Raw genomic sequence first — 72,089 nt, 5'->3', positions numbered from 1 at the left:
GCCAGCTAAACAAATGAATTTCAATAACATTAAAGGAAATTACAACAAGCTTTTGTTGTCTTTTGATATGTCATTATTCTCATATATTCTATGTCATTCCAAGAAGTAAATCCCATCTACAATCACAAATAAATCTATAATGAACCCAACAAACAGAATTTTTAAAAAAGAAGATTTTCCTGAATTTATTCTTTAAAAGTTTTATAGGAATTGGGGGAAAAGCCCTTGGAGAAAGGTGTTTAAGTTACGAAATTTGTCTATTATTAATTTATAGGCTTGTAATATTATGTAGGCTTATATATAGGCTTGTAACAAGCCACTAATATATTAGTGGCTTGACTCTGTAAGCTAAGCTGGAATCAACCTGGCTCTAAATGGGTACCTGAAGATATCTGGAGAAAATAAGCAGGAAAGATGTGCAAAACCACAGGATGGTTTTCCCCCACCCTCTCTTGCATGTCCTGACTGAAGGGCCTCAAATTGTGCTGTCATAATTAATAACTTCCATTTTGACCTTGTTATCATTATTGCTTTCACTTGTCCTCTAAAGGCAAAATTCTTTGCTCTTTACTTTCATTTTTGACATGTTCTGAGTACTTACTTTTGCATACCTGCTAACTAGACAATCAATTCCTCTTTTCTGTCATTTTTAACACATTTTGATTCTTCCTGTTGCTTGAAACTCTTGGTGTCACTTATCTTCTAACCATATTATTTGTGGTGTGTACAAAAAACATTTGTAATAAAATCTAGTTGCCTTTTTACATAACCAAAATTGTAGGGCTACTAGGCCTCCTCCCCCACCCCTTTTTTTATCAAAATCGTCTGATCAAAACTATGAGAAAGCCATTTAGCAAAAAAAAATAAAATGCAAATTTCATTTTAATTATTCATATGTAGTGAGCCAAAATCTAAACATGCATTAATTCAAGACATTCAGAAATAAAAAAAAACAATGTTTTATCTGCAAGTAAGGAGCACCATTAAAACTTAAAACAACCAGAAATTATTTTGTATATGACAGGGGTTGTCCCCTCTGCAACGTCTCCCTCTTTACGCTAAAGTTTTTTTTATTGTTTCAAAAAGTAGAGTTGTGACAGAGTCAAATTTTAGCGTAAAGAGCGGGGCGTTGCAGAGGGGACAACCCCTTTCATGTACGGAATAATTTCTGTTCGTTTTATGTTTTAAAAGTCACTCCTTACTTGCAATTAAAAAACTCGTTTTTTTTATTTAATAGCATAAAGAACAGGGTGCTGAGGAGGCCACAACTTCTTACAAATATAGAATAATGTATCTTTGTTTTAAGGTTTAATGTTGTTTCTTTATTTATTTACAAAAAAATTCGTTTTTTTTGTAATGTTCTATTTAAATCAGATATTCTGTTACAGTCTTTAATTCAACGCTGACTAGCCTATCCAGCGCCTCTTCAATCATTTTCAATGGCACATCTTTGACCAATAGCTTACCCTAAAAATTGTATTTAAAACAATGTATCTTTCAATAACATACATATATTGTAGCTTAATAAAATGAAAATAATTCCTATATAACAGTCTTAAAGAATAAATTTAAGAAAATCTTCTGTTTTCAAAGTTTGGTGGTCTATGACAAATTTTCAGATGAAGATGTAGATGGATTCTTGTTGAAACTTGTAGATTGTTGAAACTCGTGGACTTGAAGATCTAAAGTGATGGACTCATGATCCACTTTATGAAAATGTAGTGTTCCAGTAGTAGGCTATGGTGCGTCATCAAAATATAAGCTTTTCTAAAAATCAATAGACAATTAAATCTAGGCTTCAAATCTAAGCAGTGGACTTGGCCAAAATGGAGTTAAAATATCATGCGTGAAAAATTCCTCATTTCATTCAGTGGCAGTTATAGGCCTGGGGGCAGCTTTCCCCTCCCCCAGTTTTTCTGCCATTATTTTTTTTTATTTTATGTTTTCTCTATAATGGCATACCTTGCCCAGCTTAACTCCATTTTGTTACACTCCCCTGCCACTCTGAGGCACCATTTATTTTCGGGGGAAAAAGGGGTGTGGTCTCTGTGCAATGCACCCAACTTGTGCAGACCACGTCAGTGACTTGGTCCAATTATATGTCAGAATTTTTTTTTGTTTTTTAAGCAAATCTAGAGTCGAAAGTGTCTTTGTCAAAATCTTTTTGGGTCCACAGTTAACCAAAAAAAAGTAAGCCAATAAGAATTATTACCAAAAATAAAATTTTATTGTGTTTAATTAAACCAATAAGGACAAATTGCCAAATTAAACCTTTATTCAGACATAACTAAAACAAAAAAAGATGACAAATTTTGCTAAGACTTAGAAACAAAATTTAAGGATTTCCCAATTCACTGGGACTATTCACTATTCTATCGCGGTAGCCTATATTTTTTCAACATTCTAATTTAATGACTTAATATATCACACTTTACTTAATGCACTTTAGCCCAAAGTGTGTAATTAAATGTACATATTTTGCTTATATTTTGTTTAGTTATTTTGTATTTTATTGATATACATTGTATTTGTGAATGTTTTGCTTTATGGGATATTCAGATTATTTTAGGACAAAAAAAAATAATTACGCTCGCTATAGATTAAAATAAAAGACAATATATACAATCAAATAATTTTTAGTATTTCAACATAACACACTATCCAATAAATTTTCTGAAATAAACTTGGTTTTAACCCTGTATTCTTTTACTTTGACGAAATTCTTTACGTAACAAATCCTCAGTTCGGTAAAAATATGTTTAAGGACTAATCTATAGGCCTTTTGTCTAAACAATGGTCACAGTAAAAAGTATTCTGATTATTTTTTAAGTACTTACAAAATTTTCTACAAAACAATTTGCTAATAAAGGACTTAAAGGTTTTTTCGAACAAGTAAGTGGTTTGCCCAGAGGGGCCCCTTTAAGTCCTTTATTAGCAAATTGTTTTGTAGAAAATATTGGAACAATAGCGTTAGATTCATACTTTTTAAAACATAAATTTTGGGGGAGATATATGGATGACATAATTTCAGTATGGAATTATGGGGGGGGGAATTAAAAAGTTATTTAGAGCATCTTAATTTTTGGGGAGGTGATTTAAAATTTACAATAGAATTAGAAGAGGATAATAAACTTCCTTTCCTGGATGTTCTTTGTTTCAAAAAATGAAAATAGTCTGGATTTTAAGATTTACAGAAAACCTACTAACAATAACAGATTTTTGTCGTGTTTCTCTGGTCATGCTCGCCAAGTAGAAATTGGTTTAATCATATCCTTAACTGACCGTATTTTTAGAATTTGCTCTCCAAAATTCATTGAGGAGGAATTATTATTGTTAAAAGAGATTTTAATAAGTAACCATTATCTGGGTATGTTTATTGACCAGACTTTTTCGAAAAGAAGGAAAAAATTTCTAGAATTTTCTGACGATATTCTGGAAACAACAGAAAAGAAAGATATTTTTTGTTCTCTACCATATGTTCCAGGGTTGAGTGAAAAACTTAAAAGAATTTTACAAAATAATGGCTTAAAGGTAGCTTTAAGAGGTAGTAATACTTTGGCTAGTTTTTTAAATTCTGGAAAGGATCAAACTTCTGTAGAGCAACAAAGTGGGGTTTATAAAATCCCATGTACTTGTGGAAGCTCTTATGTGGGACGTACTAGCCAGAATTTAAAAATGAGATTGCTACAACATCATAATTCTATTTCACCGTCTTTAAAGCAAAATACCAAACCTGAAGATTTCATGTCGGCCCTTTCGGAGCATATCTATAATTTTCCAAATCATGATATTTTGTTTGAAAATGTTTTTTTTTTTTATTTCTAGGGATCAAGGTTTAAAGCAAATTTTCAGGGAAACAATCGAAATTAAAAAAAAATGTATTCAAGAATAATTCCATAAACAGAGATACAATTGAATTTGGATTGAATTCAATTTATGTTAATTTACTAACGTAAAATAAAGTAAATATCACCTCACCTAAGAGCTATGACCTCTGTCCACGTAATATGTCAGATAAATCTAATGAACCGAAACCGAAAAGGTCAAAGAGATTTGCTTCTGCTGTTGCATTGAAAAAAATAAGAGCAATAAACTATATGTAATTAGTTTATTAGGTATAAATTTTGTTTATTTTTATTCATGTCTTTTAGTTATACTGCAGATGATGAACACTGTATATGTGTTCGAAATATCCAGTTAAATAATTTTATATTTGTTCACTGTCAATTAAAAGGTTTCATCCCTATTTTGAACTGTTTTAATTTAGACCTAGACCTATTGAAGTGATTAAATTAAACAGGGTAGGTTACCAATTAAAAGTTAAAACATTTAAGCATAAGCTAGCTTATATTCTGGTCTTGAGAACTCTTTGGGGTTGTTAACCACACTCATATTAGGCTAATTTATGCTCCTCTAAAACATTTAAAAAAATTCTTGCCAGATAGCCCAATTTAATCCTCACTGAAGGAAATTCATGGGTTACGTTTGTGTAACCTAGTGACTAACGTAAAATTATTAACTTATTTAGAATTTTTAATATTTTTTTTTATTAGCAAGAATACTTCGATCACAGAAATTGAAACAGATGATATTTGCAGTACAATGAAAACAGCCAATAATGGAGCAGCAGGACCAGTCCATAGGATCTACAAAAAGAAGGGCCCAAACCGTGAACGAAAATATAATGAAAAACAAGTCCAGCAAGCGATAAGGGATTATTTTATAAATCATAAGTCAATCAGGGAGGTTGCTAAATTCTATGATGTTCCAAGAAGTACCCTGACTGACCAAATTAAAAAAATTAACAAAGAGGGGAAAGGCTGGGAGGAGGCATGGATAAAGCCAAAACGAGGGCCTCCTTCAACAAAAGGTACTGTTGTCAAAGTAAATACCTTGAAAAATGTATCACCCCTTGGAATAAAAAATAAAACTTGTAATGTCATTACTGATGATCCCTGTTCATCAACAAGCAGACGTTCAACAGAAAGTAGTGTGATTAAAGTAAAAACTTTGAAAAATGTATCACCTTTTGAAACAAAAAATAAAACTGGTGATGTCATTACTGATGATCCCTGTTCATTAACAAGCAGACATTCAACAGAAAGTAATGTGATTAAAGTAAATACTTTGAAAAATGTATCACCTTTTGAAACAAAAAATAAAACTAGTGATGCCATTTCTGATGATCCCTGTTCATTGACAAGCAGACGTTCAGAAGACAGTTGTGTGATTAAAGTAAATACTTCGAAAAATGTATCACCTTTTGGAACAAAAAATAAAACTGGTGATGTCATTACTGATGATCCCTGTTCATTAACAAGCAGACATTCAACAGAAAGTAGTGTGATTAAAGTAAATACTTCGAAAAATCTATCACCTTTTGGAACAAAAATTAAAACTAGTGATGCCAATACTGATGATCCCTGTTCATCGACGAGCAGACGTTCAACAGAAAGTTGTGTGATTAAAGTAAATACTTTGAAAAATGTATCACCTTTTGAAATAAAAAATAAAACTAGGGATGCCATTACTGATGATGAATCGTCTCACATTGACAGAGACCATCCATTGAGCTATGAAGAAATTGAGGGTGATGAATTCTATGAAGAATTGAGGCTACAGGTACAGAGACAGGTAGTGGAGGTAGATATGCCTCAGGCTGAATATAGGCGTACATTAAACTCCAAAAGTAATTTTGACCAAACATTTCCAACAGAAGGACCCAAACGAGAACATGACCCTCTTGTAAGTAAAAAGAACAGTGGAGAGCTAACTTTGAATATCGCTGCATCTTCATTTCAAAAGACCATAGGAACTTGTGAGAATAAAATCAGTAGCGCAGCAGATGTTAATGAAAAAACTAAAAAATTGAGTTTCATAACTAGGCCATTAGGAGTATGTTCCAGTCATCTTGAAACAGATGATACTTGCAGCACAATGGATACAGCCACTAATGGAGCAGCAGGACCAGTCCGTAGGATCTACCAAAAGAAAGGCCCAAACCGTGAACGAAAATATAATGAAGAACAAGTCCAGCAAGCGATAAGGGACCATTTTATGAATCATAAATCAATCAGGGAGGTCGCTAAATTCTATAATGTTCCAAGAAGTACCCTAACTGAGCAAATTAAAAAAATTAAAAAAGAGGGGAAAGGCTGGAAGGAGGCATGGATAAAGCCAAAACGAGGACCTCCTTCAACAAAAGGTACTGTTGTCAAAGTAAATACCTTGAAAAATGTATCACCCCTTGGAATAAAAAATAAAACTTGTAATGTCATTACTGATGATCCCTGTTCATCAACAAGCAGACGTTCAACAGAAAGTACTGTGATTAAAGTAAATACTTCGAAAAATTTATCACCTTTTGGAACAAAAATTAAAACTAGTGATGCCAATACTGATGATCCCTGTTCATCGACGAGCAGACGTTCAACAGAAAGTTGTGTGATTAAAGTAAATACTTTGAAAAATGTATCACCTTTTGAAATAAAAAATAAAACTAGGGATGCCATTACTGATGATCTTTGTTCATCGACAAGCAGACGTTCAACAGAAATTAGTGTGATTAAAGTAAATACTTCGAAAAATGTCTCACCTAGTATTATCTCTACAGAAGAAGCAACAAAGGTAAAGAATGTTCTGCCTCTTTCAGAAATGGTGAACATCCGAGAACACGACGACTTTTGTAGGAAAGTGATAACACCAATCTCGTCTCAAGATACGAAAAAAAAAATTAAAATCTTCGAGGGATCAAGCACCAGTGAGATTATAGTTGTAGAGGGGGGTAATTCATTGATCCAACAAAAAAGTCATAAAAATGACGAAGCAGATCCGTTAGACTTTTCTAAAGAACATGAGCAAGAAGATCTATTAGAGGTATGTGACAGTGTTTTAGATCATGAAATGGAAAGTCAGTTTTGCAAAGAAGCTAGTAGATCAGTATTGTTCGAAACAAATCCTAAGATACCAGCTTTCGGCAGAACTACGGACCAAATAGTGGAAATTCATAGTATAGACGAAGCAGATGAGCCCAACTTGACAGCTCAGCAAGTTGTGTCTAAGACCCTTTGTCCATCTTCCGTACCACTACCAGCCACTAAGAACAGAAAAATTGATTCAGGGTATCAAGATTTTAGGAAAACTAGTTCACAGTCAACTAAACGTGCATCACTACTAAAAAATGCAAATTCCTTTTTTGTGGAAATTCCAAATGAAGATTATGCTTCAAGATACTTGATTATTTCAGGAACTAAATTACTTTTTGAAAATCACAAAGTTGAATTCAGCAGTGATCCTCGGCTTTCAAAATATCAAAAAGATGCTTTGGAAGTGTTGGATCATTCTTTTCACGGAAAGTGTGCTTTGAATAATTTTCAAAGTTCTAGTTTGACTGTAGACTCGCAACAAAAGGGACAAGGAGTAAAAGCTGATGTACAACCCAAGTCAGATGTATTGGATGATAATCGTAAAATAGTAAGTGATGCTTCTGAATTTTTACATATCATCGATGGTGATGAAGTACTACAATCAAAATTTTCAGAAAGTCAGTATTGTAATCTAGAGGCACTAAGTGCTGTAATGGAGCGACTTCAGTCTGGAAAGACAGCTCCCTCCTCGCATTCATTAATAAAGTCAGTGGATGCATGTGTGCAAACAGGCACTGAAGAAGTGGAGCTTCCTCTTGGCACTGTCCCAGCAATGTCAGCTGTGACCCAGATTTCTGGAAGTCAGACTATTGAACACATTCTGGACAGTCAGAACCGCTTGCGTCGCTTTATTGTTGTAAGTAATGCTACGTTTACCCCAGAACGGACATGTGCGTTTACACCTTTTCCTGAATTTGCAGAGACAATTCCTGAATCAGCTCATGTTCCTGAAGTGTCAGTCACGTCTATGGCTAGTATTCAACCAACACACAATGCAGAAGTAACACAAACAGAAGCAGCAACGACTTCGCCCTGGTACACTGATTTTGTCAACTCTTTGAACTGTGCTTACAAAAGCTTACTTCGTGTTTTTAGTTTTCTTTCTCCAGTTGACAGAGGACAAGCAGCTTTGACATGTAAATTTTGGTACAAAGTGGCAAGCGATCCGTCACTTTGGAAGCATATTGACACAAGAAAGCTGAAAATAAGGAATATTCGTAATTTTTTTACCCGTATGAGAAAGCTTGAAATTGAATCGATAGACCTAAGAGGTCTCGAGAGAAAATTTCATTGCTCTCTTTTAGAGCATTTAAACCTTCCAGATGCGAAGAAGCTGTTAATTTGCCCCTGTGAAGGTGAGGTCATTGAGAATATTTTTCGCTCCTGCCATGACTTGGTACATCTAGATGCTAGCAATGTTTCGGCGTCGTCTGTCAGCCTAAACTATATGAAGAAGCATTCTAGGCTAGAAAAGTTAGTATTAAATTTTTCTACTGATGCAGAAGTTTCAAAATTGTCATACCTGAAAAAATTGCTCAAAATGAAACACCTGAGTTTGCGCGGTCTAACGAATATTTATGATGTGTCGTTTCTTGAGTTTATGCCTTGCTTAGAGTTTCTTAGTCTTGGAAGCCTATCTTCCCTAGATGAAAAGCTCTTCCAAGAATCCTCGCTGAGGAATATTAAACATCTAAAACACTTAAGTCTATCAGATGGACCGAATTGGGATGAAAATTTGTCAATTTTACATAGCATCAGCTCCCTGGATCAACTTGTTACATTAGAAGTTGTATATTTTAGAGTTCAATGTAGTCTATTTCAGATTCTTAGTCTAGTTCCGAAGTTACAAAAATTTCTTTTCGTACCTGTTATTTCTATCAGCACAATGGCGACTGTATTTGGAGATTTGTTGGAATACCTACCAAAGCTTTGTAATCTGAAACAGTTTTGCCTCATTCTCCCAGAAGAATGCACTCTTTTTGACGGCATACTAGTGATTCCAGGAGAAATAATAGACAAATTTAGCGGTGTAGTTTATGGTCAAGAGTCTGCAGCAAATACTGATGACCAGCTATTAAAGATGCAAGCTGTTAGTGACGGAAAAGAAGCTGTTCTTAAAGACAATAAAAATTGCGACAAAAAGTCTCAGAATGACATCATTGAAACATCTCAAAGTGAAAAAAGCATAAGATTGGTTTCTGCAGATGTTAATGAGCAAATGCCTGAAAAAAGTGAAATGAAGCTACTGCATAGTGAAGGAATGGCCGCATTAAAGAAAAGTAACAAGAAATCTTTCCAGGGGCATAGAATGGAAACATCCCAAAGTGAAAAAGAACGTGCTTTTGATTGTAATAAAAGTAGTGAGCAAATAGCTCAATGCCAGCAAATTGAATTATCTCGAACTAAAGAGGCAACTACACTAACCTGCAAGATAGCTAATGGTCAAGATCATCAAGTGAATCAGAATGAATCGTCTCACATTGACAGAGACCATCCATTTAGCTATGAAGAAATTGAGGGTGATAGGCTACAGGTACAGAGACAGGTAGTGGAGGTAGATATGCCTCAGGCTGAAGATAGGCGTACATTAAACTCCGAAAGTAATTTTGACCAAACATTTTCAACGGAAGGACCCAAACGAGAACATGACCCTCTTGTAAGTAAAAAAAACAGTGGAGAGCCAACTTTGAATATCGCTGCTTCTTCATTTCAAAAGACTATAGGAACTTGTGAGAATAAAATCAGTTATGGTAGCGCAGCAGATGTTAATGAAAAGACTAAAAAATTGAGTTTCATAACTAGGCCATTAGGAGTATGTTCCAGTCATCTTGAAACAGATGATATTTGCAGCACAATGGATACTGCCACTAATGGAGCAGCAGGACCAGTCCGTAGGATCTACCAAAAGAAGGGCCCAAACCGTGAACGAAAATATAATGAAGAACAAGTCCAGCAAGCAATAAGGGACCATTTTATGAATCATAAATCAATCAGTGAGGTCGCTAAATTCTATAATGTTCCAAGAAGTACCCTAACTGATCAAATTAAAAAAATTAACAAAGAGGGGAAAGGCTGGGAGGAGGCATGGATAAAGCCAAACCGTGAACGAAAATATAATGAAGAACAAGTCCAGCCAGCAATAAGGGACCATTTTATGAATCATAAATCAATCAGGGAGGTCGCTAAATTCTATAATGTTCCAAGAAGTACCCTAACTGATCAAATTAAAAAAATTAACAAAGAGGGGAAAGGCTGGGAGGAGGCATGGATAAAGCCAAAACGGGGACCTCCTTCCATGAAAAGTACCGCTATTAAAGTAAATACCTTGAAAAATGTATCACCCTTTGGAACAAAAAATAAGACTAGTCGTGCTATTACTGATAATCCCTGTTCATCGACAAGCAGACATTCAACAGAAATTAGTGTGATCAAAGTAAATACTTCGAAAAATGTATCACCTAGGATCTACGAAAAGAAGGGCCCAAACCGTGAACGAAAATATAATGAAGAACAAGTCCAGCAAGCGATAAGGGACCATTTTATAAATCATAAATCAATCAGGGAGGTCGCTAAATTCTATAATGTTCCAAGAAGTACCCTAACTGATCAAATTAAAAAAATTAACAAAGAGGGGAAAGACTGGGAGGAGGCTTGGATTAAGCCAAAACGGGGACCTCGTTCCATGAAAAGTACCGCTATTAAAGTAAATACCTTGAAAAATGTATCACCCTTTGGAACAGAAAATAAAACTAGTGATGCTATCGCTGATGATCCCTGTTCATCGATAAGCAGACGTTCAACAGAAATTAGGGTGGTTAAAGTTAATACTTCGAAAAATGTATCACTAAGGATCTACCAAAAGAAGGGCCCAAACTGTGAACGAAAATATATTGAAGAAGAAGTCCAGCAAGCAAAGTATGTTCCGAAGGAAATATGTTCAATGGCTAATATTTCGAACAGTATATTCGTTGAGAAGTGTACCAACAAAATGAGTATCACAAATCCAAATCTACCGAGGGGAAATTTACACAGAAATCCATCAGCAGATAATCTCTGTATTGTAACTGCTGATGAATTGTATAACTACTTCAAAATGATCTTGCCTTCTGTCGAGGTTTGTTTGATAATATCAAATGAAGATATATTAAGAACTGTTAGTCTTCAAAACATTGATTGGGAAAACTGTTGCTTGTCTCGTAAGTCAGATTAGAGTTTCAAAAAATCTATGCTTAATCTTTTTATATTTGCTGGTGTGTTTCATTTTGTTTTTACCTACAAACTTTCAATTTTCTATAAGTAAACCTTTTTGTAAACGATACAAATTTGAGTAATAAAAATTGATACTTCAAAAATCAGACTAGTGAGTCTGAAAAAAAAAACGATCTGAGAGGGTCGGGCATGTTTGCCATTAAAACTCGCCTTCATGTAGTTCTTACAAGTAGTCTTTACAAGTCTTTAGAAAGTTTTAAGTCTTAAAAATGAGATGAGGGGATCAGAGTAATTATGAGTTAGAAAATTCTGTGCAGGAAAAGGGAGGGGAGACTAATTTGGTTTTTATGGCACTTGGTATTAACCAAGTGACATATAGCGATCGCAAATTCTGTCGGTCTGTCTGTCTGTCCCGGTTTTGCTACTTCAGGCACTTCCAGGCTAGCTAGGACAATGAAACTTAGCAGGTGTATCAGGGACCGGACCAGATTAGATTAGAAATAGTCATTTTCCCGATTTGACCATCTGTTGGCCGTTTAATTTGGAAAAAATAGAGAAAATGAGGTATTATTAACTTACGAAGAAGTGATCGGATGTTGATGAAATTGAAGTTTGGAAGGATATTGTATCTCGGAGCTCTTGTTCCAAATCCCGACTGGATCCGGTGACACGGGGGGGAAATCTTGGAAAATGCCTAGTGGAGGGATCGGGATGAAACTTGGCGGGAAAAATAAGAATTGACATAACCGGGACGGATCCGCTCTCTTTGGGGGAACTGGGGGGGGGGGGGTTAATTCTGAACAAATTAGAAAAATGAGGTATTTGTAACTTATGGAGTGATCGGATCTTGATTAAATTTGAAGCTTGGAAGGATATCGTGTGTCAGAGCTCTTATTTTAAATTCCGACTGGATCCGGTGACATTGGGGAGAATTGAGGGGGATACCTAAAATCTTGGAAAACGCTTAGAGTGGAGGGATCGGGATGAAACTTTGTGGGAAAAATAAGCACAAGTCCTAGATACGTGATTGACATTACTGGGACGGATCCGCTCTCTTTGGGGGAATGGGGGGGGGGTTAATTCTGAAAAATTAGAAAAATGAGGTATTTTTAACTTACAAAGGAGTGATCGGATCCTAATGAAATTTGAAGTTTGGAAGGACATCATGTGTCATAGCTTTTATTTTAAATTCCGACTGGATCCGGTGACATTGGGGGGGGATTGAGGGGGAGAACCTAAAATCTTGGAAAACGCTCAGAGTAGAGGGATCGGGATGAAACTTGGTGGGAAAGATAAGCACAAGTCTTAGATACTTGATTGACATAACCGGGACGGATCCGCTCTCTTTGGGGGAGTGGGGGGAGGGTTAATTCTGAAAAATTAGAAAATAAGGTATTTTGAACTTGCGAAAGAGTGATCATATCTTAATGAAATTTCATATTTCGAAGGACCTCGAAACTTAGATCTCTTATTCTTTATCACGACAGGGTCCAGTGTCATTAGGGAGGGGGGGTCGCTAAACGCTTAAAGCGGAGAGATCAGGATGAAACTTGGTGGAAAGAATAAGCACAAGTCCAAGATAGGTGACTGACATAACCGGACTGGATCTGCTCTCTTTGGTGGAGTTGGGGGGGGGGAGAGAGTAGTTCGGAAAATTGGAAAAAATGAGGTATTTGTAACTTACGAACGGGTGATCAGATCTTAATGCAATTTGATATGTAGAAGGATCTTGTGCTTTAAAACTCTCATTTTAAATCCCGACCAGATCCGGTGACATTGAAGGGAGTTGGAGGGGGAAGCTGGAATTCTTGGAAAACGTGAAATCGAGGTATCTTACGAATGGGTGATTGGATCTCAATGAAACTTGACATATAGAAGAATCTTATGTTTCAGATGCTCCGTTTTCAATTCGAATCGGATCCGGGGACATAGAGGGTTGGAGGGGGGAAACAGAAATCTTGGAAAACGCTTAGAGTGGAGATATCGGGATGAAACTTGATGGGAAGAATTAGCACACGCTATAGATACGAGATCGACATAATTGGTACGGATCCTTTCTCTTTGGGGGAGCTGGGGGTTGTTAATTTGGAAAGTTAATTATTTAATTTAATTTGTTGATTTAGAAAATAATTGAGGTATTTTTAACTTAAGAACGGGTGACCGGATATTAATGAAATTTGATATTTAGAAGGAACTCATGTCTCAGAGCTCTTATTTCAAATCCCGACCAGATTTGTTGACATTAGGAGGGGAGCTGGGGAGGGAAACCAGAAATCTTGGAAAATGCTTATAAATGTCGTAGATACGTGACTTACGTAACCAGACTGGATCCGCTCTCTTTTGGAGAGTTAGATGGTGGGGCTCAGTGCTTTGGCGGGTTTGGTGCTTCTGGACGTACTAGGACGATGAAAATTGGTAAGCGCATCAGGGAGCTGTAAAAATTGGCTTGATAAAGTCGTTCTCCCCAATTCGAACATCTGGGGGGCTGAAGGGAGAGTTAGAAAAATTGAGGTATTTTTAACTTACGAGTGGGTGATCGGATCTTAATGAATTTTGATATTTAGAAGGACCGCGTGACTCGGAGCCCTTATTTTAAATCCCGACCGGCATTAAGCCTCTGATTTTCCTTTTAAAGAAATCTGTTGATTCTTCGCATTTTGCTAGAGCTCTTGCCGTATGAGCTCTTGGCTCTTCTGACCTCGTCACAAGAGCCATATGAGCTCTTAGCTCTTGTTCCTTGAAGTTAATTTCAAACAAATGGTGAGCTCTATGTACAAAAAGGTAACTATAGAAGGGGATATTTTGAATATTCCTCCCAGGTGCGCGTAAAGGAGTTTTTTTTTGCTTGTGTTAGTGGGGGGGGGGACGGTCAGTTTGCCTTTGTCCCTTACCCTCCCCCCTCCGAAATCTGACGATTTATGTCTTTTTATTATAATTTTGCCTCAATGACGTGAAGCTATTTTCTTCAGCTGAAAATAGTCTTCGAAACGTTTCTCTTTTTCGGGGGAAATTTTTGTTCTAAGAACATTCCTTACTTTGTTCTATTCCTATGACAGAAAACGAGGGTCCATCTTGTGATCGTGTGCATTGCTTAAATATTCATGTTCTTTTGCTAATATATTTTATCAAGAAAAGCTTTTATATATATATATATATATATATATATATATATATATATATATATATATATATATATATATATATATATATATATATATATATATATATATATATATATATAGTTTCCCTGGGAACGGCTAAAAAAAACCTTGTCTGAAGTACTTGGAACTTGCATTTGAAAGGTTTAAATTCTTGAGGCAAGGAAGCTGGCTACCCTTTCTATATTGGTACGGGCAAACCGATTGTAGGGCCTAAAAATGCTCCTAGTTTTCCCTACAATTTGCATGAAACTTTATTCTCTAAGACCTTTTGGCGAATGTGAATTTAATACAAAAAAAATTGAAAATATTGATTTACCCAAAAATGGGGCTCAAATAATGGCGTTTTTCTAAATGACTTGAAATCCACATCTGTTAGTCGCAGGGCCAGATTAACCCTGATGTTCAAAAAAGTTTTAGTACTTGAACAGGAAATGTGCACAAAATTACCCAAACAAACACACGGGAATATTTCACCTGAAAATGATGTCCAAAAAGAACCAAAGAAATTTTTTTTGAACAGTTTGAAACTTTTATGTGTAAATTTCTAGGTCAATGGGACCCCAAGGTGCATGAAAAATATTATATAAAAAAAAAATTGTTCACCCGAAAATAGACAAAGAAACTTCATGATGTGAGTAAGATCTATACAAAACTGTCCCATAATTCAAGAGTCTGTGGTGTATTTAATCACTGGTGTCTTTGAGACTTTGTGCTGGAGAAGTTCAGTTATTTAAAAAAAAAATCCATTAACCTGTTTTATTTGGCAGTACTTTTTACGAATGTGTTTTAAGCTTTCGATTACTAAGGATGCTTCGAAGGAGGGATTGCGAAACTCCGGTCTTGATTATTTGAGGCGTAAAATGTAAAAAATTCCACTTTGCTGTGGCACAATCTTTTGATTCTTAAAAATATCCTCATCTGCTGAAGGTTGATTATCAACCTTAGTAATCACTGCCTTAATCATGCTAATATCATATGAACATTTATGAATAAAGACGGTTATCATTGCAGAATTCAAGTAATACTATAAGAGTTGGGTGGGGCTGAAAACTTGTTTGGAGTTTTTTTTACCATGAAAAATTAATTGGATATCATAAACTTGTAATGCTTAGCTTTTTTACAGTCTTCGGGTAAGAACTGATATTGTGTGGCACAAGGTGGTATAAAACATCACTCTGTTATGTAAGACCTCTTGTTTTGCTTGAAATTTCAATGTATTTCTGCTTCCTCGCCCGATTCAAAATTTAAGCCCACTTTACTCCACCTCCAACATTCACAAAGTTTCGATTTGATCCATTTTGCTATTCCTGAGATTTTAGACATGAATCAAAGTACTTTAATTTTGAATTCTCTCTAAACTGTGGGATGCAATGAATTTTGACTACCAGTTCTTTTACACCCCTTCTGAGTGCTCTGGCTTTTGTTGTCTTTGCTAGAAAAGAACACTAGAACTTCCATTTCCAAATAAGCCCTCTTTTGAGTTTCTATGAATACCCTTCTTTACAAACAGATAAGAAGAAAACATAGACGAATACATTGAGACCATGGCTTTATTTGTTATAGAAAAATTAGTTGCCATTCCTGAATAAGCTTCAAATTGCGGTTCTTGCTCACTTGACAGTTTTTTAAATGTATTTTTAAATTTTCGGATACTATGGGCTATCGATCGATCTTTACTAGGTTGCCCTTAAGAGGGCAACCATGAAAAATTTATCACACAGGAAAAACCTTTTTTTTTTCTTAGTTACTTACTTAGGTCCTCCCACGCCTGAAGGCGCATAAGGCACCAACAGTGGTTCGCCACGACGACCTTTCCTGAGCCATCGACCAAAGCTCCTCCATCGAAGACCTTGCCAACTTTGCCTCCTTCTCTAACATTCTGCCAATGGTCATTTTGGGTCTCCCTGACTTGCGGAGGCCAGAGGGTGTCCAACATTATATGTCATGTGGCAGCCTTCCATCACCCATTCGCACCATGTGCCTCCAATACATCCATTTTCACTATCTAATGACATCAAGGATGGGGGTATGATTTATCATGCCATAAATGTCATCATTTCTTGTTCTTTCCGCCCAATGTATATTCAAAATAGATTTTAGGGAGTTATTATCGAATGCCCGTTGTCGTTTTTCTAGTTGCGTAGTGATGCTCCAAGTTTCACAGCCATATGTAAGGACGAAGAGGACATTGCTATTATAAATTCTAAGCTTTAGCTTCTGGGAATATTTGTTATTTCCCCAAACAGTTCTAAGACAATTGAAGGCTGAGCCAGCCAATGCTATTCGGCACAAAATTTCTCTTTCAGGATTGGCATCTTGCGTAAGAATGCTGCCGAGATATTTGAACTGTATCACTACTTCAGTTTTCTCTTTGTTGACCAAGAGTCCTTCAGCTAAGTCAGGAATGACCGCATTTGACATTGATTTAGTCTTTTTAGCGTTTATGGAGAGTCCAACAGCATTTGCCTGACACCCAAGTTCATTTATATTGTGCTGTATAGCTTCTGATTCTCGACTGAAGAGTGCAATATCATCCGCAAAAACAGCATCATGAAGTTCTCTTAGTGGGTTTAAATGTAGACCCCCCACTGAAGCTACATCCACAAATCACAAAATCTGTGACTATGATAAATAATAATGGCGATAGAATGTGGCCCTGCCTTACACCTGACTGAACGGTGAACCACTCCGTTAGGCCACACTCTGTACTGCGCTCAAAATATCAAATTATAGTGCTGTAATTGTATTTACAATTTTGATCGGGATCCCGTAATGCATTAAAATTTTCCACATGGTCTCGCGATGTATCGATTCGAAGGCCTTGATAAAGTCAATAAATACTTTGAGTAGTCAAACTTGCCATTCAAGATTCTTCGAGCAGGACTCTACGGCTAAATACTAGGTCACAACACGATCTATTTTGGCGGAATCCATGTTGTTCATCTCTCAGAACTTTCTCCACTTAACTTTGAACTCCATTGAGAATAGTTTTGCACAAAACCTTGCTATCAACTGATTGTAAAGCAATGCCTTTCCAATTATCACATTTAGTCTTTTGTTCTTTTTTGAAGAGTTTGACAATTACTGCCTTTGACCATTCACTCGGGACTTTTTCATCATCCCAAACGCGCGACGAAAGTTCAAACATGGGCACTTCTTAGGGCGCTTCTCGCCAACTTCGCCTCCTTTTCTAACATCCTGCCAATGGTGATTTTGGGTCTCACTGACTTGCGGAGGCCAGGGGGTGTCCATTATCATATGTCCTGTGGCAGCCTTCCAGCACCCATTCGCAACATGTGCCCCCAATACATCCATCGTTGTTTTCTAATGACATCAAGGCTGAGCCAGCCAATGCTATTCGGCACAAAATATCTCTTTCGGGATTGGCATCTTATGTACGAATGTTGAAGGGATATTTTAACTCTCTCACTACTTCAATTTTCTCTTTGTTGACCAACTGTCCTTCAGCTAAGTCAGGAATGAAGGCATTTGACATTGATTTAGTCTTGTTAGCGTTTATGGAGGGTCTCAGCATTTGCTACACGCTCAAGTTCATTTATATTGTGTTGTGTAGCTTCTGATTCGTGAGCGAAGAGTGCAATATCATCCGTAAAAACACCATCATAAAGTTATCTTAGTGGGTTTAATTGTAGTGTGCTTCCACGAAGCACAAAATCTGTGACTATGGCAAATAATAATGGTGATAGAATCCAGCCCTGCCTTACACCTGACCGAATGGTGAACCACTCTGTTAGGCCACCTTCTGTTTGTACTGCGCACAAAATATCAAAGTATAGCGCATTTATTGTATTTACAATTTTGACCGGGATCCTGTAATGCATTAAAATTTTCCACATGGTCTCGCGGTGTATCGAGTTGAAGGCCTTGAGAAAGTCAATAAATATTTTGAGTAGTTGAACTTGCCATTCATTAGATTCTTTGAGCAGGGTTCTCAGGCTAAATATTAGGTCACAACACGATCTATTTTGGCGGAATCCATGTTGTTCATATCTCAGAACTTTCTCCACTTTACTTTGAACTCTATTGGGAATAATTTGGCACAAAAACCTTGCTACCAACTGATTGCAAAGCGATGCCTCTCCAGTTATCACATTTAGTCTTTTGTCCTTTTTTGAAGAATTTGACAATTACTGCCTTTGACCATTCACTCAGGACTTTTTCATCATTCCAAACACGCGACAAAAGTTCAAACATGGGCACTTCCAGGGTGCTTCTACCATATTTCAACAATTCTGGGGGTATGTCATCGTTGCCGGCTGCCTTTCCGTTTTTTCAAAGTCTTTAGAGCCTCTTTTACTTGACTCAGCAAGAGAAGTCCGGAATATATTCCAAGATCGAACATTGTTTCTTCAGGGATACTCAAAGAAGTTTATGGGAGGCACCTGATTTAATAACTCGCTGAAATGCTCCATCCAGCGTCGGATTATGTCATCCGTCTGGGTTAATAAGATGCCTTCTTTGTTTTCAACTTGGGTCGAAGAAGCCTTCGGAATACCCACAAGCTCCTTCGTTACAGCGTACACAGTGCGACTATTTCAATAAATAAGTTTTTATTGATTTATTTCAACGGTCAAATTAAAAATTACCTCTTTTCGCTTATTTTTGTCGCAACCAACCCAAAATTTCTTTCTGATTGGTTCAAAATTTAAATCCTTGAATCATTAGAGCCACAATACACAAGAAAGGGTTGAAAGAAAAGCTCCATAGTGGCTTGGGGCTTTCACTAGAAAGATCCAGTGCCAAGGGAACCGTTATGCTCAACAAATAAATTGGGGACACATGTCCTTTAAAATGGACCAAAAATTTGTTTTGATAGGCTTGAAACTTGCAACTGAAATTCCTGAAATTCACTAGTAAAATTCAAACAACATTGTTTTTTCTGATGATTGGGCCTAAAAAAGGGCCTGCCAACTTTTTTCCGAGAGAATTGAAATCTAGAACTGAATGTTTATAGGCCTTAAATTGAATCCTAATGAACAAAAAAGCTATCCTGGGGTCCGATCTTCCAGTTTGAAATGGTGTCCCCGAGAGGGTCGAAAAATTGTTCCGATCAGCTTGAAACTTTCAAGGAACGTTGCACGGCACGGGAAACCAAACCTTTTTTTGCTGGAAGGTCCCAGAAAAAAATGTTCAGTTTGAAACTTGCAGTCATTGGTCTGTTGGCTAAATGAAACCTTATGTATGGGCCAATTAGGGCCCAGCAACAGCTAAAAAACTTGTTTCCCAAAATAAATTTGGAAACCCAAAGGTAGGTATTTCCCAGTCAGCTTTAAAGTCGCATGTCGACAGGGAGAAGAGAACCGTAATGAGACGAAAAATTAGAAAAATTGTATCACCTGACATAGTATATAGTATGTATTATCAGATTTCGTTTGTTGTTAAAAAATGTTTTTGTGCAGTGGATTAGCCTTGCTTGAATGAAGCTATAAAATTCTCTACTGGTGAAAAAATAACACAAGTTCAAGTTGCAGTAGTCTGAAATTACTAAGGACACTCAGCTGAACTTATTCTTGACCTTTGATCCCAAGTGTCAACTACTCAAAAAGAAGCAATACATCAGGTACTTGAGACAGAATTTTATGTAAAGAAAGTAAAGATTATTTATGAAAAAGACAAAAATTTTAAATTACCTTTGGGTGCATTGATTTGTGACACACACAAGCCTTGCTTGAATGAAGCTATAAAATTCTCTACTGGTGAAAAAATAACACAAGTTCAAGGTGCAGTAGTCTGAAATTACTAAGGACACTCAGCTGAACTTATTCTTGACCTTTGATCCCAAGTGTCAACTACTCAAAAAGAAGCAATACATCAGGTACTTGAGACAGAATTTTATGTAAAGAAAGTAAAGATTATTTATGAAAAAGACAAAAATTTTAAATTACCTTTGGGTGCATTGATTTGTGACACACACAATTTAGCTTCGAATTTGTTTCGGGTCCGATAGGCTCCAGGTAGATCTAAATAAAGTAATAGAATTTACCTGAAACTGAGTCTACAAAGCTTGTTTTCCCTGTTTAGATTTAAATTATACGGTTTATAGACAGAAAAAGGGTATCTCATGGGAGATAAAACAGCTGAAAACAAATTTCTGTATTGACTCTTGACACCAAAAATAAGTCATAATTTGTTTAATCTCAGATCAGCTTGCAACTTCATGGACATTGCAAACCAAGATGTAGAAATATTTTGAAATGTGGGTGTTGAGTTGATCCTTGCAACCCCAAATATAGGAAAAGGTTGTTTTCTCCTATCGGCATGAAATTTTCAGGGTGTGTAGACCAGTAGTGTAATTCCGTCAAAACCCTGGGGAAGAGGGGAAAAGTTGGAGCCGATTTTCCCAAATCAAGTTAAGAAATGAAAAACCAACTATAATGTGTCATAAAGGGAAAGGTATACTAAAGAAAACGGATGCGTTTCTGTGGATGCTTGAATTATATAGACCTATCTTAGTTTTGAGAAGATTTTTGAAGACGCTAAATTTCAGCTGGGGGACGGGAACAAAATGGGACCGGGCATAGGAGGTTGTTTGCTCCCCTGTCCCATAAAAAATAATTCTGGTGCAAACTGGACAAAGTGTATGTTACTGAGGACAACATTTTGTGAGAAAAATTGGTGCTATTGTCTTTACATTTGCTTGAATCAGTTTTTAGCACGAAGAATTCAATTTTCTTTACTGACCCACTTGCATCTCCTGGACTTAGATTATGCTGATAATTTAAATATATTAGATGAAAGTGTGAGCAAAATGAATGAATTTTTAGAGGTTTTGAGAGTTATGGATGCTAGAATAGGCTTGAAAATTAACGTTAAGAAGACCAAGCCACTAAGACTAGGAATAAGTGCAGATGAAAAGGTGACGTTGGGTAACGAAAAAATTGATCAGGTTGGCAGCTTCACTTACCTTGGTAGTATTATTGGTAAAGACGGTGGAAGCAGTGAAGATGTTCGAAGTAGAAAAGCTAAGGCTAAGGGTGTTTTTTCACAGTTACAAACGTTTGGAAGAATAGGAAAATAAGTCTGCAAACCAAAATTTGAATATTGGGAGCTACAGTGAAGACAGTGGTCAAATATGGCTCTGAAACATGGGCGCTCCGAAAAGCAGACGAAAATTTACGATATGTTTTCTAGAGAAATTGTCTACGGATTGTTCTGTCTACCCGGTTGACTGACCGTATTTCAAACAGTAGGTTATATGATAAATGTGGTTCAATCCTGCTTTCTAGGGCTATAATGAAAGAAAGGTTGAGATGGCTAAGCTATGTTCTGCGGATGAAGGATGACAGATTGCCGAAGATCGTCCCTTTTGACCAACCGTCTGGGGCCACTTGCAAAGCAGGTCGTTCTTGTTTGGGTTGGGAGGATGTCATGAATAAAGATTTAAAGGAAACGGGAACTTCCTGGGAGGGTGTAAAGAGGGAGGCCTTGAATAGATTAGGTAGGAGAAGGAACGTGCGTAGCTATGTTGGACTTAGGCGGCTTGGTGGTGCAGTGAGTTATTAGTAGTAGTAGTAATAATAGATCCACTTGAATAAATCGGAATGGTCAAATAGGGCCAAGGGAACTTCCACTAATAAAAAAAATGAGCAAATAAATCCGATTGTATTGATTCGTTGTGTCATATTCTTTTTTGTTCTTTAAGAAAGGACAGCAGAAATTTTTTATGTAGAAATTTTTAAGTAAATCCTCCTCCTCATCCGCCCAAAATTTTATTGTAAAAATATTACCAAAAGTCATTCCACAAATCTTCTCTCATGAAACATTTCGACTGGACGTCCAAATTTTGCCAAAAATTTTTAATTACAATCCAACATTTTAGCTCCCAAACAGAAGAACTGTATAGATATTCCAAAATTAACCAATATTGCAACTTCGTCAATTGGAAAAGAGACAAAAAATAATGAAAAAAAAGTTTTTTTGAAAAATAAGGTTTCTAAAGAAAGGTGAAGTTTTGTCTCTTATCATCGCACCGTTGAAAAACCACAAAGTTTTGAGAGTTCCGAGGATCGACAATATTGTATTTTTAACATTTAATCTGGTTTCACTTGTCTGACATGCGGTGTTTTGCTCATACTTTTATCCTTTTAAATACAGCCCCTTCAAATTACTAGATTATTTACTTACTAGTAAATTCAAAATATTGTTTGAATAAATTAGTCAGATTCCTTCAAAAATTACTACTCGTGTTGTGAGAGCAACACTGGCGTGTGTATTTTTTTTCCTTGCACCCCGATTTCAGCTTATTCCTTGAAAGTGGTAAGGGTCTAGCCTCTGTGGTTTTTACGGGAAGTGTGGAACTTAGGCCGGATTGATGAATATGACTTTGCATTTTGGAAAGCTTCGTAGAGCTCTTGCCTGGGGCAAAAAAGGATGGTTTTTGCTTGTCCTTGTGGCCGAGCCTATAGTGTGTGAAGTGACTTGGAGTTTTACAGCCTATGTGAGAAAAAACTGTCTGAAGTTGGGCAGTCAAGCTTTCGTTTCATTAAACCATGTTTCTACTTTCAAGTGGAAAGCTCCGTTCTAGCAGGTATAATCTAAAATATATAAGTGTTAAATATATGCGGAAGTTACCCGGCCCCACAGCCAATATATCGTCTTTGAGTAATAAATAGAAAAATTTACAGAAACAAAAAAGTGGGGACCGAAAGTGGTGCTGTCTATTGTTTCTACCCACTTTTGTTCGTAATTTCCGCTGAGTTTATCATTCGGCTTTTCACACTTGAGACTGCCTTAGAGAAATGGTATCAGATATGCCTCTCAAACTTTAAAAGTTCTCTTATTGCTAAAGAAATTAGAGTTTGTCCTCTGCTCCTTTCTAAGTGATGACGTTTGAAACTTGGCCTACGGCAAAAAAGTCAGTTTTCGAACTAAAACAGCTAGGTTTTTTTGACGGCATTCGATAGCTCTTGATTAGCTGATCAAAATATATGCCATCCATTTTTTGGTAGAAAAATTCCTTCATGATATATACCAGTTTGAGAGTTAAAGGGGCTGACAACTTCAGTAGTAAGGTACACACTGAAACCAAGAATAGGCCGATACCAATTGTGAGACATATAGGGGAGTTTTAAGCAACAGTCGGCTGTTAGCTTATAATCGTCTTCCGCAATGAGGGGTTCGCAACTATTGCTAGTTGCAATATTTGTTTCCGGTGTATTTGATGGTAAGACCAATCTGGTTCCGGGGTCAAGACATGTAGGGTCTTGTGAGTAATAATCAGCTGTTAGGTTACAATCACCTTTAGCCTTGAAGGGTTGGCAACTTTTGCTAGTTGCAATGAGGGGTTTGCAACTTTTGCGAGTTTGTGTACCTAGCATTTATTTTAAGATCCTTACAGATTGACAACTTCAGCGTTTAATCGAAGCGAGGAAACAAAACCAAAGTGTTGCTCTTGCAACACTTTACTCGGTGAAGCTGAACAAAGGTTGCCGCAACACCTCACGTTGCCCATGCAGCGTAGATCTAGATTAAAAATTTTATTTATCCATCAATTTTTTACGTAATTATATGAAACAGGAAAAAAAGGAAACGTTTTGATAGTAGGTGACATGTCAAAATAGTAAAATTAAATCAAAAGTCATATACGTAATTATTGTATGAAATGCACCATTTCTTTCTTATAACCTTTATTAAGATCGTAGTTCTTCTGTTTTGTTGTTGATATATTTACAAACAAACTCGTCCTTGTTCTCAATACAAATAGCTTTTGTACAGCATAAATAGCGCTCTAGTCTTTTGAGGGGTGTTATTCCTACTTTCATTTGTTGTAATTTCTGTTCGTTTCATATTTCACTTGATGAATTTCTTAATCTATGTTCTATTTTAGTGTATGTTTTATTCATTTTTATCTATGTTCGTTTTGGGATTCATCTATGCATTCATAGCAGTATATATTGTTGGTTTGGCGTGATTATTCATTTTGGTCTCGGTTCGTTTTGTTATTCTTTAATTCATTCACATTAATATCTGCTGTTTTAAGCTTCAATTATTATTTAACTATTTCTGCTCCTTTAAAGCTTTGATATAGATATTTACCTTTTTTTGAATGTCTGTTTTGGAATTATTTTCTTATTCTATTACTTAAACGAAGGGATTGATATTATTGTAAAAAAAAATGAAATCTAAAACGAACAGAAAACAGAATGAGTAATCAAGTAACCATCCCACGTTCCTTCCTTAAACCATCTGAAAGCTGCTCTTGCATTTAGACTTTTTCCAGCTGAGCCGTCAACTTTGGGTGGCCCGCCGGTGACTTTGAATTTTCGCCACAACAGCTAAAAACGTCGAGCGTGCCAATTTTAGCTTTGTTTTGCCATAAATTGACGATATATGATGTTTATTGAATCAACCTAAACTTAAAAGCAAGAAAATGAAACTTAGGTTTCTTTTCTATGGGATGAAACCTTTTGAACGATAGAGAAAACTTTTTTTCTAAGAATGAAGATCTCTGTTAAAAATTATAAGTGTTGCTAAATCCATTTTTAGGAGAGGAATTTTGTAATTCCCCTCTTATGACTTTCCTATTCCATAGTGCAAAAACTGAAACTTCAACTTTTTGCTTTTAAATTTTAGGCTAACTAATTTGCCCTCAGTTTTGAACTCTTATTTGTGATGGGATCCCTGTTTCTGTGATGAAAGTTCTTAAATCTTAGTATTCATGGCGTAGAGTAAAATTGTTTGCACCAGCTTCTGTTCTTTTTCCGATCCAAATTCTGCTAGTCATGTAGTGAGACAAGGTAGAGAGATATCTTGTATTTTAAACCAAGGTCTTTGTATTTAAAACCAAGTCCAAGTATTTAAAACCAGGTCCAAAAACCAAGGTCCAAGTATTTAAAACCAGGTCTTATATTTAAAACCAAGGTCTTTTATTGTATATGCTGAAGATATTATTATACTGAGTTGTTCTGAAGGTAGCCTACTTAACGATTTTATTTATCTTTCTACTCTGTTTGAAGATAGAGGCCATGATATTACCATTAATAGATCTCAAAATTCTGTTCCTGATATTAGTAACTGATTTGAACTTAAGTGGAATAATTCAGTTGGGAGTAGAAATCAGAACAATATTTATCCTAATTCGGTAATTGAAAGTATTTTTCATAATTAAATGGTTCTGCCTCTTTGAAACGAGATGGTGTTTTCTGTGAGCTTCACTTTAACATTCAGGGCGCTTTGCTCATCTTTAATAAGCTGGAACGGATCTTCAGTGGTGGAACTCTTGATGTTATTGGATTGTGTGGAACCTTCCTGGATTCAGGTAAGGATATGTTTCTAGATATTACGAAATTTAAGATGGAGAGATGTAACGGAAAACAGGTGGCGAGATTTGGCCTCACCCTTTATATTGCCGATAATCCTGCATACAAAGTCCGAAGTGATTTGAGTAGAAATGAGGAAGAAAGTTTTGAACCCCTTTTATTAAGGTTTAGTCAGGTTGTAAGGATCTAGCTGTCAGTTAGGTTTACAGATCCCCTAATGGATCTGTTCCTTCATTTATAAAAATTCTTAAGAGTTTTTGGACATAGTCCAAAAGCAACCCTGTGAACTAACCCTTATAGGAGGTTTTAACCTCAACCTATTGAAACAAAATTCTGCTTAGGTTACATATCTTTTGTCGATGACGCTCTCTGCGGGAACTCTACCTTCAGCTTGTATCCCAAACCAAGTTAATGAGACGCTTGCGTCTCTTATTGATAATGTTTTTTGTGACTAGGTGTCTTAGATAATTCGGTGCTGGTTAACGATATTTCTGATTATTTTTTCCCCACTATTTCCCGATATGAGAGTGCTGATCAAACGCAGCGTACAGCATGCTCATCTAATATCCCATTTCTTCGTTTTGGCGATTTGAGCTTAGTCTACTTAATTTTCGTCTGATTGATCGTCCATAGGATAGTTTGGCTTTTCAATCGGATTTAGCCGCTCTTCTGAGATCTTTCCTGATTTAGGAAAAGTATCCTAGGAGTTTACCATCAGAATCCAGCACCTTATACTTTGAAAAGGATAAATCTGCTGAATCAGTAGATGACTTCGTGACTCCATAAAAGCTAGAAAAGGAAAATTTATTTTTGGAAGGTTTACAAGAATTTACTATATGCGGCTCATCATCAACGGTTCTACCCCTACTATATGGTGAGATTTCAATCCCTTGCATTGCTTGTCAGCAGGTGTGGAATTTCTTACATTCTTCAATGAAAAGATGCCACTTCTTTGGGACTTTTGAAAGGATTCATAAGGACCATTTAGTTAAGAATCAAATGAATAATTTTTGTTTTTACTCTATCTATTTTTTTATTTTCCTCTGTGGAGTCTATCTTCCCTGAGTGTTTATTTCATAATATATGGTGGTTTTCTTTGCCCTTTACTCTCAGGCCTCAGGTAGGGTCCCTTTTTAATCTTGTATGCTGTTCGGTGATTGATTTCTTTTTTGGCTGTTCTTTGTATTATATTTTTTTTTTATTCTCCTTGTATCCCTGGCCATGGAACCTTCCACGGTGGAATATGAGTATTGCGATTCCAAGATGTATTTATTGATGAATTCTGAATACACTGTGAAACTCTGAATCCTAAATAATAATACTTTGGGGGTTACTAATTAATATCTGCCCTCGTGTTCTTCATTCATATCTACTTCTTAGGAACTTTAGAAGTTGCGATTTTTATTCAATTCACGCTTGTTGTTTGCAATATTGAATATTTTACTTAACAATCTAACCAGTTTCAGAAACACTTAAATAGTCTGGAGATTGAAATTGATAAGATAAAATGTTAGCTCTCACCGTAAAACTAAAAATAGTTTCCCCATCCATAATCCTTTCCCTCTTTTACCGAATGCAATAAATTCTTGAATCTTTCTTCTTTCATCTTTTTCTAGCGTCAGGGAAGTAAATCACATTTTTGGTTTGGCTCAAGGCCCGACACACGTAGCTTTTTTCGAGCACCGATTTCAGCAGAAAAGTAGGTAGGCGATTGCAGTTCAAAAACAATGCCCGCTGTGCAAGATTTTCATAACTAAACATCATGGACACCAATAGTCAACTGCAAGATGACAAAAGTTGCATGATTGGTCCCAACTTATCGTTTAGGTATTTTTATTATTATTAGCGTCTTTTATTATTAAATTTTTATTTTATTAAAAAGATTTTAATCTAAATTTAGAATTTATCATTGTTAAATTATGAAACTCTTTAATTATTAAACATTGAATTATAATACCAATATTTAGTTGTTTTGATTTTCCTGCTGAGGAGAAGGAAACAATTGAAGAATTCCTCTTTTTATAGTTGCACTGAAATTTTGTAAATCAGTACCGAAAATTAGAAATTTTTCAAGCTCAAATTGGTGCCGTTTTCTTTGCGAATCGGCATCGATTCGGTAAATCGGCGTCGCAAAAGCAACATGCTTCCAGCTTTCTATCCAATTGCTTTTGCTGATTTCAGAGCAACATCTGTTAACACTGTTAGTTTTTGGAAGAAAGGAACCATAATCACAACAAATTGTAATAATCTTATAAAAGTTGGAACTTTTCTCTCATAATTTATTAGCCTGTTAATTCAAATTACTTTAATATTGTAGCAAATGACTTAGGCTCTGTAGCTTAGGTAGTTAATTTACGTCTATTGTATTGAATGTCTAGCCTAATTGTCTCTTGGACACTATAGCCTACAATGGGTTGAAGATTTGGATACATCTTAATAAAAAAAAAAAACCTTCAGAGTTCAATATTGCCATATAATTTTGGATATTATTCAGCTATTAATGTGAAATCAAAGAGCAAAAATGTTACCCTAAAAGTGGATGAAAGTGGTTCTTCAGAACAAAACATTCTTCTGGAGGTACTTTCTAGACTGGGGACTCCTCAGAAGCAAACATCCTAATAGAAATTAAGTGTACCATTATGCTCCATATTTTATGGTAATTTTAAATGTCACAACTATGTTTCTGACAATGCACCCCACCCCCCAATGGTCCCATATACTAAGCTATAGCACTAAAGTATTCCTACCCTAGTTTCCTCTTTTCTGATAAAGAGAAGCTTCCAATCATCCAATTAGGTTGTTACAATTAACACATTCAGTAGCTTAGGCCTAAATATTTACATCCTTGCATAATTTAGCTAGCCTAGGATTAAAGTGAATACATCACTTAGCACTCTTTTTGTGCTCTTTCCTAATTCAACATTGATGAATTCTGTTTTGAGGCCTCAAAAAATCACCTTGTTCAAAGTTTTTAAAATATAATAGGCTCTAAAGGTAAAAATTAATTAGATATCAAAATTAGCTATTAAACAAGGCTGTAAGCTACTCAATGGTGTCTCATTGTGCTTTTAGCAGCAAAGAAAAAACAGCATAAAAGAAAATGCATTTGTGCTAGCCTTGCTAAAATGTGATTTTCCTCATTGCTCAGAATAGCCTACTGTAAGTTTCTTATTTAGGGTTTTTAACAATGATGATTATGGTCTACTTTTTGGTTTGGTAAATGTTCAGTTTCATTCAAAGTGCTCTAAAATAGAAGCAGCATAGTTTCCAGTTTAGAGCACTTGGAAATGCTATTTCTAGAAGGGTGTCCATTTCTGGTTAACCCTCCTCCTCCATGGGACAAACTAAAAATGTGTAAAGTGGGCTTGCTTACAGGTAACATTACTAATAGAATAAGGTGTATTAGTCCATGAGCCCTGTAGGCAGCAGGGCAAGGTTGGTATTCTATATTTATTTAATAAATCTTATTTGAGGTTTTATTTTAGTTTTATTACTCTTTGTTGAATAAATATAGAATACAGACCATGCCCTGCTGCTCACAGGGCTCATGGACTAATACACTTCACTCTATAGGTAATGTTACATGTAAGCAAGCCCACTTTACACATTTTTAGTCTTGTTGGAGAGGGATTTTAGAAAGCTAAAAAATGGATGTGCTTCTCTGATAATGACAAAGAAACAATATGCAGTCATCAGAATCCTGCTATATGCAGTAATATGCACTTTAGACAGCTTGGAATGAAACTAAACATTTACTTTTGGCTTTTGTGATGTCATATTCAAGAGGTTTCAGGCTTTTACTTTTTCTTTTTACTATTAAGACTAATGAAAAAGATAATTATTATTCCTTAAGTAGCTACAAATGGCTATTTTGTCACACTAGGCATATTGTTTTAGAAATGCATTTCAAACTTTTGGTTACTGTGGCCTGTTTAATGGCTCAAAATGGTATTTGTTCCAGAATCTACTACTGAATTTAGAAATAGCATAAAAGAGACATTAAGTGATGCATTCACTTTCTTCTTAGCAAAATTATGTGAAGATGTAGGCCTATACATCTACCCCACATCCTACCACTTGGGCTTGATAAAAGTGTTAAGGCTGTTGAGGTCAGTGTGCTAGTTGTGCCATAGTGTATTCCCAGACCTTTGCCTATGATGAGTACCAGTGAAGGACAAAATTCAGAAGTTGCTGGTTATCCACTGGTAGGATATGTCCCAGGTATCTCTATTTATATATTCTGTGTGTATTGATCAAAACTGGTTGTCCAGTGTATCTTATTGACTGGTCTGTGATTTTGGGGTCCAATGGATATTCAATATTCTTCAGGGGTAAGTTTTTTAAAATGCTTGAATTTGTCTTACTTGCTGTCTGTTTAGGTGCCATGTTCTCTAAAACATAGAGGAGTAGAGGCTACACATTGCTGTTAAAAAGGCAAAACTCTAAGTGGGAGAATAACATTTAATGGATCTGAAATTTTTTATAATCCAATTGTTTGACAGATCAAAAAATCTATTCACAAAGAAAACAAAGCATTACAGCTGCATCAACTCTGTTAGGGTACCCACAAGACCATGGACCTTGTGATCAACTCTATTCCTACTTGAGGATTGATGCCCCCAAGGAATTATAGCCTATTAAAAAACACAGCATTTGAATGGGTTCTAATTAATGAATAATTCTTTTGGGCTTGGTCTGTTTTGGTGTGGGTTTTGGGCTGAAAAACCTCTTCCTAGCTAATTTTTATACTATGGGCTGCTCCCCACAATAGAATAATATTTCTAGGCATGAATATATAATGAGTTGGAGATAATAGGCTTGAGATTATCTCTACGGGATTTCATCTCTTGTTGTTAGATATATCATCTCTGTAGATACACTCAATAAGAAGCCTCTATGCAGAATGACCTAATGGTACTTTCCCAGTTGGCAAATTTTTGGAAGCTTGAAGTCAATGTAAGTAAATGTTAAACAATCCACTTTAGAAAAAGTTATTGTCTAGCATCTGGCCTGTGAACACCTCAATATTTATCTTTGCCCCATTAACCTCTTGATGAAAAAAATTACAAGAAATGGTTATGGTTAGACAAATACTAGTTTGTCCTGAATGCTGACTGAGAGTGTTTTCCAACTCAGTTAAATGTGGAGGGTGCAATTGTTCATTTTGTGCAGGAACTGAAAAGTGTGCAAAATTGATGCAGCTAATTAGACTGATAGATGGTTGTTTCCTGATTGTTCCTCTAAGAATACTTCAATCTTACAGGTAAATTGTTTGAATTTACCTGTTCTACCTTCCCCTCATACTCTTTGTTCTCCTAATTCAAGAGCCAGGATGCTTACTATCCTCAAAGAACTTAATAATTAATTGCTGTTGCCCCTCCTGTAACAGAAGAAGATCCCTCCTTCCCAATGCTTCTGTCATGAAGATACATTCTCCCCTCTGGAAGCCTCCAGTCAGATAGAGGTCAACACTACTCATTTTGTTGGCCCTTCCTCTATTCTTTGTACCATCCCTAATAACTTGCACCCCTGCTCACATGAGGTATCAGTTCAGGCAAAGCCTTTTCCCAGGCAAACCAGAGTTTGTTTTGTTGGAAGTAAAAAGCAAGCTAGGAGAGGCTTTAAAACAAGTTTCGACAGTTATTTCTCACCCCATGTCTGCAGCACAATGTAGTGATATTCCTCCCCAACTGGATATTCTTAACTACCCTTTCTTTTTGCTCAGCAAGATGAAGACACTTCCAAAAAATAGTTACACAAATCAAGTAGAGGTCCAAAATCCATAAAATAATGTTAGTGACCAGATCTCTTAGGTTAAAAATACTGAATATTCATCACTTATTCATGAGTTGGCTAATTTCTCTGACCTTGTATCATCTCTAGACAATTATATTTCTACAAATCAACGTTTTGAAGAAAGTGAAGTGAATAACCTGACAAATGATAAAGTCCCTTTGTCTCACATGTGTAGGCCTAAATGTGCAAATATGATTTTGACTAGTTTGTGAAAAATAAGAGATGACTGTACTTTTAGACATGATTGTTCTTTAAGCTAGTTTATATCATTGTGTGCTTCAAGCAACATTAGCAAAGTGAATAACCTAGATAATAAGACTTCCTCTTCTGCTAATAAATCAAAATACATTCATGTTTCAACCAGGTTCCAGCAAAAAAATTAGATATGTAAACATTTTAATCATAATTGCTGAAAATTTCGTAAGCAGTGCAAGTTTTTGCATATTTGTTGTAATTTTATTTCAGGTAGTTGTAGTTCTGTCCAGTGCAGTTTTGACCATGTGAAACTTTGTCCAGTTTTTGCTTGCATTGACAAATGTTGTAGTTTTGCTCATCCATCACCTGTAGCTGAGGTTAAGTTTTTCCATTGGGCCCCATTTCATGGTCCCTTTCCAAAGATAAAAATTATATGAGCAACTCATCTCCCTTCTGCTGTCATTTTTTAGTGCTCCGCACACAAACAAAATTTATCATCAAAGTTCATTTGACAGCTCAACAATTAATAAACCCTTCCCAATTACCAACACCCATCCCTTACCATTTGTTACGTCCTCCCCCTCTGTGCATACAGAAGTCTTACTTCCTCCCCCTCTCACAGCATGGTGCCCTATACCCTCCTTACTCTGCCACAGACCAGCAATTTCCTGATGGACATGAATCACCATTCCCACCATGGCAATTACCAGGTAGCAGTTGTTTAACAGATCATCTCCATTCCAGTGCAATTCCCAGCCATGCTAACAACATCCCCATTGAAAAAGAGTGCTCTCTTTCCCCATACCCACGCTCCTCTTACTCCCAATTACAAAATGTGAATAATTGGACAAATGGGAATAATTCTTCTATTCATGTTGACTCTAATAATTATCTCAGTAAAGTCAAATGTGTTCCCTCAGTCCGTTGTGATTTATCCATTTGTGATTTAAATAAAGCTAATTGTAAAAATGGTACCTTTATAAGCTGTTTTAAGTTCCACATACCTTTGTTAAGTAATGCTGAAAGTCTAAACTTTGGAAGACTTAATGACTTAGACTCCTTTTCTAAAATATATAGATCAGACATAATTGCTATTACTGAAGTGCTCAAAATTACATATATTACAAATGAACAATTTCTCTCAGTTTATTAAACTCAGGCCCAAAACCCACCCTCTGGGTAAGAAAGGGGGGGGGGAGAAATTCTTTTCTTTGTCCATAATGATTTTTATCCTTCTGAAATATCTGTTCCTTCTTTAGCTCCCTTTGGTGAAATTTTGTGGGTGTGGGTTTGACCTAAGGTCTTACCATGTCCTTTCAATTTGATTGTCCTGTGTTGTTTTTATTAATATCCTGGGCAGAGAATTGCTGACAAAATTAACTTTATTGAAAAATTGCATGCCAGTGCTTACTATGTACTATCCAAATGCCCAAATGCTGGGATTTTCCTGTTAGGTGATGCAAATGAATTAAAACTTGAATCTACATATAATACTTTTAGTCTAAAACAAATTGTAAAGTTTCCTACTATCAAAGGCAACTCTACTCTTGATTTGATATGCACCTATATGTCTAGTTTCTACAGACCTGTCACCATTCTACCTCTCTAGGAGTTACCAGTTTAGCCTACTACTATCTCCACCGGGTACAGTGAAACAGTCCTTTACTGTTGCTCAAACTGTCTTTAGACCTCTAATTGACTCAGGACTCTACAATTTTGGTTTTTGGACCACTAGTGAAAATTTGTCCCCTGTGTACCAAACAAATGATTTCAACTACAAGGCTTTGTCCCTCTAAAATTTATTGAGAAGTAATTATGAAGCCCATTTTCGGGTGAAAAAATTAAAACATGCTCTACCAATAAACCTTACCTTACTGCAAATTAAAAAAAAACTGATAAGGAAAAAAAATCAATTTGTTCAAGCCAGGGCATGTCACACAGTCGCAATTTAAGAAAGTTTTTGAAAAGGAAATTGAGAAAGATAGCCTCTGATTAGTGCATCAGTAAAGTTAAGGATCTGCATTCAAACAAACCCAAGCAATGGTACAGGAAAATTAAAGAGATTTCCAGCAAAATTCTTGTTGAAGTTAATTTTCATCTTTCTGAGCCCCTTATAAGATAACCAACAATTTGAACCTGTATCTTGCATCCACTGGTCAAAGTTTTCCCCCTTTCACTGACTCAGATCAAACTATTGCTCTCTCCACCTCTTTCCCCCAAATTTCTCCCTCTGATACTATGAATAAAATCCAAAAGCTCAAAGAATCAAGCACTTGCCTTCTAGACATCCCAATAGACTTGATTAAAGCCTTTTCAGACACAATTGCTGGACCTTTATCTGAGACTTTTAACCAAATTACAAAATGTGATAAATTCCCAAGTTGCTGGAAACTAGGTTTTATAACACCTGTCCCAAAGAAATCTTCCAATCCGACTTTAAGCAGCATGCGTCCTATCACACTCACTCTAGTTTTTTTCAAAATTGTATAAGAGGTTTCTTTGTGACTGGTTTAAAGTTAAAATTTGTCCATGCATTGATGTCTGACAGTTTGATAATCTAAGAAAAACCTCCACCACCCCATTACCTTGTTTGCTTGGTTCATACCATTGTAAGTGAACTAGAGAAACCAAATGTTTTGCTAAACTTGGTTTTAGTCAATTTCCAAGAAGCATTTGACTTAGTTGACCACAATATCCAAATTCGTTTGCTACAGGATAACTTTGAAGTTGACCCTCTATTAATAAATATTGTTATATTGTTCCTTTCAAATAGATCACAAGTTGTAAAATACAAAAATATTTACTCTAGCCCCCCTCCCTATTTACTGTGGAACACCTCAAGGGACATTATTGGAACCACTCTTATATCTTGTCATGATTAATGATATTGGCAAGGAATTCCCCCAAAGATGAAAATATGTGGATGACTTCTTGATCCTTGAAGTATGTCATATGAATATTAAAAGTGACTTTGTTGAAATCCTAACCCAATGTTTAGATGAATCTAAGAATCTAAATATGATAGTAAATTCCACCAAATCACACATAATGATGATCAACTTCTTGAAATCTACTCCCGTTTTCTGTGACCTGATCCCACCCAAAATGCTTGTGAAACATGTTAAACTCCTTGGTGTCAAAATTTTTAATGATTTTCAAGTGGGATATGCACATTTCCAATGTTGTTAAACAAGCAATTGTTTCACTATCCATGTTGAAGCTGCTAAACAAATTTAATTGTCCTAAGATACATTCGCTCTGTGTTTACTTATCCTTTGTCAGGCTGCTATTGGAATGTGCATGTCTGGTCTAGCATTCACAACCTTCAAGTGAAGTTAGTGACATCTCTGAGTTGGTCTAAAGCATGCGCTCAGGATCATTTACAAAGCAAGCAAAATTCCATACTCCTTCCTCCTTAAAACTGCATGTATTACCACCTTAAAAGAAAGGAGGAAAAATTTGCTCGCATTTCACTAAATCAGTCATTTACAATCCCTTACTGAGGACTTACTCCTTGAATTTCACAATCCCATTAGACCCCAACTCCCCAGTCAGCCTCTTTAGCAATCCTTACTTGCTGTCCAATCCATGCTGCTACAGACAGGTTTCATAAAAGTTTTATCCCCTTTATTCTGGAGCACCTTAATAATCATTTGTGATTGTGTCCTTACCAAAATCAACTCCTTTGTCTTTCTTCCTGTTGATGGCATATTGCCACAAATTGTTCCCTTTCTCATCTATTGCTGTTTTTATTTTTGTTTATATGTAATGTTTTTGTAATTTAACCCCATCAGTAATTGTCAAGCTTTCTGATTTGCCCTTTATCTTTGATGATTTTGCCTTTTTTCATTTCAATGTCTTGACTGTTTATTTGACTTAATGTAACATGTTCAGTGTGTTAAGTTGACTTAATGTACTAATTTGAAATTTTATTTTCTTTATTCTTACATGGCATATAAAGCAAATTTGGCTTTTAGAGCTTGTGATAACCTTTTCAAAATAAATATCATCTTATCCTATATGTTAGGGATGGATGGATCAAGACAGACTATCATCTTGTCCAAAGCAGAGAGAGACTTGGGGGTCATATTATCATTGGCATTAGCAGTCAATATGTTAAAGGTTGAATAGCCAAGGCCCTGGGTCTTTTTTCAAAGTGGAAAAAAGTTTGGAAGAAATGAAAGATAAGTGGAAAACAATATTAGAATATTGGAAGCTACAGGGATGACGGTGGTCAAATGTTTTTTCTGAAACATGGTTGATCCAAGAAACTGAGAAAGATTTGCTTGATGTTTTACAGAGAAATTTGCCTATGGATTGTTTTGGGTACCCAATTGACCAATTATTGCAAACAGTTGGCTGCACAAACAGTGTGGTTCAATCCTGCTTTCTTGGGCTATATTGAGAGAAAGGTTAAAATAGCTAGGGTATGTTCTGTAGATGAAGGATGACAGATTGTCCTTTCAGCCAACCATATAGGACTAAATGGAAATCAGGTAGTCCTTGGTTGGCATGGGTGCATGTAGAAAGATTTAAGGGAAATGGGAACTTCCTTGGAGGGTGTAAAGACGGGTTTTGGATAGGTTGGGTTGAAGGAGTGTGCACAGTTGTGTTAATCTCGGGGGCTTTACCGTGAAGTGAGTTGGTGGTAGTGTCAAATATTGTCCCAAATGGCAGTCCTTGGGAAAAATATATTTATAATTGTTTGGTATTTTATAAACCACTTTTCTTAGCCGATTTTTTTTGTGCCAAAAATAAGGAATAAGGTGGGTCCTTTAGAGAGTTTCAAATTGAATTTATGAGTGAAATGATTTTTATGTTTGGAAAGAGCACAGAAAGGCATCAGGTAGCATACTCACTTTGTCCCTACCTCATTTATTCATTCTTATGTATACTTACCTAGTCAAAGGTTTCTATTCAAAATTGGGGTGCCAGCACAAGTGCTTTGCTTGGATGGTACATCCGAGTGATAGTTATGGTACATAAAGTGATTTTTTGGTACAAAAGTTAAATTTTCCTATTAATTATGTTAGAATTTGAATTCAGGTGCAAGCTGATTGTCTACCACTTGTAACAAATTGGAAAACATGTCTATCACTGAGTTTGAAATTTTTATATCACAGCAGCAGCACAGTCAATAGTAGCTGCTTCATAAGTTCCTCATCAGCTTCTGCTTTTACAGTATGTGACCTGAAGCAGAGTGACTCAGAACCAGTAACCCAGTGTTTTTCCCATAGTTGCATCAGAGTATTTTTTCTTGGAGGGGAGAAGACATGGTTCAAAACCTGATTAAGTTTATGTCTTCCTTAGTTTTCAGTTTTCCCTAGGGGTCCCTTTGGACCTATCTTTAGGATCCTTTCGCTCAAAGAAGGTATGCATAAAAGGTGCTGTTCAGTGCATTGCCTGTCAAAGCATGTTATACAGTTATTTAAGCATAGTAAGCTATAAATCTATTCCAGTTCATTGGCTTGTATTAGATGTCATGCACTTGATATAAAACTTCCTGTGCATGAAAGCAACCAAGCCTGGTTTGTAGATAGAATCATGTAGTTTGATGATAAAATCATCAATATTGATTGTCTTGTTTTAACTCCTTTCTAAAATAACACCTTAGTTCAAAACACAAAGGAGGGTATAATAGAAAAAAAGTGTTTTGTGGCACCTTATCTATGCTGAGTATTTAATAAAATCCATTCTAACTAAGATACAGGGGCAATAAATGATATCAGCTCAGCCTTTTCATGTCAAGATTCTTAAAGGTATTGTACACACTTGGTCCTTCTACCAAATAATAAAAACAATGATTCAAAGACAATTAAAGAGCAATATTAAAACATAAAATGAGCAGAAAGTCATCTGCGAAACTCAAAACAAATAGAAATCTTTATGAATAAATAAATGAAACCTGAAGAAAAAAATTATTTAATAATCAAGGAATAAATAATGTTGTTATCTCAATAATTTTACCAAGAATGTCTTAGTGATTTATCTTTTTTCAGTTTTGACATTATGAGTGATATGCAATTTGAGGGATTTGGTGAAGACCAGCCATTTGAAGGCTTTGGTGATGATGAATCATTTGAAGGGTTTGAAGGAAGAGCTACCTTGAACAATGAAGGTAACTAGTCTACTTTGTATTGTTCATTTTATATGCTGTTATATTGATAAAAAATAAGTAGCATTTTTCTAGTATAGTAAAGAGCAAGTATAATAATAAATAATAGCGGTAATGATCTTCCAGAGCCATTGCTGGCGCATTTAGACGTTAAAACAACGTTTCAGTTTCTGGGTCTTTTTCAGAGGGACAAGTAGCAAGCCTGTTGCCCAATCTTGATTCATCTGGGATTGATCCCTAGGCTGATTGGTTCGGGAGAGCATCAACCCACTGTGTTATCGTATGTGTTAAGAGCAAGAGTTGAGCCTCCATAAAATTTGTATGATTAGTATTTATAAATAAGGTTTTTCCCCAAGAAGAAGAATTCTAGCAGGAAATCATTAACAATTTAAACTAAGTTAGATTCTCCAAATTTTGAAAAAGGAAAAGTTTTTTCAACTGATAAGTGAATTTTTTGTGACTTATCTTATAATCATTCAAATGCTGGTAGCATTGCCTGTATAATAGTATCATTCAGTCATTATGGAGGGGGTTTAAATACAAAAGGAGTTCATTTCTTAAGTCAATATACCCCTATTTGGGCTGAGAAAGATTTCTTCTTCTGGCGATTCTCAAGGTGATGATTCAGCTGTCTACTCTCTTCTTTTCAGTATGATAAAAGCTAAAACAGTGAAATGTAAAGCAAATTATTTGTGCTTTTGTTCCTTTACTTAAAGACAATTAAACTTGTTATCAAACATTTTACATATGTTACATTTATAAAGTCTTATCTCAGTAGGCTGAATCTCAGCTATAAGATGATTGCAAAATTGTCTCTCTGTGCTGATGCATTAAAATCATAGGAATGTAGAAAATTAATATAACATTTATAAATGTAAGCATGAACCTTAATCATTCTGCCAACTGGGTTACAGAGGTGACCATCATCAGCCTCCTCTAAATCACACTGTTGATATTAGGGAGAGGTATTTTAGCTGAGACCTCTTCTTCTCTTTTGATGCTTCAACCTATGAAAGTTCCAAATCATATAGAAAATATTTGGAAGAATTCGATGGCAAACATAGAAGGCTATTGTTTAGAGTAGGCTAATTGGGCACAAAGGTTCTGCTACTTGTCATTGTTGTTGGATTCTGTTGTCACAGTCTCTTCAGTTTTGTAATAGCTAGGTAGTTTGGAATGTTTCTGGGTAATAATGGTGAATTTTAAGACTGTGTGTCAGTCATGTAACCTAAGATTGAGGTAATAGATGCATTAAAAAATCTGTGTTTTGTTATGGAACTTCTGGATGGCTTCTACCAAATGCGTTTTAGTATCCCAAAAAATAGTAAAAGTCCTTGAAAATTGAGTATGGAAATTGCTTTCTATACTTCCATCAGGCAAAATAAAAAAATAAAGGTACAAAAAGTGGCTGGCAACTTTGATTTGAATCAGATGATTTACAATATTGCAAGATACATGGACAACTTTTATTGTTGTGTCTCAATATTTGATTTTAAGACCTTTCTTTGGTAACCTCTTCTTGCCTTATATATTCAGTATCTTGGACTAACTGTTAGTAACTAGAGCAATAAAATAAGCAAAATCAACATTTAAATTTTATGGTTCTGCCTCTAACTTCAAATATGTGCCCTATTGTAGACCACCATCATTAAAAGACAGCTTGCTTAACTTTTTACTGCCATTTGAGATGAGAAAAGTGTAGAACTGTTTAAAAAGATGCCTCTCAGCAATAGAGAAGGGATAAAAACTTTATATCCTAGTGCTTGTACTTCCAGCTTGGTTTTGTTCTCGTCTATGATTAAAACATTTTTTTAGTCTTTGAACACTTTTTAAAGAGCTCCATACTGTTACAAAGAGTCAGTATAGCGACCCAAGCATAGCAGGTTTACTCATTAGCATAATAGCTCTTTACAAGATCTGCATATTTTAAGTTTTTTTTTTCATTTGTTCCTTTCCTGAGAGCTTTCTTTCTATTAATCGTAGGGGTCGGGGGGGGGGGATTTGTTAGCCTCTAAGGAGTTTCTTTCACGTTTTACACTGAAAAATACTTGGATATCCTGACAAAACTTGAACTACATATGCTTGAACGTGTATCAATGATATATGGGGAATCCTATTAGGGATTGTTGAGGTGTCCCTTTTCTTGCTTTTTCCTCTCCCCAAGAAAATCCCTCTGATACAGTCCACCTTCCATAAGGCTAAAGCCCTCTGCTCGCCCATGTATTTCACATTAGGAGATTTGTCAAAGCTTAAGTGAGGCTTATTTTTTTTTTTTTTTTTAACTAAACTGATGATTGACACTTTAAAAATGATTTCTGCCAGAGGGCAGTCAGATTGCTCAAAAATACTGCTAAGAATTAGTAAATTTAATAAATTTGCTTCTCACATCCACATTCATTCATTTTTCTCAAAACAAAAACAGGTTGGAAACTTAGCATTTGAGTCATTTCTGTGAATAATAAAAAAAATATTATTTGGATATTCCCCTTTGTAGGAAACAACTTAGAAGATGAAAAAGGAATCGTCAATTCATCTGATATCCTATCTTATCAAGGAAATGACTCTAAAGCAGTGGCTTCTCTAGTGCCAAAAGCAACAAGTTCAGATAAAGTTTCAGCAAAAAAGAAAACAAAAGGAGATGATCATCTGCAGAAGACAGAAAATGTGTATCAAAGCCAAGACAATATAGTTGATACCCCTAGCTTTAAAGAAGAAACCTTAAACAAGACTTCTTCGGACAGAACAGATGAAAAGGTGACACAAAAACAATCTAAGGTAAGTTTCATTTTTCCGAATTATAATTAGAATAACTATTTAATGTTGTAATAACTATTTAATCATGCCATCCAAGTACCAAACATTAATAGCTTCAAGTACAGAGTTGACGAATCCTGGGAGAATACAACAACAAATTCAACACATTTGCTGAGTGGTCAACATAACTAAAAGATCAACCGACTACTAACCCATCAAGCAAGTAGAGGGCATCGAACAGGTAGGTCAACTGCCAGATGGTGCTAAACAACTTAAGTAACTTTAAGTAAGTAAGTTGCCCTTCAAGTCAAAGGTTGTTGGCACCATCAAAGAGAAAATAGATATTGAAAAGTTTTCTCACATCTTTATTCAGTAGTTGCTTCACTAGCTATTTATTATGTTTCACTAATGGGGAATGGGCTATCTAATACAGAGAAACTAAAGATTAGATGAGCTTTTTTCAAGTACCTTCGGTTTTTCTTCTTCAGCTTATCAGTTTTTTTCTCCTCTGACTCCCTCTTTACACCAGAAATATACCAGAAATGACTATGACTTGGCAATATTTTAATTCAGCTACCAAGCTCGTGTAAAAGCTCTTTGGTCTTTCTCATAGTGTATCTACGTGCTTGATCTACAGTCCTGTTTGCTGAATTTTTGATTTTTTGTGTTTTTTATTTATGTTTATATTTAGTTGTTTTTTTTTTTTTTTTCATTGTGCCTAATCTTCTAATGTTGTATGGTGGATTACATATAAAATTAATTCGTTCCTTTCTTTTAATCACGGGTCTTATATTTGTGACGTATTTCGTTGACCAGGCACATTCGTCCTTATTTCTGGGACGCGCTTGCCAATTTTGTCAAAGCGGGCTGGTTTTAAAACCTCGTGTGCAAAATTTTTAGCCAGTAAAAGGAACAAAAAGTTTATAAGTCACGAAATTTTCTATAGGCCTTTTCCCTGAGGCACTAGAGGTTTTAAAACCGCTTATGTAATATTCTTTAGCAAGTAAAAAGAAAAAAAATTTTAATAGCTACAAGATTTTTTTTTCAAATCATTTCTCTGTGGCACAAGAGGTTTTAAAACCTTTTGTGTAAAGCTTTAAACCAGTAAAAAGAATGAAAAGTTTAATAACCAAAGCATTTTTTACCAGCAGTTTTAATTTAATGCAAGAGCTTTTAAAACCTCGTGTACCAAATTTTTAGCCAGTAAAAAGACCAATAAGTCATGAGATTTTTTCAAACATTTTTCCTTTCGTAACAGCTTCGACATAAATCGTATAAATAATCTTGTATCTATTTTCACTGTCTAAAAATAGGACTTCTCCTCGTTTTAACTTCTATTTATTTGTCCCTTTATTGATACCGCCAAGTGCTTACTAAGTTAAGAAAACGTTGACCTTCATATAGGTAAAGGAAGTATACCACTAGATTTTGCATAAGATTTATACTTGAAAGGTTTGGTATTAAGACATTTAATAGAACCAGACCTACTATGCCGCAAGTCTTTCATCACCAGATTTTATGGATATGTCAAACCTTGCAGACATCAACAGATGGCTTTGATGGAATCAGCCCTCCATGGAGAGTGGCAAAAACATCTGCACTGTTAAACATGTAAATTAAGTTTTATATTAAAGATAAAAGAAAGGAACACCTTTTTTTTGTGTCATCCTTGTCTAGGGGTTAGTGCGCTAGATTTGATATCCTTTGTGCGTGAAAACAAGAATCCGAGTCCTGGTATTGCTGGTTTTATGGTTTAGAACGGGTATCAGCAATGTGACTCTGTTAGCTCTGCCAGACTCGACCCAGCTCAAAACGAGTGCCTGGAGAAATGTTGGGGAAAACACGAGAAGTGTCGGATGATTTGTCTCCAACCACGGATTGCACTCCCGGCCGAAGGCAATGAATCTGGAGATCAATACCTGCACTTTGCAGACCAATGGTCAGCAAGCGAAATAATTTTTTTACAACTGGGCGTACTCATTCTGAGTGACAGATCTATGTAGACAAATAAATTCTATTTCTCAAGAAGCAAGTAATTCTGCCTTTTAAAAAAACCTTATAGGTTCTTTTGTGAGAAACATTCAGTCTGTAAAAACTATGACAAGTTTCGGAGCCGCGACATCTTTAGCAGAGGAATTCTGTGGCACTTCAGATATTTGACTTATCTCCTATTATTAATTATTTTTGATTGTTTTTAAATCAGACCTGACATTCCTAATAAGGAATATGATCGATTACCTCCTCGAATTGTCTCCTTTGATTGAAGAAAAGGAGTATTTCAAGATACCATAAATTTTGACATGTTACGTCTTACCATAAGATACCATTGTGAGGTATAATAAGTGTCATCTTATTGTTGACCACTTATGTCTCACAATAAGTGCCAACCTAGTTTAAAAGTGGTTGTATCGTTAGTCATTTATAATTGCTTCTGAGTTAGGGTGTTTTTTTTTTGTTTTTTTTATCCGGAAGTAACTTGATGTCTCTTTAATGTGCCTTGATGAGCTTCAAGAGTTTTTTTCTTTTTTAAAACGCCTGATTTTCCAAAATCACACAATTATTAGTTAATCTTTGTCTCCTGGGTGGAGAGGGTAAAACAGCTGACATACATCGTTAACCTTCCTTTTAAGCCTCATTGAAACTAAACCGAAGCACACTAAAAAGGAGTAATAGTGAATTGGTGTTTCTTTTTTGCTTACTCACCTCATCATACCTCATTATATCGTTTTAGAGCAGCAGTTCAAGACAGACAAGTGAAAATGGCAGTTCTGGGAGTCGAAGTGCTACCAAGAAAAAGGGAACCAGATTAGATCCAATAGAAACTTTTCCAACATATCAAGAAGGTTAGTGTTTACTGTTTGTTAAGGACTTGAACAAGCAAAGCAATGCAAGGAATCCTTTTTATTAAATTCCGGCTATTATTCTAACAAGTCAAATCAACTGACTTATGCTAATAGAAAAGTTTCTATCTTTAGAAGCTGTTCTGGCCGAGTGGGTTTGTGCGCTGGATTCTGGATCTTTGTCTGAGAGGGCGAGGGTTCGAATCCTAGTGTACCCAATTATATAGTTTGCAACGGGGGTCAGTGGCGTGACTCTGTAAGCTCAGGCAGAGTCAACCCAGCTCTAAATGGGCACCCGGAGAAATTTGGGGAAGGTAAACAGGAAGGGTGTGCGAAAGCACAGGATGGTTGGAACCCGAACCCCCCCCCCCCCCCCGCTCCCATTGCACTTCCTGGCTGAATGGCCAAGAAACGGAGATCAGCACTGCCGGTAGGGACTGTAAAGTCTAATGCCGTATTCTTTACGTTTTTTATCTTTAGAAGCATTATAGAAAGCATTCTCAAAAGTTTTGAATTAGACTGGTTGTTGAATGACTCAATAAAATCAGCATATAAGTAAGACAGTGCAAAGAATCTTATTTGTTTGATTTGGTTGTTAATCAATTGTTCAACTCAACTACCTCCCCGTTTCAATTCTTTTATTGTGGGACTTTTCCTAGAAAAACAGGAACTAATGTCGGAATTGAGAAAAATGGTTAAATATCGGATACCAAGTAGTTTTTGTGAAAACATACTGACTAGCCATGAATGATTTTTGTAAGTTTAAGGGAACTTCAAAGTGACTGGGTGGGAGTGGACTCTACCGGAGAATGTCTTCAAGTTCATTTTACTTGACTAGACTCATTGCGTGAACTCCAAAATAGTTTTGGATTAACTGCTCCAACGAAATAGGGACACCATCAATAGTAAAAAACATACATCCTAAAAATATTCAGGTTTTGATAATTGTGTTCTGTTTTTTTTTTTTTTTTTTTTTTTTTTTTTTTTTTTTTTTTTTTTTAATGCAACTCACGTATCCATAATTTTACTTGACTATAAAATTTAATTTAAAAAACGAAAAAAAAATTTAAAAAGACTTTTTTTTATGTCAGTCTTCTGTAAGATAAGATATGAAATCTAGGCTTATGCCAGTCTTCTGCAAAATAACATATGGCATCAAAATACTCTGTGTTTTGAGCGACTTGTCCTGGCATTTTTGGATATCCTTCATAAATTCCCTTTTAGTCTTGTATAATTCACTTCTTTTTTAGTTGTTTTGACAGGTATATGCCCTTCCTCCTCCCTTCAAATGCAACGAGAAAAATCTTGCGCATGCCCATGACGTTTTTTTAGAGCTATTATAACTAATTATTCATGAATTTAGTGTTTGAAGTCTATTTATTCAAATCTCTAAAAATTGAGTAGAGTAGAAAATAAATAAATTTACAGAAACACTCAACAAACAATTCAAACAAAGCAAAGAATTCTGGATCAATCACGTCATAATCCCAAAGAACTGAATAGAATTTTTCCCTTATGGATTCATTACTGATTGCATAATTTGATTCATTTGATCAGTATTAGATGGAATCAGTCAAAAAACTGAAAGATTGAATCAGTATTAGAATTAAACATTAGAATTTTTTCCAGTTAAGGTATTTATTTTAATCTTAGCTATTTTCAGCGGCTTATTAAATTTAAATCTTGAGACTAGTTCATTGCTACTAAAATATATTGGAAAGTCAAGTAAAAATTTACGATAAAAACCCAACTTTAAGAAAAATCACAAATTTAAAACCATGAAAAAGAAGGGGATGGATAAAGAACTTGTTGGAGGGCTACTGCATCAAAGTTAAAACTTAAAATATCACGATGGTAAAAACAAGTGGCATGATGGATCCGAAAGCCTTTTTAATTTGTTCTTAAATATGCGAAACTACTATGGTCCTAGAATTCGAGCTGAACGAAATAAGACAACCTAAGATAAACAGGAGCATATGAAACCGGAAATATAACGTATCTATTAAAAATTGATTTAACTTAGTCGTTTACATTAACAAGAAAATATTGACATAGCCGTTTTTTGAAATTAACGTTTTTAACGCTAATAAACTTAACATTATTAACGCTAAAAGCCTCTATCTTTAATCATGCTGGAAAGTGAATTAAAGTTTTAAAATGACTTTAAAATAAAATCATCAGCCTCTGTAGTAATAGGCACATTCTGGAACCTAGTGATAAAGGCTATAAATACAATATGCATTAAAATGTAAGGAAGTGAAACATGAATATTGCATTTGAAATGACATTTATCACATTATAAAATTATATTTGATATTATATATTTATAATTATATTCGACATATGACATTTATAAACTTATGACATTCTAAAACACTTTTAGAAAGGCCTCAGTCTTTAAGTTTACTAGAAAAGGAATTAAATTCTTCATTAGACCAGCATTAGAACGACTCATTAAAACAATATCATCAGCATATGCAATAGAAGGTACACCCCTTCCCAAAAGACAATGGTTGTAGATAATAAACAAAGACACTCAACCGAACATTAATATTTAATATATAAGGGGACAAAACTCCACCTTGTCTCCTTCATGACCTACTGAAATTGCATTAGGATAAGAATCAAAGGTAGACAATGATTTGTATCCTAAGCCCCAAATAGCAAGATCTAAGAACTAACCACAGGTTATCCTACCAACCACTAGTAAGAGCAGAAGCATACGAAATATTGTCAAAAGCTCCTCAATGAAATGAGGAGCCAGTAGATTTTGACTCATTTATCAGCAGGAAAAGTTTATCAGCAGCTAGTATTTAATATATAAGGGGACAAAACTCCACCTTGTCTCCTTCATGACCTACAGAAATTGCATTAGGATAAGAACCAAAGGTAGATAATGATTCGTATCCTAAGCCCCAAATAGCAAGATCTAAGAACTAACCACAGGTTATCCTACCAACCACTAGTAAGAGCAGAAGCATACGAAATATTGTCAAAAGCTCCTCAATGAAATGAGGAGCCAGTAGATTTTGACTCATTTATCAGCAGGAAAAGTTTATCAGCAGCTAGTATTTAATATATAAGGGGACAAAACTCCACCTTGTCTCCTTCATGACCTACTGAAATTGCATTAGGATAAGAATCAAAGGTAGACAATGATTTGTATCCTAAGCCCCAAATAGCAAGATCTAAGAACTAACCACACGTTATCCTACCACTAGTAAGAGCAGAAGCATACGAAATATTGTGAAAAGTTCCTCAATGAAATGAGGAGCCAGTAGATTTTGACTCATTTATCAGCAGGAAAAGTTTATCAGCAGCTAGTATTTAATATATAAGGGGACAAAACTCCACCTTGTCTCCTTCATGACCTACAGAAATTGCATTAGGATAAGAACCAAAGGTAGATAATGATTCGTATCCTAAGCCCCAAATAGCAAGATATAAGAACTAACCACAGGTTATCCTACCACTAGTAAGAGCAGAAGCATACGAAATATTGTCAAAAGCTCCTCAATGAAATGAGGAGCCAGTAGATTTTGACTCATTTATCAGCAGGAAAAGTTTATCAGCAGCTAGTATTTAATATATAAGGGGACAAAACTCCACCTTGTCTCCTTCATGACCTACTGAAATTGCATTAGGATAAGAACCAAAGGTAGATAATGATTCGTATCCTAAGCCCCAAATAGCAAGATCTAAGAACTAACCACAGGTTATCCTACCACTAGTAAGAGCAGAAGCATACGAAATATTGTCAAAAGCTCCTCAATGAAATGAGGAGCCAGTAGATTTTGACTCATTTATCAGCAGGAAAAGTTTATCAGCAGCTAGTATTTAATATATAAGGGGACAAAACTCCACCTTGTCTCCTTCATGACCTACAGAAATTGCATTAGGATAAGAACCAAAGGTAGATAATGATTCGTATCCTAAGCCCCAAATAGCAAGATCTAAGAACTAACCACAGGTTATCCTACCACTAGTAAGAGCAGAAGCATACGAAATATTGTCAAAAGCTCCTCAATGAAATGAGGAGCCAGTAGATGTTGACTCATTTATCAGCAGGAAAAGTTTATCAGCAGCTAGTATTTAATATATAAGGGGACAAAACTCCACCTTGTCTCCTTCATGACCTACAGAAATTGCATTAGGATAAGAACCAAAGGTAGATAATGATTCGTATCCTAAGCCCCAAATAGCAAGATATAAGAACTAACCACAGGTTATCCTACCGCTAGTAAGAGCAGAAGCATACGAAATATTGTCAAAAGCTCCTCAATAAAATGAGGAGCCAGTAGATTTTGACTCACATATCAGCAGGAAAAGTTTATCAGCAGCTAGTATTTAATATATAAGGGGACAAAACTCCACCTTGTCTCCTTCATGACCTACAGAAATTGCATTAGGATAAGAACCAAAGGTAGATAATGATTCGTATCCTAAGCCCCAAATAACAAGATCTAAGAACTAACCACAGGTTATCTTACCACTAGTAAGAGCAGAAGCATACGAAATATTGTCAAAAGCTCCTCAATGAAATGAGGAGCCAGTAGATTTTGACTCATTTATCAGCAGGAAAAGTTTATCAGCAGCTAGTATTTAATATATAAGGGGACAAAACTCCACCTTGTCTCCTTCATGACCTACAGAAATTGCATTAGGATAAGAACCAAAGGTAGATAATGATTCGTATCCTAAGCCCCAAATAGCAAGATCTAAGAACTAACCACAGGTTATCATACCACTAGTAAGAGCAGAAGCATACGAAATATTGTCAAAAGCTACTCAAAGAAATGAGGAGCCAGTAGATTTTGACTCATTTATCAGCAGGAAAAGTTGTATGCAAATGATCGTAATCTATTTCTTTTTCGAAGCCTTCTTGATTAATACTAACATGCAAAAAAATAAAAAAGATGTTTTGTGCATGATTCATAATACTTGCCAATTGTCGACAACTGGTATGGGTAATTTGCATTTGGAAATTTTGAATAACTTTTAACGTAAGATTTTGCCAAATTGAGAATAACAGAAGATGTTATCAAAAGCTGAATTGGCGATTTGGAAGTTATAAATTTTGTATATTTTTATCATAATAAGTTTTGCCGAATCATAAATTACAGAAAATGTTGTCAGAAATCGCATAGGTCATTTGGCGATTGGAAATTTTGGATAGTTTTTGCCGTAATAGGTTTTGCTGAGTATTGAATGAATTACAGACAATGTTGTCGAAAACTGAAATAATCAATTTGGCAATTGCAAATTTTGGATAGCTTTGCATAAAATTTGGATTTTGATGAATCATGAATGAATTACCTAAAATATTGTCGAAAAGTGATATGGCGATTTGGTAATTGGAAATATTGGATGGATTTTGTTGTAACTGATATGCAAAATCAAGTACTCTCACTCATGCGAGAATAAGCGAAATCATGTGAATTAAGCAAATATTAAAATCTGATCAAGATGAAAATGAAATTGCATGTTCGTGTATAATATCGAGATCGGAAATATAAAATCAGCAAAAATAAAATACGTATACTTGAGTTTAATGAGGCAATAACTACTCAATTTATGACAAAGTGACCTAAACGCTTGAAAACAGCGATCAGTTTAATGATTGGTGGTCAAAGGTGGATTTAGAGCAAAATCTATGGAGGGGGGAGGGATGTGACAAGGGCGCCAATAATTGACAACTTTATTTTAAAAGAAGAGTTAAAAAAAAAGAAAAACGGAACGAGGGTGCCAGAAAACATTTTGGGGGGCCTGGCCCCCCTGGATCTGCCCCTGTCAGTGGTCATGTAAGAACTGATCAATACACAGTAAAAAAAATTAACATATATGAAGAGGCTCATCGGCCCAGAATAAATTAGCACTATACCATTTGTAACAAATGGTATATTGTAACAACCAGCGATGCCACCCGGCATCAATACCCACTAGCGATGCCACCACCCACCTGTAAAATATGTAACAACGTATTTGTAACAAATGTAGCAATGCCACCCGCTTGTAAGCCTCCAGTACCTCTTGCAAGAGATATGAATATGTCAAGTATAACTAAAGAATGGCCAAGTAAATAATCGTTCTGTAAATATAGTATTTAACCAGTTCCAGAAACAAGTTTAATCAGCAGTGCAGGTTTGTAAGTAACTCCATTCAAACTCTATGACCAGTGGCATCAATTCACGAAAATAAAGGGGAAGGGAAAACATATATATGTTTGAAAATCTAGTACTGGGTGGAGATAAATTATTCGTTTTTAACTTTCTCAAAATAAATAGTCATTATCCATTACAGGAAAAATTAAAAGAATTGAAAATATAAATAAATATTGTAGGATATTCTACCTATATTTTTGAATATAAATAGGATTTTCCGCATTTTCTTCTTTTCTTCATTCGTTTTATTTGTCATACTTTTTCTTTGGCTGCTTTCTTTTATATATGGAGGGGGAAATTTTGGGTTGGGACTGTCAGTGGGAAGGGGAATCAGTCTAGAAACCATAATTTGTTGAAAAAATATTACTATGCCACCTGTAATTTAATAATCTAACCGCTATTCTTCAAAAAATAACTAGATTTGTTTTTAACGACCTTCATGCTATTAAACCCTGTACAAGTTTTTCCTATATAAGTTTCAGAAACATTTATTGTTGTTCTTGAACAAGATGGAATCTGTGGAATGGTCTGTTTTGTTACGAGTTTGGGTCGCCATCTTTTTTGCCACTGTAAACTCTATTATACTGGTATAAATTCAGCTACTTCGATGTAGAAATTATTCTTTTGTGCCAAAAAAATATATGTCAGATTCAAAGTGCTAAGACCTATAAAGGCTGGTGTTATCTCTCTAGTGAGCACTATTTCATAACAAATATTTTACACCTTTATTTATAGTTTTCATAAATTTTCACTAATTAAATTATCCTCTTTATTTGGATGTTATATATTACTGTATTTTTTTTTTAAAGAAATATTTTCTTTTTAGGTTTGTTTGCACCTCCTTCAGAACCACGTCGTAAGGGGAGCAATATGAAGTTTTTACTGGCTCTTCAGAAACCAGGACACTCAAAACGCTCACACAAAGATTTAAGTGAAGACAAGCGATCATTTAGTATGAAAGTGTCGAAAGAGCCAGAAAAATCAAAACGCTCACACACCTCAAGTGCCCATACGAACTTAGCAAAATTGAAAACTCCCAACAGGGATGAGAAGGACCGCCTTTTAAAGAAAAGAAAACGTTTACTTTCGAAAAGTGCCAGTGAATCGGATAATGCCGAAGAAGAAAAGGTTGAAAAATCTAGCAAACGGTGTAAAATAGAAAATATTTGTGAAACTAAAAAGAAGAGCAAGACATGTGATAAGGCAAAAACAGACAAATCAGGCTCAAGTAAAGAATTGGATAGTGTTAGCGAAGCAATGAATCTACTAGATTCGAATAATGAACTTGAGAGCTCTTTGCGAACAGCTGAAAGTTATCCTCAGAGTAATGACAGGTCCAGTTTCAGAAATGATGGAAGTGAGAGTAATAAAGATAAAACAGTCGTGCCCACTGCTGTACCTGCTGGCACAAGTCGTCTAAATGAATATTCACATGGTAAGTCTTATGGAAGATTGTTAACGATAGGTTGGACTAGTCTCCTTTGGTAAGTTTTGTTAATTCAAAAGGTGTTTGTTTATAATATGTTTTAAAAGGAGAGTGAAAAGATTGAAAAAGCAGCTTTTGGTGTAGGTTTAGCAGGAGAGTGAAAAGACCGTAAAGTAGCTTTTACGTTTTCACTAATAGCAATGACCAGTTGCTAGGTTTTTTTTCAAGATTCTAGTTTCTAGTTTTATTTCATTTTGTTAGTTGTCCCCATCCCTAGGAATATTACCTTGAGGATCCTATGGTGTATAAGTTGCCTATGATTAAAGATTATTCCAAGTCCCCAACATGCTTTACAAACCATGTAAGGCTTGTGATATCTCATTTGCCATCTCACGGGCTTCTCGCCCTCTCGCCTGTCTCCTTATGGGCCTCTTTTGTCCTCTCGTATGCCTCCATAAGGGTCTCTCTTGCCTCTTTGTCTGCCTCTCATTCTTCTGCCTTCCTTCGCTCTCAAGGTTTTCTTTTTTGGGTGATTAAATGCAATAATTGCATAAAATCCTGGCTGCTAGATTTTCGGTATCCCTGACTTGAGCTTGAGCTTATGCTACTGCGACTATTTAGACGCTTTGGATTCATATGTTGATTAATAGTTTTTATCTCATTCAATCAATTCACAGTAGCGAACAAAATAATTGCCACAAAAAAAACGGCAATGCTCAACGTACAACATATGGTACGATATTCAACTAATATCGTGAATTTCAAGGAATATCTATACTACAGTAGATCGCGATTTGATACGTCTAAGAACAAATCTCAAAAATTCCAACACGTTGAGGTTTTAGGGGAATACAACCAGGACGTAACGAAAATCTCCCTATTGAATTAGCCGACTACTTTACACACAGCGCAAACCACCCTGTTTTGCAAAACTAATATCTATATCTCCAGATATTAGTTCTTCAACATCACACAGCAGATCCTCCCCAAACCGCTGAATCGTACTCACAAGCAAATTCTCAATAATTTACCAAAAACCATCCTTAACCTCAAAGATTATACTAAATAATCAGCTTAGTTTACATATTTAAATTGGCAATGCACTATCCTTGAAAATATGTTGCTCATTATGCCTTTCTTTGCAATTTTATAACATTTGCTATAGGCTTACACGTGAAAAGTCCACTTTATCTAATCTCAAAAACACTTAAGTTCCTAAATTTTTCAACAACACTTCCCTTTCGATAATCAATTCAATCACTTCCTTCTGCCTGTGTTCTCCGACTTTTTTGGTCTTGGAGTTCCAAGACCAAATAGGTTTATAGGTTTTGGTCCTGTAGGCTATGCTCAATTATGACGCTAAAAAAATCACTTCTCTTACTAAATTTTTCCCTAGATTTTAGCCAGGCCCTCAAAACTTGAAATCAGTTACGATCCTTTTTAAGTTCTCAGGTATTTACGTAATCTATATAGGTGAATTTCATAGGCTAAGTTAGCCTGTATTTTCAAAGACGCGAGTTTAAATCACTACCACCAGTTCAGGGACTCTGGAGTGGCCTAGCAGTATTATTGAAACGTAAACTCTACCTCTAATGAAAACATACCTATTGAGATTGCAACTGAAGGCTACTCAAATAGCCTAGAAAAACCGTCTTAGAGAAAACTCACGCTTAGAATCGTTCTGAGCTGATATTATTATGTAGCCACCTCAGGCTGCTACGCTTGCAGCTGATTTGGAGGGGGATGTTACAGGTATAACTCAATTGGTACTTTATACCTGTTTGCAAAACCAGCTTATACTACAGTGCCATACTTCTTGGGATCCTCGCTGTTGAAAATATGTCTTCCGAAGAAACATTTCAGCTATAAATCCCATTATTCTGGCCTATACTAGGGAAAACGAATAGGTGTAACACAATCAGGAAAATTTATTAATATATTCAGTTCACAAAATCCTAATAACTGCAGTCAGAATCATATATATTCAACTATATGTATTCCCTTTATTCAACTATAAAGGGAATAGAAATTCATTGTCTATCCAGCTCTGAGGTTTTTTTTTGCTAGCAGCCTTACTTGCCTAGGTATGCCTATTCGAGCAAACCTGAAAGAAACTGTAAACCCGGCAATTAAAAATTATGAAAGTAAAATCCGAGCTGCGTATGCCTCCCTGGCTTCAAACGTTTCGTATTTGAGTAAAGTTCAGCGTTTTCAGTTATATAATAGACTAACAGTTCCTCACTTACTTGCCCTTGCTTCTGTTTGGTCTTTTCTTAATTGTGCTAAGAGAAAGCAACTTCATCACTTTATTTTGAATTTGCAAAGTATTTAATGGAACTTCTAACTTGGACAAGTAACTTTTCTCTGCAAAGAAAGTATCAATTGGTAAAGCCAGTTGGGCTTATTTAGAAGCGTATTTGTGATTTCTCTGCTGAATGCCAGAAGTCTTTGCATTTTTGGTCATTTTTGTTCTTCTTGATTTTTACTCTCTTTTTCTGGGCTTTCTGCCCCGTTTTTTGTAATTGATTATAAATAAAATAATGATGATAATGATATTTATCGTAATCTCTGGGTGCATCTGTCCCATGGTATTCTGACCAATCAGTAAGTAGTAGCGACACGAGGTGACCACGCTAATCCGCCGAATGAATAGCTGGTCCCCCCCCCCCCTCTTACCCCCAACAGCATCTGACTGTAAAAACACTTCATCTAGTAAGGCAAGTATGTCATCAGCAGCTATTTAGTTTCAAAACGTTCCTAATCAACAAATCTTAGAAGCGTAAAAATTCTCAGCGGAAAAAGGAAGGGATAAACTTACAGGGAATTAATAAATTAAAAAAAAAGACATTTATCCAATAAACAACTGGGGCCTGCTGGCCCCAACAAATATGCTTACAAATGGAGTTCTGACAAAATGCGTCACGTAACACCTTTTGTATTAACGAAGCCGATTTCTTGAACTTCTTAAACTCAAATATTTTGATTAAAGTAGGATATCAACACAAATAACAATTTTATCAGAGTAGTAGGTTAGACTTTCTGTTTGTATTGTATTTTGGTTTAAAATTATGATGAGAATCTCTTTTTCGTTTGGCTTTTCATGGACAAAGCAGAAATCCAGTCAAGCAATCGAAGTGTGAAGTAAAGCGGTTTTTGGATCAGCGCTATTTTTATTGTACTTTCAATGGTTAATTTTCCAGTTTTCCTGTGGCTCTAAAAAGCCAAATGGAAGTAGGGCTTGGAACAGGATATTCTCAATGAGCCAAATAACATTTTTATTGTTATTTGGCTCAATAATAATAATATTCAATTGTTATTTGGTTTAATATTATATTATTATTGTTACTAAATATTCTCAATGAGCCAAATAACAATTTCGACAAATTAGTTGATTGGATCAGTTACCTGTTATTGCTGCTTTTTCATTATAAGTTCCTGTTTGCTTTGGCCTTTCTTGGATTTAAAGAAAGCAAATCAACCAATCAGAGGGGCTAGGAATTTTTTTTTTTTTGAAATAAACAAAAAATCTTGTGGATGTTTTGGTTGTGGTCATTGGTTGTTTTGCTTTCCACTTTATGAATAAAAGCCAATGAAAATGGGGCATTTCTTGGATAAAGCAGAAAGCACCAGTGGTGCATCTCCAGCAGCTTCACAAATCTTGAAAATCCAGGAAGGCTGGTCCCAGACGCCCGCTCCGTTTTTTGCTTATCCCGAGGGTTTATTAACGCTTATATTTTTCGAGGGTTTTGTAGGATTTTGTTGTTCGCTGAAGGGATCCATCCTCTGATTCCTTTGGTTCAACAAACAAGACAATTTTATATCCAAATACGGGCCTTCTTTCATACTTCTAAGCTATTTAGCGTTAACTCTTGATGTATTTTAAACACAGTGATGTACTTACCAGATCTTATTATAGAGTAATCTGTGAGTCTATTTATTAATAACCATAACTAATTAATTGTCTCTCTGAACTGTCAGGCTTTAGACTCCAGCCATAGATGTTTACAGGACATTTTGAACAAGGGTGGGGAGGCACAATTAAAAAATTTAAAATAGCATAAACGTTAGAAAAAAATATTGCAGAATTGTTAACATAATATTAGGTGTCTTGGGAGCATGGTCCCATAGTATAGGTCTAGGTTTAATTAAATAGTAATACAAATTGAAGTTAAATTTATGACATTCACTCAGGTAATCAAAAATATTAAGCTGATTATTTTCGTTGTTAATATCATTTACCTTGAGGTCTTACAAACGCCAAAAATATAAGAATATCCCAAATGAACATTCCCACCTTGGTAAAACAATGTAAATAAATAATAAAGAAAAATCAAGGTTCACAAATCCTGTCACATTACAGGTTTGTTTTATGTAGAAAAGGCAGAAAGTCTATAGTAATTGCTTAGTCACTTCCATAACCGGTTTACACTATAACCAAATTTACATCTGGCTTATAGTTAATCTGGGACATGGGAATAGAAACTGTCGCCTGGAATATAATTATAGCTCTAATTCCCATCTAAAAAAATTTCCTCATAATTTCGTTACTTTTCGAAGTTGTTTCCCGCTTCTAACTACGTGCCTTCTACAAGCATCATCCTTCTCACGTGCCTCGTTGTGATTGTGGGAATTTTCACTTATACAAAATAATAACAAAGCTTGATCAAGGTACAAAAAAAAACAATGCAAAAACAAACGGATTCATACAAAACTGAAAATAGATATTACTCTAACTTCATAGATGGATTGAGAAAGAAGCTCTTTTAACTAAGCAAAAGATTAAAATCTACCTTGCAAAAAGCTCAGCTCAAACTATCAACACAGATAAGAGAAAGATCTTCAAGAGATATAGCTGGCATGTAGGGTGTGGAAACGACATTTCAGTTGCTGGATCTTTCTTACAGTGAAAAGTGGTAAGCCTGTCGCCTAACCTTGCCCCAGTGGGAATCGATCCCTCAGCGCCGTATTACTAAGCTGAGCATCAATCCAGTGTAGTTCCATGGCTTTAGCTAACAAAATGTTGAATATTACATGCTAAAGTTGGAATTGAACCTTCTCAAGTATTACTAGTAAAAACAAAAAAGGCAAATATTGTCAATCAATAACAAACGTTCTCCTATTATTCAATTGAACTGTTATATATTAAGGAGTCTAACTAAGCAGTACTGTTGCATACAGATGTACAGATAGCAGTACTGTTGCATACAGATGTACAGATAGCAGTACTGTTGCATACAGATGGCTGCTTACAAATTTGATTATCCAGTCCCAAATAGTTTAAATAATAGCTTTACTTGAAACAAAACTTGTTTTACGAAATGTTGTATTACACTGTTGAATCATCTCAATAATCAGAAAAATCGACTCAATTTTCGATTCTGATTCATAATACGATCAATAAATTTTAGTTAATACACTTGTTCATAAATACCATGTGAAGATTAAACTACTGCTTATTCAATCTTTTTTCAAATAGGAAGTTAAAAATGAGATTATTTCTGACTATTACTTCTTTTCTAGGGAACCCTGACCCCAGCATGGAAAATAATACCTCAGAAGAACAATCAATAAAGACTGAACCAGTTGATTCACAAACTCCTGTTCCTGACGTCGACTTCACTACTCGTAAATCGCCAATTGGAACGCCAAACCGTCGGGGTACTCATGCAGTTCAGATGAATGACCCTGTACTACTTGCACCATTTGAGCATGGATTTAGGCGAGAATTAGTATACCGAGCATCAGGTGATTCTGCAGATGTTTATTACTTCTCGCCAGTGGGTAAGAAGCTCCGATCAATGAGAGACGTAGAGATCTATTTGAAGTTGAATAACTGTCCTTTAGCAACACCTAATTTTACCTTTTTCAAAAGTCTAATCTCGAGTAATTCCAAGTTTGATGTGGCTCGGACTGCTGGAGCACCAGGGTGTAGGCCTGATAGTCGGAGTTCTAATGCTAGCTCAATGGCTTCTTCTTCTTTGTTGGAAGAAAATGGTGCTGTTACTCACTCTAGAAGACCCAGAACTAAGTCCAAAGTTAGGGTTTATGGATCTAGAAAGAAAAAAAGACAAGCTGCTTCGGCTAAAAAATTATTTCCCCTAAAAATTAGTTTAAAGAAACCACTGGTTTCAAGTTTAGACATATCTAAAGAACAAGAGCCATTGACTCCTTCTCCTGTTTCACAAGAAGTTGAAGAGGAGAAAAAAGGCCATCAAGAAAAACGAATCCCCACCTTAACAATCCGTAAACCTGTTGGTGAAACCTCTTGGCATCGATCAGAAAACATTGAAACCATGAAAGACTATTCTCTTGCTGAGGATACTGAAGTTAAGTCAGAAATTATTGATGACTCTGTTCAAGATCAACAAACTGATGTAGCTGAAGAAATTTCAAATTATGACCGGATAGTTTCTAGTGACTTAGGTGTTAACAAATCACTAGCTAATAATAGAGATAAATCTTTGACTGTTGATGAACAACTTACTGATACAGCAGTTGTGCCTCCTTCCGATGGTAATCAGTCTGTATCTATCTCCGTTCGAAAATCAAGTGATCTTTTCCCCTCCTCCCCAAAAGAGAGGAGGAAAGTGAAGTTGCCAAGTCGATTTTTAGATTCATCTCCTGAACCTAGCAGCCCCTCTAAAGTAACAGATAAGCAACCTGTGGTTCAGCAAACCCGAAAATTAGTGTCTCCTGTTGTACCTTGCACAGTTCTTTGCCAAAAAGCCCGAGGAGAATACCCTCAATTGCCTTGCTCTGTGTGTCTCTGTTTCTACCATAAACAGTGTCTTGGGTATAGTAGTAACTCTGTCATAGATCCGTTTACGTTAGTTTGTCCATCTTGTCAAAATCTCAGCTCTTTTCAAACAAGGTCTATTAATTCGCGAAAGTCACTAAGTGGTAAGATTTCATCATCTAGAAAGGCTAGTTACAATTCTGGGGGAAACAGAATTGAAATTGAAATGAAAAGTCAAAAAGAGCAAAAACGGGATATAGTAAATGAAACCATAAACATGGTTGTGAAATATCCGGATGAAAGCCATGCTAGTAAACCTCAAGCTTCTAGTTACGCCCAAGGTGTCATAGCAGCTATCCAGAAATCTGGTGCTGAAGTACCTCAATCACAGCTAGTTCCTGTATCTCAAAATCTCAAAGAAGTAAAAGATGCTTGCGTACAAACTGAAGAGGAGCAGACTCTTCCTGCTGCTGTTCATCCTCCTCCTCCAGCTCTACCTATTGCGCCTCCTGTTGTAGGGAGCCAAACAATTGAACATATTCGAGATAAACAAAACCGTTTGCGTCGTTTTGTTGTTATCAGTAATACCCCCGTAAGTTTGGAAAGACCTTGCCCTTTTACGCCACATCCAGAGCCTTTTGAACTTGTGCCTGAATCAGCACGTATTCCCACAGTGACTGACCAACATTTAGATAGCATTGCTCAGATTGAGGAAAGTGTTGAAGATGTAATACCTCCTAAAAAGCTCGAGACACCTGCTTGTAGAACTGACTTGATGAATTCTCTTAGCTATACTTATAAAAGCCTACTATATGTATTTAGTTTTTTAACCGTCGCTGAAAGAGGACAGGCTGCTCTTGTGTGCAAACTTTGGCATAAGGGGGCAAATGACCCAGCACTTTGCAGATACATAGACACAAGAAAACTGAAAATTAGAAGTCTGCATAACTTTTTCACTCGTGTTCGAAAACTTGAAATTGAGTCTTTAGACTTGAGGGGTATAGAAAGAAAGCAACGTGATTCGCTTTATAAGTATTTAAACGTTCCTGACGCCAAAAAAATAGTCATGTGTCCGTGTGGAGGTGAGATTATCGAAATGCTTCTACGAACGTGTCACAATTTAGTTGAATTTGATGCCAGTGACGTTTTATCAACTTCTATGAACTTAAGTGAGATAAAGAATCAACATCGGCTGGAAAAACTTGTCTTACATTTTTCAACGGATACAGAAGTTTCTGAATTATCGGGTTTTAAAAAGCTGCATAAGATGAAGTGTCTTTCCTTGCTTGGTGTCGTCAATATTGTAGATATTTCATTTCTTGAATTTATGCCTCGATTAGAGACGTTGAGTTTAGGAAATTTGACTTCTTTGATCAAGGAATCGTTCCATGAGTCACTGTTGCGGAACGTAAAGCATTTAAAATATTTAAAGCTAGTGGAAGGTCCTGACTGGGATATAAATTTGTCGATTTTGCGTAGTTTTGGTTCGTTGGAACAGCTGACTGTGCTAGAAGTTCTGCGTTTCAAAATAGAGCAGAGTATCAAAGATTTGTTTCATTCAATGCCAAATTTAGAGAAGTTTCTTTTAATGCCAGTTTTGTCATTTGATTCTATGGACGCTGTCCTGGGAGATTTCCTTGACCATCTTTCATCTCTTTTGAATTTAAAGCAATTTTGTCTAGTTTTACCAGATGAATGCATTCTCTTTGACGGTTCTGTTGTAGTACGACGAGAGACTATTGAAAGACTAGATGCTTTAAGAGCTCGCATTAGCGTATCTTCAGATGTTGAAAGCCGCGAAGTTTTATTTAGTAAATATGAAAAATCGGGTATGACAGAGGGTAGTTTCCACAGGCCAAATACTATTATAAAAGCGGATGTTAATATGGTAGACCCTGATGTAACTAGCAACGAAAATTCTGATGCAATGCTGTATTCTGACAATACCCCTTTGCATGGTTCAAAGCTTAAACAAAGCGAAGAAATTACATCTGCCTTGTCAGAAGAGCCTGTTCTCTCAGGATCTCTACCAGATCAAAACCACACAGAAGAGCATGGTTGTAGGCGTGTCCTAGATAGTGTTGCTAGTGCAAGTATATTAGATGTGCCTCAGTGTAAGGAAAGGGAACTTGATAAAGAAGTTGAAGACTCTGTGTTCATTTCAGAAATGGCCAAAGTTGAAGGGGCATTAGCTACTGAAGACCATAATGATGTAGATGTTCAGTTTGAAAGCTTTGTTCCAGAAAAAACACATTCTGAACCAACGAAAATTGAAGGTGAATTAGTTACTGAAGGCAAGGGAAGTGTGGAACTTACAAATGAAAGCGTTGCCAAGACACTTCAAGGATCTGATCAAGTAGTGGCTTCTGGATCTGTACTCCCTTTCCATTTGAATCCCACAACAGACTTAGCACAGGCATCAAAAAGTGATTTGGAAAAGAAAGATCATAATCTTGATGAACTTGAAAATTTGCCTAAGAATCTTGAAGCAGAACGCGTAGGAAACGTTGGCAATTTTGTGTCTGTTGGCCAAGCAGTTGGATTTGAAAGTGGGTCAAATAATCAAGAAATCCATAATTTGAAATTTGAGACAGAAAGTGTTGTTGAGACACATCAAGAGCCTGAATCTACTCTCGCATCTGAGTTGAATATTCCTACAGGCACACTCCAAACCGTAGAAAATGATGTTATTAAGGGAGAATCAGTGAATCCAAGCGTTCTAGATGCTGCAGAAAATGTTGAAAGCTTTAGTAGTTCTGATTCTCAAGATGATTTGAAAACGAAAAAGGATGATGGAACCAACCATGATTCTATCGAAGATACACCAGCTGAAGAGCGCAAAAAACTTCTTATAACTAGTCAAAACGAAATAGAGGGTTCTTATAATGATAATTCTCAGGATGTAGTTGTTAATGAGAAAGATCAAAGTAGTAAGGAATTTACCAAAAAATCTCTCTTCGACATAGATGATATGGATTGGGCTCCAAGTACTAGCTTGAATTCAACAGAAAAAGAATTAGAGCTTGAGAAGTCAGGATTTAAAAACAATGTTGAGATGGATCTACAGCTGAGTGATGAAGAAGGCCACTCAGAGAATGAACTTGTTGAGAAAGTTAAATTTAAAATTGGCTCTTCTGAAAGTAGTTCTAGTGTCCCATATGACGCTAGTCAATCAGTCTCTGCTAGGGAAAGTGAGAATTATTTTGCTAGTATGTTTAATCCTCAATCTGTTGATGACAGTCTTGCGCAAGAAAGCAATTCTGCAGTTGAGTCTCAGCCAATTCTTTCCTCATTTCATGAGCCACAAGACGAGAACGCTCATCTTGGACCTCCAACCCCATTAGAAACGCATAATGAAAATACCATGTCATCTACACAGGAACAGAAAAGTGAATATTCTTTGGAGCCATCTACTGAAGTTAGTACTTCTACAAGCAAAGATGGTGCAATAGAAAAGAAATCTTCGACCAAAACCGCTGATACGTTATGTACCGTCACGCCTGAAGATCTTCTTGACTATTTCAAGTTAGCTTTGCCAAATGTTCAAATATGTGTCGTGAAAGTGAATGACGAAGCTTTGCGAACTTTTCGACTTGACAATATAGATTGGAAAGATTCTAGTTTTATTTCATTGTGTTAGTTGTCCATATATATTAGATATGCTTGCATCAGGGAGTAACCTCAAAGTAGTTAAATTGAAGCATAATTGCTGAATATTTAAGTTTTATTCCTATAAAATAGTTCTTTTAATTAAAGTCGAAAGAAGTTCATATACTCGTGACCTCAAAGAAAAGGGTTTATTTTGTCTTTATTCGTAGTTTTATAGTTGACCAATATTAGTTTTTTATCTTTTTTTATTGTTTTTTTTTGTAGGATCTTAATGAGAAAAAAAAATTGCAGCTGAATCATGAAACTTTAATTTATTAGATACTTCATAAGCTTCCACATTTTCCAGTTCATAATGGGGGGAAGAGCAGATACATCTCTCGTTTTGGGTGTGAACATATTATGATTTTGAACCAAAGCGAGGTTTTTTAAGTTTTGTGATATTTTAAGTTGTGGAATATTCAAGGCATTATTATTTTTTTGCAAGTTTTGTCCTCATTCTTAAGTTTTAAGATGTAATTTTGTAATTTTGCATTATTCATTCTTTAATAAATATTAAATCATACTATGGTAATTTTCTGGCATACTAATAATGTTAATATATTTATTTGTAAAAAGAAAAGGATGAAGGTCCTCCTGAGGTATTGCTAGGGCATAGAGTCGTTCCAGTTGCTGTGTCATTTGTATAGGGGCAAGTAGCAAGCCTGTCTTCCAACATGCTCGAAGATGGTGTGGGGATCGATCCCTGGGCCCCGTATTGCCGACCAGAGCACAGGATATATTTATTCATAAGTTTTATAAATTGTGACATTGTTTATAATTAAAGTATTTCCTTTATCCTGTCATTATACTTGAAAGATTGTCTTAAAGCTGAACGTTGGAGATTAATTATTGGTCATATTTTCATTAAATTACTTGTGCAGTTTCTTAGTCGTTCAAGGAAGGGGAGATGGGTTAACTGCCTCTGACGCCATGGCGGGGGTGTGACTGGGGGGTTTTCCAAGTTCATAAAGTTTTTCACTTTGATTAGGCTATTTTGCTTATATTTGAGTCAGGAGGGGGGAGGGTTGTAATTACATTTTCCCCAGGCACCACCAACCCTAGGAACGGCCCTGGGTAGTTTATTGTCAAATACTGGCTTTATACTCAATGGAAGTTTATTCTAAGGGTTGAATGGCTATGGTAAGAAAAACAATTTTACCTAATTTGCCAATAGCATCTATTTACTTAGGTACTCCGCTACCAAGAACTGGCTTCATACTAAATTGAATTCTGTTCTAAAAGCAGGGTGTCTACGGGTAACACAAAAAGTAGTTTTACCTTATTTACCAAAAGACAAACGTACCTCTACTTAGGTATTTAAATGTTAAAAACTGGCTTCATGTTGATGGAAGTTAATTCAAAAAGCAGAGTGACTACGGTAAGACAAAAAATAAGCGCTTTAACTGAACTGATGAATAGTACCGGCGTTTATTGTCAGATTGTAATGACTCACATTATGTGACTCGTGACCTGCGAAAAAGGGTATTAAATGTTCACACTCGTCGTTTTTTTTTTTTTTTTTTTTTTTTTTTTTTTTTTTTTTTTTCATGTAGGCACTTTAGTACAACTTGTAAGTACAACCAAGAAAACAGGGATTTCTCACTTCATCATTCTTTAAACTAACCCTTCCCAATAAAAAAGTTTACATCATCGCTTGTGTCTTTGGACTCAGATGTTTGTATGTTGCTCATGAAGCAAACGTTCGAGCAAAGATTCAAACAGTCTAGTTGGGTCAGTTCGCAAAAGTGTATGGGGGGAAACGTGTTTTTGAAAATCTAGGGGTGACAGTCTAATAGATATTGTGCAACTATGCGATACTCTATAGAGTTTATTCGCCAATAAATACAAAATGGAATTATCTTATTCCCCTTCGAAAGGCTCCATAACAATATACAACTTGACTTGACTTACTTGACTTAATACTCCTGCCGAAATGCTTCCGGCGTCGAGAGTGATGCTACATGGTGCCTCCATTTGGACCGGTCTCTTGCAAGGATGGGGACATCCTCCTGAATATTTACCATGACTAAGAAGGCACCTGTCTTGTCCTTCCATCTGGTTCGGGGACGCCCTCTTGGGCGTTTCCCGCCGTGCAGCACGGGATTAAAGTCAAAAATCGTTCGTGCGGGAGCGTCGGGGGGCATGCGAAGGAGATGTCCATACCAGCGTAGTGTTCGTTGGGCGAGTTGGACAACGATACAAAAAAAAGATACAATATAAGCAACAACCAAAAAATAGGGAACAATAGTCAAATAACATGTAAGATGAAAAAGAGAACATACCTGAGGCCTGTGAGTCAAAGTGTAGAGAAGACAACCATACACCATGAACAAACACTCAGGGGACATCATTTCCTCAGAGTAAAAAGAATTAAAAAAACAAAATGCTATTCTGTTTGATTTTTTACTAAATGATCCTTAAGAATTCTTTTAAAAGTCCCAAACGAGCGGCATCACTGTACTGAAGAAGGTAGTGAATTCCAGACCTGTTGACAAGCAATGAGGGGATTGAAATCTGATCGAATAGTAGGGGTAGGCGGAATGCAGATATTATATGAAGAACAAAGGCTATATGGAGCTGAATCAGAAATAAATACAGGGGTTTTTGGAAGATTGCCGTGAAGCTGATGAAAGACAAAAGAAGCACAAGAAATAATGTAATTAGACTGTAGACTTAGAGCGGTGTTGGTGAGGAACATAACCAGACGCCGTGCTTCATTGTGCATGACAGAAAGTGACCGCAGTGTAGACGGAAAGGTAGACATAAATACAATGGGGCAATAAAAAACATATGACTGGAAAAGGCAGAAAAAAGAAGCTTCAGAATAGATCCAGGAAATGTGTGTCTAATTTTTCGAATGATACCCAAACTCTGTGAGACCTTAACCCTAATCATGGCGATATAGGTGTTAGGATGAGTGGAAAAGCTGTCAACAATAACAGCTTATTTTTATGGGCCACAAGAAAACAACTCGAGGTGGCGAACTTTAAATTAGTATCGACCTGACCCAATAGTAACCCAACTCCAAAAAAATGTAATTTTGATTACAATAAATACATCAAAAGAATGTGCTTTTCATGGTGATAATATATATAATTCATTGCGTTTAATGTTATCCATCAAAAGTTACGAGCCTTGTTTTTGTGATTTTCGAAAAAGGGGGAAATACCCCCATAAAGCCAAGAGATATTAATGAAAATCACACCGTCAAATTCAGGATATCAAAAGATTGTGTTGTTGAGGTTTTTAAGCTCTTTTCTACAAAAGTGTGAAATTTTGCATTTTTGGCCAGAAGAAAGATCCCAGATTGGTGTTCTTTTTTTTCCAGGAGTGATCGCATGGAACAAGTGATTCTAAAAGATCAAAAGAGTACCTAATCGAACAAAAACAAAATTTCGAATGCCCTTTTTAAGTGACCATAAAGTTTGAAGGGCAAATAGCTTCCCTAACACTCCACTTTCCCCAAACACATCCGATCAAAATTTTTATATAGCCATTGAATTCAGCATTGTTGACATCTACTGATTATGCTGTTGGGGGTGATATGACCTCTCATAGTCCCTGGGCATACGGCCTTAAGCTACGCGATTTCTCCATTGTTAACGTATAATATTTGTTATGCGAAATATAAGAAAAATTTTTCAGGGGAATTTTCCGTGGAGAGGAAACTTTCAGGGGTAATTTTGCACGGGAGGAGGGAAGGTGATTCTCTGGCATTATTTGAAACTAAAAAAGGACATCAATTAAACAAACGTAAGTTTGTTTAAACTGAAAGTAAACAGCAACATTAACAGAAAGTATTCCATAGATGAGGAGGTTGCCTTCCTCAACCCTCGCTCTTTGCGCTAAAGTTTGTTCTGTGTCACAATTTTTAAAAAAGACGGCTCAGACACAAGGGTCGTCGAATTAGAATCAGAGGTATTTGTAAAAATTTCAGTGTAAAAAGTGAGAATCGAGGAAGGGGCGGCCCTTTTTATATACGGAATAATGTCTATTCGTTTTTAGTTTTACTGTTACTCCTTATTTTCAGCTTTTGTTCTGGTTAGGTATTGAGCCTTTCATTTAGACTAAGACCTTATCAACAGGATATCATTACTTGTGAGTTAATGGTACAAATTGCTACTCTTTGGTAACAGACGCCTTCCAGCAGCAAATGTGATTATATTAGACTGTTACTCAAACTGCGTTTATGGTGACACAAGTAATTTATCGAACAGTCCCATTTCAGTCATCGTTTAAATGAGTCTCAGAAACAAGAGGATAAGAACTAGACAAGCATTAAAAAGAAACCTTGGCTGAAAAATATGTTTACCAAGCATAAAGAAAAATTTAAAGCTCTCACTTGAATCTCTTGTTTGCTTTGAAACATCTTACGAAGTTATAATACTGCTGCTACGGTCTTGTTACAGAGCTATAAGCTGTGGAAGTAGAAACTCCTCTTCTGCTCTACCTTGTTCAAAGCTGCTGCTTTGGGTATTCCTGAAAAGATTTAAGATCTTTAGTCACATTAGGAGTCTTGTTCAAATTGGAACTAGGCTTTTTAGTCAGTCAGAGAAATTCATTCCTCAGAAAGTGTCAAGAATGGAAGGAGTAGAATCTGAAGCCAAAACTTTACAGAAACTGAAATCGTAAGAGTTGAGCACAATCCTGGGCTCAAGAAAAAGAACTTTTCGACTCAGAAAAGCTGAAGCTTATCAAACTAGGACGATTTCAGCCAAAAATAGATTTTCCAATAAACGGAAATAACCAATCCCAGAGTTTCAAACATCAGTGGCGGTTTGTTAGAAACTGGTACAATGAATACCCGCACCTAGATTATAATGTTGAGAAAGATTTAGCCTACTTCTTTGCTTGTTTGCTGTTTCCAACTGGGCCTGACCGCAAATAGAGAAATAAAGTGTCTTTATTTATAACAGGAACTAGAAACTGGCATAAAATGCAAAGCAAGGGCACCGAGGCTAAATTCTTGTTACTCACTTCCAATTAAACTGTAACAAAGTATCTGTAGGTGGTCTTTTTTGTTTTATAGAGAGTGATAAGTCATTGCTAAGCTTAGGTAACAAGGAGAAACCGTAAATTTTGCGACTACTCTAAGTAAACAATGGCTGGCATTCGTGCGAAGAATCATCACAGGAAAAATCAGGCTGAGCTAGCTAATCTTCTTTCGAGGCATCATCGAAATGGGCCATTGAATGAAACACTAGCTAAGCCAAATGTCACCAGCTATCTGTCTGATAGTAGACAAAATAAGTTAATTGTGATTCTTGGAACAGAGCTAGCTAAAAAAAAAATTATCAGAAGTTAATAAAGGTGACTTCTTTGGCATCTTCACAGATGAAAAACACACTGTCAGCCCTGAAGAGTGTTTAGCTGTAGATGTACAGTAGATTGTTAGAGAGGGAGTCGCTAAAAAGTTTTATTCGTCATTGTACATTCTGAGTCACAACAGGATCCGATATATCAAAAGAAATTCAACGAGTTTTTCGGAAGGCTCGTATCAATAAAGAAAAACTGGCCTTTCAAGGCCCGTTCTTTCGCAAGTAACATGAATGGGTGCTTCTATGGAACACATTTTTTAAATATATGATTGGTCACTATAATAACAAGACCATGTAAAGGACAGAGACAAAGTCTCATTTGCCTTTAAAAATATCGTGAAGTGTCGTGATAGGCCCTCAAATGTATAAACACAAGCCTAAGCCCTTAAGTACAAAGTAAAGATTTTTTTCGAACCTTCGATCACCTGAAATGCATCTCCCATTAGATAACTTTGTGGAGAGAATTTTTTTTTCAAAGTGATTGAATACTGTATAGAATAAGATCAACATTTATAACATTTTGATGCATGCTCAAAGAAACAAGTCTGCGCAAGAATAATCAGATTTGAAGCCATGTTGTTGACTGGATAGGTTTGAGAATAATATGATAAAACTGCTGTTCAAGATTATAGAGTTGACTTATCCCTCGACAACTTTTCAAATTCCGATACAAAAGTTTTTTTAATTTGCATAGCGGCTGAATAATTTTATAATATTTTTTCGGCACTAAAAAAGTTTAAAATTAAGTTAACATATATAAAACATGAGCAACTGATACTCGAATAATAATAAGAGAGGAAATAACCAAATGTTGTGTTGATTGTTTTAGGTAATGCAGGGGACAAACATTATTTTTTATATCTAGCTGAGAAGACTAACATCAGTCTGAGAAACAGCTCGAGGTGGGCAGACTCAGAATCTGTATGGGAGTATCACTGGGAATTTTTGGGAGCAATCATTTGGCTACGTATTTATAAGTCGGCATGGATGTTTTTAAGACGTCTATTTTCAAACTTAAAACACATGGTTTTGCATAAGTTTTTAGCGCTGAAAAAATCTTCAGAAGGTATATTACTAATATGCTCCACTTAGAAAGCCTTTGAAATTATTAATTGAATAAACAATTTTTTATAATCACCAAATGTTTGTGACTTAACTTTAACTAAGTCTAGTAATCAGCCTAAAACAGGAAATGTTAATAGCCTAGGACTATTGTAGAATTGCCAGTGTTGTGAAGAAAACATCTTTAATCCAGTATACAACAGGAATTAATGGGAAATTCTAGTATAATGTCTTTTGGCTATCTCTGAAAGGGTTTAGGTTAGAAAAATGAAATTTTAGGGATGGTTCTACAGGCTAAAGTATATCCCAAGAAGGTATTTTAAAGTACCCATCTCCACTCCTTCTCCCTCTAGAGGGCCCTTGAATTTGCCTACATGACAGGTACATACCTATTGAAATTTTGACAAAACAACATATTACCTTAATTTTCAGTTACCAATTGCTTTTTCTCTGCCTTTAGTTCTGAAAAATGCAATTTCCATTATTTGAGTAGAATTCTGAGGCATATCAATGATATTTTTCAAAATTTAGAAAATATATTTGCATATCTTTAAAACCTTATAAATTTGGATTGAGCAAAGTTGTGAAGCTGAAAACAATTTGTTGTACTTCATTCAAGCAGAAAGTCTATTTTGCAAGGTTTCACTTTTATAACACACATAATTTTAAAGGTCATCAAAGGTCAGGACCCTCTAGAGAGAGAGTAGAGGTAGGGGTCAATGCTTCTATTACCTGAACAATTGTTTAGGGTCATGAAACTACTGTTAATAGATGCATTTTGACTTTTTGAACATCTTTTCTCTCTTGCAAAACTACCACAAACTCACCATAATGAAGTTATTATATATTTAGACATTACAGGGGGTGGGGTGAGTAAAGCATAGCATATATTAAATACAGCAATGGTTAGTTGACATATTTAATATATGCTATGCTTTACCCCCACCCCACCCCCTAATGTGCAAATATATAGCCCAAACAAGTTTCTAAACTATTGCAGATTTGTGATTTCAAATATCTGATCAATAATAATAATAATAATAATAATTTATTTCTTACCCACAAGGTGGGTAAAGACCTATATTTGGATTGAACCTATCACTAATATTTGGTACAGGATTATCATCTCTACCTGACATATAGCCAATTTGTTCATAATAATTAATTCAGTGTCCAAAGAATTATAAATAAGCGGATTATTTTCAGACTTGAGTGAAAATTCCCTTGGGAACAGTGATTTCTCTTATCGATTTTTTCATGAACTATATATGATATAGGTCAGGATTAAGCAGTTGCAAAAATAATTATAATTTCCAATATTATAGACGATTGCGTTACGATAAAGGTGAGAGGAGAAAAGTAAGCAGAAGGGTGGGGGAGAGCTGTTTGCAAGAGCCGTGGTACCGCCGGGCTTGTCCCTTAAATTGCGGGGACAAAGTAGGCAGCCTCCAACACTTCCCTTACTTCTCTTGCAAGTGAACCTTCAATCTAGAGAAAATGGGAATTGGCAATTGGTGCAAAAATGAACTTTTCTACAATCCTATCCTGTGCTTTGTACAGAAAAATCTTGCAAAAGGAGTTTCGCCCGATATGATAAAAGAGTACTTGGCCGATTTCTTTGAGTCTTCTTCTCTTGGTGAGACCCGTAAATTGCTTTTTTTAAATCTTATTCCAAATGAAGTCCCATCGAAGCGCGTAGGAGCCAATGCTGCATTAAACTGTGCTTCAGACATTATTTCTTTGCTTGTAAAGTGCCATTCCCGAAACATAAAGCTTCCAGACTTTGTTATCAAATGTCCCAGCAAAGTGCCAATGATCCCTGTCGATGCCTTCAGTACCCTCAGTGCCAAGGTGAATTCTTGCCTTGAACAGCTGCATGATATTGCATCCAAGGTTACAGAGGGACAGTCTAAGCTTGTAGCCCCTACTCAAAATACAAAAAAACCATCCTACGCTGTCATTGTAAGAAACCCACCCCCGGAGCTCAGCAACCCTATCCTTCACATGAAGAAGCTTGAAACGTTGGATGGTCACAACGGAATCATAAGTCTAAAATCTAAGCCACATAGCAAAAGCTGGGTTGTGATGGTACGCGATAAGCGCTCAGCCAACTCGCTTGCTGAAGCTGTTACTAGCTCCATCCCTAATGTTGGAGCCAGAGTGATTGATAAAAAGCCTTTAGCTGCAGTCCGGGATATACCCCATAATTATTCAAGAGCTGATTTGGAGGCCTCAGTGGAAGGACTTATTAGTGCTAGTCAGATTGGCGACTCTTGTACTTTTTGCCTCGAGTTCGTTGACAAAACCGCTCTGAATGCGGTTCTGGAGTCGGGAATCTGTATTGGATATGAAATTTTTCGCGCTAAGCCCTTTCAATCCATTCCGCGTCGATGCTTTCACTGTCAAAGTACTGATCACCTGATTGGAGCTTGTCCCAGCTCACCAGCACATCCCAAGTGTTCCAGATGTTCTGGCCCTCATGTGAATTCCAAGGAAAACCCTTGCCAAGCCTCACCAAAATGTGCAAATTGCACTATGGAACACGTAAGTTTTAGCCTGAAATGCAAAGTTCTCTGATTGGCTCTCAACAACGCTAATAAATGAATGCTCAAACTCCGTTTAGCTTTGTTTCCCTTAATATTAATGGTACAAAAGACAAGGATCTACTGATAAGTGAACTACTTGAAAATGATATTGTGTTTCTACAGGAGCACCTTCTCTCTAAAGTGAATGTTGATAGCCTAAAGCGTTCTCGGACCCATTATACCTTCTTGAGAGCCGCCCAAAAAACCCGTGGAAGACCATCAGGAGGTCTGGCCATCTATTTCAGACACAAGACTCAGCCGATATTATTGCAAAGCAACGCTAACATCTTAGCGATAAAATGTGGTGATACCGCATTTATAAACATTTATTTCCCCTGTAATAAAAAGACTGTGAAGTCATTGTCTAGTTTTTCACAAGCATGTAATCGCCTACAAACACTACTTAGCGACCCTTCAAAACAAAATACCAAATGGGTTCTTGCCGGTGACATGAACACTGACTTATTATCTAATTCCAACCGATCTGAAATCTTTCTCGATTCACTACCTGGAGGATTCCATCTTGCTGATAAAGATCTTCTATTTACTTATATTCACAATCGTGGTGGTCTTACTTCCAACCTTGATCATGTAATTGTGTCAGATTCAACTCTACTTTCATCAATAGTTCATGTGGAAGACTCTAAAATCAACGACGATCATTTACCAATCACGTGCCAACTATCTTGCTCCATGGCAACCTCTGTGCAATGTAACTCTCCCAAGTGGTTCTCAAAGTTAAATTGGGAAAATACCAATGTTCCACTTTATGTATTGACATTGTCCCAGTTATTATCATCTATTAAAGTGCCTTTCCACTTATTGCAAACATCTGTATCTACAACTTCAACGTGGATAGATATCAACTCGTATTATCAGCAAATAGTGTTCTGTCTAAAGTCTGCTGCTAAAACAGCTGTACCCTCAGAGTGCGTGCGAACGAGTACTCGCAATCCCTTTTGGAAAGTTGATCCTAAAGTGAAGATAGCTAAACAAAAAGCTAAGTTCTGGCACCGTATGTGGATAGCCTGTAATCGTCCTTCTTCTGGTTCAGTACATCAAATAAAACAGAAAACCAAACGAGAGTACAAATATTCCCTGCGTAGAGCGAGACTGAATGCCTGGGATGGTCCTTGTGACAAGAAATCCTGGGATCATGTTATAAACAGTGTTAAGTGTTCACCTCCAATTAATTCGTCTCTTCGGCTATGTGACTTCGTTTCTCATTATAAAAATATTTTGCTTTCGTTTAATATTAATCTCCAAAATCATTTTACAAAGCTTGTAAACTCAATCCTCCCAATTCGTATCAACCAATCTCAAGTGTTGTTGGTGGAATCTGGTGTTATACTCCGAGCTCTTATGCAAGTGAATAAGTCTGAGTCTCTCGATAGTGATGGTCTTTGCTTCAAGTTTTTTGCTTATGATTGTCCTGAACTGCTGAAGCATTTGCAATTATTGTTTCAGATGTGTTTGGCACAGTCTGTTGTGCCAGATAGTTTTTTGTCCGGTTGTATATCTCCCATAGTCAAGAGGGGTAAGGACCCCAGTGCTTGCTCTAATTATCGTCCTATCACTGTGTCTTGTTTTGTTAGTAAGCTATTTGAATATGTACTGCTACCGGCCATTAACTCCAAGTGCAATTTTACACCCTTCCAGCTTGGTTTTAGAAAAGGTATGGGCTGTTTTCAAGCTCACCATATTGTGGGTCGGCTAATGAAACAAGCTGTTGCTCAAAAAGTCCCCTGTATTGTTTGACTGTTGACATATCTAGTGCTTTTGATAATGTAATTCATTCAAATGCTTTGTTTTCTCTAGCAGCCTTGGGTGTTAACCTTTCTATTGTTTCCGTGCTTAAGTATTGGTATGCTAATTCTT

At 36.0% G+C, this 72,089-nt stretch overlaps 2 protein-coding genes across 4 annotated transcripts in view; both read left to right on the top strand.

The window, feature by feature from the left end:
• Nucleotides 1-11,278, top strand: part of LOC136028740 (uncharacterized) — a 15,492-nt gene extending 4,214 nt beyond the window's left edge. The window contains exon 2 of the mRNA XM_065706621.1: nucleotides 4,554-11,278. Within this exon, the coding sequence (XP_065562693.1) occupies nucleotides 4,603-11,136 (6,534 nt within the window). The 5' untranslated portion in view covers nucleotides 4,554-4,602 and the 3' untranslated portion in view covers nucleotides 11,137-11,278. The remainder of the gene's footprint in view (nucleotides 1-4,553) is intronic.
• Nucleotides 11,279-25,556: 14,278 nt separating this feature from the next.
• LOC136028741 (uncharacterized) lies at nucleotides 25,557-62,041 on the top strand. 3 transcript variants are annotated; one of them, XM_065706622.1, is made up of 7 exons: nucleotides 25,557-25,574; nucleotides 27,192-27,402; nucleotides 37,566-37,684; nucleotides 40,176-40,456; nucleotides 43,167-43,278; nucleotides 50,263-50,871; nucleotides 56,383-62,041. In XM_065706622.1, the coding sequence occupies exons 2-7, from the start codon at nucleotides 27,338-27,340 to the stop codon at nucleotides 61,236-61,238; spliced, it is 6,042 nt and encodes a 2,013-aa protein (XP_065562694.1). In that variant the 5' UTR covers nucleotides 25,557-25,574; nucleotides 27,192-27,337; the 3' UTR covers nucleotides 61,239-62,041. The 3 variants fall into 3 exon arrangements, with proteins under 3 accessions (XP_065562694.1, XP_065562697.1, XP_065562695.1); XM_065706625.1 differs by lacking the exons at nucleotides 25,557-25,574; nucleotides 27,192-27,402 and adding an exon at nucleotides 27,813-27,832; XM_065706623.1 differs by lacking the exons at nucleotides 25,557-25,574; nucleotides 27,192-27,402 and adding an exon at nucleotides 30,455-30,531.
• Nucleotides 62,042-72,089: the final 10,048 nt, after the last annotated feature.

The sequence above is a fragment of the Artemia franciscana genome, chromosome 7 (genome assembly GCF_032884065.1).
Source record: "Artemia franciscana chromosome 7, ASM3288406v1, whole genome shotgun sequence".
Taxonomy (NCBI): domain Eukaryota; kingdom Metazoa; phylum Arthropoda; class Branchiopoda; order Anostraca; family Artemiidae; genus Artemia; species Artemia franciscana.
Note: the sequence above shows the minus strand (reverse complement) of the source record. Positions and strands in the feature narration are given on the sequence as shown.

Coding starts and splice junctions, on each gene's coding strand:
- LOC136028741 (XM_065706622.1), top strand. CDS start 27,338: ATGGACACCAATAGTCAACTGCAAGATGACAAAAGTTGCATGATTGGT. Junction 37,685..40,175: donor AGCTACCTTGAACAATGAAG/GTAACTAGTCTA, acceptor TCCCCTTTGTAG/GAAACAACTTAGAAGATGAA. Junction 40,457..43,166: donor TGACACAAAAACAATCTAAG/GTAAGTTTCATT, acceptor ATATCGTTTTAG/AGCAGCAGTTCAAGACAGAC.